The sequence below is a fragment of the Mesoplodon bidens genome, assembly GCF_964165515.1.
Source record: "Mesoplodon bidens genome assembly, chromosome: X".
NCBI classification, from domain to species: Eukaryota; Metazoa; Chordata; class Mammalia; order Artiodactyla; family Ziphiidae; genus Mesoplodon; species Mesoplodon bidens.
The window spans coordinates 39,875,547-39,947,635 of record NC_138163.1 but is presented as its reverse complement, the minus strand read 5'-3'; the positions used below and the strand labels follow the sequence as shown (position 1 = coordinate 39,947,635).

The window sequence follows — 72,089 nt, the reverse complement described above, 5'->3', positions numbered from 1 at the left end:
ATGCTGGTATCCTGATCTCAGACTTATAGCCTCCAGAATTGTGAGAAATAAATTTTTGTTGCTTATAAGCTACCTAGTCTGTGGTATTTTGTTATAACAACCCAGACTAAGCCAATTGTGGAGCCAGGATTAGATCAGAGACTTATGACTCCTGAAGTTCTCTGTTTTCTACCGTGATTTCTTCCTTCTTCCTTTCCTCCTTTATTCCTTCCTTCCTTATTTTATGTGCTTTTTGAATTTGTGTAAACCTGCAGCATGCCTAAATGGCTGTGCTGTGTATGTTAAAATTCCTTTTCTAAATATTGTCATTGTTTCAGATTGTCTAGTTCTGGGTAAAGTCATGTGATCCAACGTAAATGGAGGAGCAGGAATAATCAGTGTCCCTCAAAGAGCAGAAAATACATAGATCATTCTTATTAATGGGAAAAGCCACAATATTACAGAGGACAATAAAATACTGTTTTATTTTTCATTTTTTTTTTTTTTTTTTTTTTTTTTTTTTTTTTGCGGTACGTGGGCCTCTCACTGTTGTGGCCTCTCCCGTTGTGGAGCACAGGCTCCGGATGCTCAGGCTCACCGGCCATGGCTCACGGGCCTAGCTGCTCCACGGCATGTGGGATCTTCCCAGACCGGGGCATGAACCCGTGTCCCCTGCATTGGCAGGCGGACTCTCAACCACTGCGCCACCGGGGAAGCCCTATTTTTCATTTTTAAGAAACCATCTTTTTCTTAATCAGCATTATTAAGAGATTATTTATTTACAAATTATGTACCCATTTTAAGATTACAGTTTGAGGTATATATATATATATATATATATATATATATATATATATATATATATATATATATATATATTTCCACAATCAAGATATACAGTGTTTCCATAATCACAGATTGCCTGGTGCCCCTTCCCAGTCATTACCCTTCTCTGACTCCCAGCCCAGGTAATCACTGTTCTTTCTGTGACTATAGATTAAACTTGGACTTTCCCAGTGTTTTATATAATATAGAATCATAGAATATATATTTGTTTTTATCTGGTTCCTTTCCCTTAGCATAATGCTTTCAAGATCCATTCATATTATTTTGTGTGTCAGTCACTCCTTTTTTTTCTCAGTAGTATTCCATGTCATCTAGATCATTACTTGCCAATCCATTCACCAGTTGATGGCTGGTTCACAGATTTTGGCTAGGATGAGCAAAGATTCCATGAACATTCATGTTCAGGTCTTTGTGTGAATACATAGTTCATTGCTTTGGGGTAGATTCCTTAAGAGTAGAATTGCTGGGATGTACTTGTAAAGAGCTGTCGAACTGTTTTCAAAAGTGGTTGTATTATTTTATGCTCCCACCATCAGCATGGGAGTTCCATTTGCTCCATATTCTTCAGCACTTGTCATTGCCATTCCTTTTTTTATTTTAGCTGTTATCATGAGTTTATCTTCCTATTATTGAGGTGTAAGATTATATGTGTTAGATACAGGTCTTTTGTCAGATGTAAGTATTGTGTTTTAGGGTTTATCTTTTCAATATGTGTTTTTTGAAAACCGAAAGTTTTCCATTTTGATGAAGTCCAATTTATCAAGTTATCTTTCAAAGTTCCTACATTTTGAATCCTGTTTAAGAAAACTTTTCCTACCCTAATAAGATTTTCTCCTATGTTTTCATCCAGAAGTTTTATAATTTGAGCTTTTACATTAAGGTTTAGGATACATTTGAGATAACTTTAGCATATAGTGTTAGGTAATCATTAAAGTTATTTTATTTTCATATGGATAGCCAATTGTTTCAACACCAGTTATTAAAAAGACTTTCCTTCCCCTATTGATTTACCTTGGCACCTTTGTCAAAAATAAATTGACCATAAATGTCCTGAACTCTGTAGTCTATTACATTTATCCGTATTTCTATTTTTATGCCAGTATCATTACTGTAACTTTCAGTAAATGCTGAAATTAAGTAGTGTAAGTTTTCCAACATTGCTTTTGATTCATCTCTTCTTTATTCCCTTTTCTATTTTCAGCCTTCATTTGGAATAACCAACTTATTTAGGATTCTATTCATCTCCACATTTGGCTTATTAACTAACCATCTGTGTTTTACTCTTTTAGTCATTGCTCTAAGTTTTACAACATATATCTTTCCCTTACCATTGTCTAACTTCAAATAATACTATATTACTTCATGTCAAATATAAGAGCCTTTCAAAAGTAGGCTTCCATTCGCCCTCTTCCTTCCTCTGTACTAACGTGTTACTGCTGTCATACATCTCATTTCTTTATTTGTGATAAACCTCTCAATGTATTGTTAATTGTTAATATTTTTAAGTAATTATGTCTTAAAGAAGTCAAAAATGAAAAAAAACACGCCTCTCATATTTACTCACATACTTCTTTTTTATGCTTTGCATTTTCTTCTGTATATCTGTGCTTCCATCTGGTATCATTTTCCTTCTGTGTGAAAAAGTTCCTTTAAGCATATCTTATACTGCCAGTCCACTGAGACCAAATTTTTTCATTTTTGTTTTTATTTCACATTAGAAATATATTTTCTTTGTATATAGAATTTTAGATATCCTTTTTTTTCCTCATAGCATTTTTTTTTTTTTTTTTTGCGGTACGCGGGCCTCTCACTGCTGTGGCCTTTCCCATTGCGGAGCACAGGCTCTGGACACGCAGGCTCAGCGGCCATGGCTCACGGGCCCAACCGCTCCGCGGCACGTGGGATCTTCGCAGACCGGGGCACGAACCCGTGTCCCCTGCATCTCCCCTGCATCGGCAGGCGGACTCTCAACCACTGCGCCACCAGGGAAGCCCCCTCATAGCATTTTAAAGGTGTGATTCTATTGTCTTACAGAGTTTCTGAAAAAAAAAGTATGTTCAAAGTTTGATCATTGTTTTCTGTATGAAACATGCTTTTTACCTCTGGTTGATTACAAGATTTTCTCTTTAACATTGGTTTTCAGCAACTTGAATATGATGTACCTTTGACTGGTTTTCTTTATGTTTAATCTTCTTGGCAGCCGTTTATTAGTCTTAGTAGATTTGTGGGTTCCTATTTCTCAAAAATTTGGAAAATTTTCAGCCATTATTTCTTCAAATATATTTCTACCCCACTCCTCTGGCAATCCAATTATGTGTCTGTTAGAATATTTGATATTGTGTCATTTTTCACTGATGTTGCCTTGCTTTATAAGTCTTTTTTCTGACTGACAGGAGAAGATGGCAGAAGAGTAGGACGCGGAGATCACCTTCCTCCCGACAGATACATCAGAAATACATCTACACATGGAACAACTCCTACAGAACACCTACTGAATGCTGGCAGAAGACCTCAGACCTCCCAAAAGGCAAGAAACTCCCCACGTACCTGGGTAGGGCAAAAGAAAAAAGAATAAACAGAGACAAAAGGATAGGGACAGGACCTGCACCAGTGGGACAGAGCTGTGAAGGAGGAAAGGTTTCCACACACTAGGAAGCCCCTTGGTGGGCAGAGACTGCGGGTGGCTGACGGGGGGAGCTTCAGAGCCGCAGAGGAGAGCTCAGCAACAGGGGTGTGGAGGGCAAAGCGGAGAGATTCCCACACAGAGGATCGGTGCCGACCTGCACTCACCAGCCGGAGAGACTTGTCTGCTCACTCGCTGGGGCGGGCGGGGCTGGGAGCTGAGGCTCGGGCTTCAGTCAGATCCCAGGGAGAGGACTGGGGTTGGCAACGTGAACACAGCCTGAAGGGGGCTAGTGCACCACGGCTAGACGGGAGGGAGTCAGGGAAAAAGTCTGGAGCTGGTGAAGAGGCAAGAGACTTTTTCTTCCCTCTTTGTTTCCTGGTGCGCTAGGAGAGGGGATTAAGAGCACTGCTTAAAGGAGCTCCAGAGACCGGCGCGAGCCGCGGCTATCAGTGCGGACCCCAGAGACGGGCATGAAATGCTAAGGCTGCTGCTGCCGCCACCAAGAAGCCTGTGTGCGAGCACAGGTCACTATCCCCACCTCCCCTCCCGGGACCCTGTGCAGCCCGCCACTGCCAGGGTCCCGGGATCCAGGGACAACTTCCCCGGGAGAACGCACGGCACGCCTCAGGGTGGTGCAACGTCATGCCGGCCTCTGCCGCCACAGGTTCGCCCCGCCTCCGTACCCCTCCCTCCCCCCAGCCGGAGTGAGCCAGAGCCCCCGAATCAGCGGCTCCTTTAACCCCGTCCTGTCTGAGCAAAGAACAGATGCCCTCAGGCGACCTACACGCAGAGGCGGGGCCAAATCCAAAGCTGAGTCCCGGGAGCTGTGAGAACAAAGAAGAGAAAGGGAAATCTCTCCCAGCAGCCTCAGAAGCAGCGGATTAAAGCTCCACAAGCAAATTGATGTACCCTGCATCTGTGGAATACCTGAATAGACAACGAATCATCCCAAATTAAGGAGGTGGACTTTGGGAGCAAGATAGATGATTTTTTTCCCCTTTTCTTCTTTTTGTGAGTGTGTATGCTTCTGTGTGAGTATTTGACTGTATAGCTTTGCTTTCACCATTTGTCCTAGGGTTCTATCCATCCGTTTTTCTTTTTTTTTTCTTTTTTACTTTAAAATTTTTTTTCTTAATAATTATTTTTTTATTTTAATAACTTTATTTTATCTTACTTTATTTTATTTTATCCTCATTCTTTCTTTCTTTCTATTTTTTCTCCCTTTTATTCTGAGCTGTGCGGAGGACAGTCTCTTGGTGCTCCAGCCAGGCATCAGGGCTGTGCCCCTGAGGTGGGAGAGCCAAGTTCAGGATGCTGGTGCACAAGAGACCTCCCAGCCTCATGTAATATCAAATGGCAAAAATCTCCCAGAGATCTCCATCTCAACACCAAGACCCAGCTTCACTCAACAACCAGCAAGCTACAGTGCTGGACACCCTATGCCAAACAACTAGCAAGACAGGAACACAGCCCCATCCATTAGCAGAGAGGCTGCCTAAAATCATAATAAGGCCACAGACACCCCAAAACACACCACTAGATGTGGACCTGCCCACCAGAAAGACAAGATCCAGCCTCATCCACCAGAACACAGGCACTAGTCCCCTTCACCAGGAAGCCTACAGAACCCACTGAACCAACCTTAGCCACTGGGGACAGACACCAAAAACAACGGGAACTATGAACCTGCAGCCTGCGAAAAGGAGACCCCAAACACAGTAAGATAAGCAAAATGAAAAGACAGAAAAACACACAGCAGATGAAGGAGCAAGGTAAAAACCCACCAGACCTAACAAATGAAGAGGAAATAGGCAGTCCACCTGAAAAAGAATTCAGAATAATGATAGTAAAGATGATCCAAAATCTTGGAAATAGAATAGAGAAAATGCAAGAAACATTTAACAAGGACCTAGAAGAACTGAAGAGGAAACAAGCAATGATGAACAACACAATAAATGAAATTAAAAATACTCTAGATGGGATCAGTAGCAGAATAACTGAGGCAGAGGACCGGATAAGTGACCTGGAAGATAAAATAGTGGAAATAACTACTGCAGAGCAGAATAAAGAAAAAAGAATGAAAAGAATTGAGGACAGTCTCAGAGACCTCTGGGACAACATTAAATGCACCAACATTCGAATTATAGGGGTCCCAGAAGAAGAAGAGAAAAAGAAAGGGACTGAGAAAATATTTCAAGAGATTATAGTTGAAAACGTCCCTAATATGGAAAAGGAAAAAGTTAATCAAGTCCAGGAAGCACAGAGAGTCCCATACAGGATAAATCCAAGGAGAAACACACCAAGACACATATTAATCAAACTATCAAAAATTAAATACAAAGAAAACATATTAAAAGCAGCAAGGCAAAAACAACAAATAACACACAAGGGAATCCCCATAAGGTTAACAGCTGATCTTTCAGCAGAAACTCTGCAAGCCAGAAGGGACTGGCATGACATATTTAAAGTCATGAAGGGGAAAAAACTACAACCAAGATTACTCTACCCAGCAAGGATCTCATTCAGATTTGATGGAGAAATTAAAACCTTTACAGACAAGCAAAAGCTGAGAGAGTTCAGCACCACCACACCAGCTTTACAACAAATGCTAAAGGATCTTCTCTAGGCAAGAAACACAAGAGAAGGAAAAGACCTACAATAACAAGCTAAAAACAATTAAGAAAAAGGGAATAGGAACATACATATCGATAATTACCTTAAATGTAAATGGATTAAATGCTCCCACCAAAAGACACAGACTGGCTGAATGGATACAAAAACAAGACCCATATATATGCTGTCTACAAGAGACCCACTTCAGACCTAGGGACACAAACAGACTGAAAGTGAGGGGATGGAAAAAGATATTCCATGCAAATGGAAATCAAAAGAAAGCTGGAGTAGCAATTCTCATATCAGATAAAATAGACTTTAAAATAATGTTACAAGAGACAAGGAAGGACACTACATAATGATCAAGGGATCAATCCAAGAAGAAGATATAACAATTATAAATATATATGCACCCAACATAGGAGCACTTGCTCATGGGCACTCTCTCTTGGCACTCCACCTGCTTGGTTGATCCTGCTCCCTTGGAGCTCCTCTCATATGGCCACCTGTTTGGCATACCGTGCCTCTCTCCTTTAGGAGTTTTGTGTATAATAAATCTCTCTCAGTTTCATGCACCTCTCCGTGGTGTTATGCTGTGTCTGCCTCTGACTGATCGTCAACAATTCCTATTTTAAGTAACAAAAACAAAACTAAACCAGAAATGGACCAATTCTTAGAAAGACACAAGCTCGTGCAACTCACTCAAGAAGATATAGTATGCTGCTTCAATCTGCATCTACTAGAATATCTATTGATACATGCTATAACAAGGGTTTAAACAAAGTGCTTGGGGGGGTGGTATTTACAAAAGCGTAGTTAATTTCAGCTGAGAGAATCGGTGTGAGTTTAATAATGTGGAGTTGAGGGGAGCTGCAGTGAATAAAATGAATTTTGTTAGGTGGGAAATGTATTTCAGGTTCTGCGAGTAGCCATGAGTAAAGACATGGAGATGTGAGCATATATTGCATGCTTGTTAAACTTTGAGGGCAGTGTGGCTGGGGCTTGAGTGTGTAGAGGGCTGTAGTTGGAGATGAGATTTTTTTAAAAGTACATCAAGACTAGTGGATTAAGGGATGTAAATACTGTCTTCAGAATCTAATCTGAATGATACAGTTAACAAACCATATTTTTTTGTTCAGGGAATGAAGTGATATGATTTGTATTTGTAGACAGCTCCCTCTGTATGTAGTGTAGAGGATGGATTTAAGGGGTTAAGACTTATTAAGAGATAATTCAGTTAGCATCAGTGGGGAATGATGAGTACTTGACATAAGATAATGGCAGTAAGAATAAAAATTATCTTTTTCTTTATTTTTTATAGTTTTACCTCATAAAATGATGCTTGACAAATTGCTTTCTCTGAGGATAAAACCATCTCTATGTCATCTACAGTGATTATACCCAATGAATTTGGGCTTCTGTACTACAAGTATCTGGAGGAAGTTTTATCGCTGTCTATTCAGAATTTAGCTTATAAGAAACAATAAGATAGAATGGAGATCCATTCATATCCTGTTATTTTCAGCTTCAGGACCTCAACTATGATGCTTTTGAACATGACTAAAAGATTAAAAATAAAAGCCCTATGAATACCTTGCAGATAGAGCCTGTATTTTAAACCAACAGTTTAATACAAAGCTTGTCTAATAATAGGGGTATAGTAATTATGTTTTTCTTAATGAATGATTAAAAATTATAAACTTCTCTAATGTCTTTCAATAGTTTATAATTATAGTAACTATATGTCATGGATTTTCTGGAGCAGTTACAAGTGAGGCAGCCAAAGTTCAAAACAACTTTTGCAATTTTGCTCAGAACCTTCCTTCTGATTTTTATTCTTTGTCAATTACACTTCTGAGCACAGAATCAGAGCAGAAATATCCCCCCCCATTGTGAACAGAGGACCCACAGGTGCATCTAAAACTGATCAAAATGTATAAATTAATTAATGTTACAAGTATTTGATCTCTACTAGGTGAACAAACAAGTGCCCTAAATCACCAGAATTACCCACTTAAGCCCAACAGAACTCAATGATGATAAAGTGAATTTAGAGCCAATAAATCTCAAGAAATAAAAACATGCAACTACCTAGAGATTTATTGGGCAATCATGGTTGTTTTGTTGGTTGCTTTAGTTGTTTTTTATGACCTGAAAACCCTAAAAATGATTGTTACTAGAGAAAGAAATAGGACATCATAAGTACTATATGTTCATTTTCCTTCAGCCTTACATTTGACAATTCTTTTGATTGAAATCAACTGAAGATAAGAAAATAAATGCCTCTACTTTGGTCCTGAATAATCTTATTGTTCTTTAAAGCATAAAAATTATGTCCTTTGTAATACCATCTCCAGGCAGCTCAAAATAAAAAAAGGAAAACAGACTTTGATTGGTATGTATGCTGAAGGTTTGTGTTTGGAGCTGTGTGGAAGAAAGAATTATATAAAGAGGAGGGGAAAATGAGATCAAGAGGTATCCACTGATGACATTTAAATAATAGCAAAGTTATTTCTGAAACAACAGGATAAGGGGGTGTGTTACAGATCTGCAGAATAGAATGAAAACCGTTGTGAAAATTCTGACTCCTGCATTTCCAGAAAGAAATGCAAGAATTAATTAACTCAATGAAGAGTTCACTCTTCTGAATACTAACTGAGACTTCTCATTTTCTGCTGCTCTAGTTGACAGATTTCACATTTTTACTCAACTGGTATATTAATAAACAACATGCTGTGTGGTCTTACTTTCATGGGCTTTTTACTGACATGTTGACATGAATTTTCATTATTCTTTTTAATATGCAATGCACCTTTGATTCTTTTCCTGGAGTTCAAGCCGACAAGAAAGACTTCAACTGTCTGAATGTAGATTCCCAGAAAAACCTTTACCAATAGAGGTTATGAAGGTAAATTTAATGTTAATGTATAATTGGAAGGGAGAGGGGGTGAAGCTGCCTTATAGAAGAAAAATGAGAGGAACTCAGAAAGAAAGAGAGACAGAGACATAGAGGAAGGGAGAGGGAGGGGGGAAAGACAGAAAGAAGAAAGGAAGGAAGGGAGGGAGGGAGGGAAGGGAGATAGAGAAAGGGAGAAAGAAAAAGAAAAAAGAGAAAGAAAAGAGCTGTTAGAACTGTCAGGGGAAAAAGGAGAAGGCACTGACTATAGAACTTCAGGGTTTTGTCTGCCTTTGGCAGGAGAATCTAGTAGTCAGGAGGATTTCTCCACAGGAGGCAAATTGCTTGTGGATTCTGAAAATTACACAGTACTTATAAAACAGTGAACATATCCCTGGTTACAACTATTTAAGTATTCAATTTGGTACTTCTTAGGGAAAGTTTTGCATTACGTAAATTTGTGTTTCAGAGCCTTCTCCCATTCTGGGTACAGGCTGAAGAGCCTAGTGGGAGGTGACACAGCTTTTATATTAATCATTATGCAAATCTGCCTTTGGGTCTGCCTCGGGTTTAAAATATTCTCAAGTCTGGAAAAATGATCAAAGTTGGGGAAGTGATGTTTTGCCTAAATAAATGCTCTTCCTCTCAAATCAACCTACATTCTTCATTAATGACATGCATTTTTGAAAGTCAAAAGAGACAAAATGGGTGAGCAGTGATTTAAATGACAGCTTTTATGGATATTTCCTTTAATATCAGAGCTAGAAGAAACCTGAGTCCTACTAAGGTACAGAGCTTGAAACCACTTCTCTAGGAGCTCGCATAAAATTAGTGACAGAGATGAAACTAGATCCCAGGTCTTACTGCTCCCAGACCATTGCTTTATACAAGAGCTGCCTCCGTAAAACTGCAAAGGAAAGGAGACCTTTAACTGCCCTCATTCAAAAAGCAGGCGTTCTCTCCCTCCTATTTACCTGTCTCCCTTCACAAATACAGCACCCTCACCACCTGCCCCTAGATCTGCCATGTCCTAAGCAAAAACGTACCTCTATTGTGAAACTCGACTAACTCCATTCTCCAGCCCACACTGATCACAGATTTCACCTCTAGCTCTAAGCACAACATTCAAGTTTTAATTTTTCTGTGTTTATGTCCTTAATCATGTAGTACTTTGGAATTATTCTTGATTATTTCATGGGGGTTCTTTTGTCCCTTCAATTTAATTGTGAGCTCTTTAAGGACAGGGGCCATGTTTTCTACTTGCTTAATAACAACTCCCAATCCTTTGCCAACCACCCACGCACACCCTTCCACAGTAGAGACAATTGATATATGTTGTTGTTATAACTAGAGTTTTTAGTGAATCACAGGCATTTTCAAACACATTTTTTAAATGTGTTTTTCTCTTTGTACATTTCTCTATTTTAAAAATTCTGTACAATGACTGCATTACCTTTTAAACAGAAAATTGTATACCATTAAAAAAATTGAGAGGCCCACATTTTGTTTTTTCTAATGATTCCTTTCCTCACAGCTTCAGCTCCCACCTTTTTTCTGATGCCTCCCCAAAGCTATAAACTCTCCCCGTACTTTTCACCCAAGCTGTATACATGTATATCTTACTGCTTATGACCTATAGGTCTCTCTTCAAACTCTGTCTTAAATCTATCCCATTGTAGTGTTTATTCAGTCAGCCAACAAACATTTGTTAGGCACTGATAAGTGCCAGGGACAGCTTTAGGTCTTGCATATACATTGAAGTAAAGCATATAAGGTTACCCAGTGAAGCTTAGTTGTTAAAAATGCACAGCAAACAGATAAACAAGTCAATAAATCTGTAATTTCTAATTGAGAAAAGTAAATTACAGATTCAGATTTAGAGTCTGAGAGCTAGAAGGGATGTGAATGAATTTCAAACCGTTCTATTTTCTATTTCTAGTTTTAAGGTCCAACGAAGATAAGTTAGTTTCCCAACATTACACAGCTGAACCTATACTTGTGTGGAGGCCTTGGCTCTCAGATTAGTGCTATTTTGTTTATACATCATTCTGTTACCCTTCCATTTAGATGGCAGCTCATCATTCAAATATGACATCTCTTAACATGTAGTATTCAAGAAAAAAGATGTTCCAAGATCTTTATTAGGTTCTAGGGATACAGTGGTAAAAACATGATCAACAACACCAAAAACAATACATGCAATCACTCTCATCATGGAACTTATCCTAGAGAGTTTGAATCTTGACAGAGGTGTGTTGGTTTTATTAAACCTTTCAGAGAACCATATTTTGATTTTGCTTATTCTCTCATTTTGTTACCATTTTTGGATTAAATTCTTTTCTTCTATCTATTTTGTATTTATTATTTCCTTTTTCCAGTTCTTTGAGTTGACTCTTTTGTACTTTTTCCACCTTCTTAATTTGGCTACAATGTAATGATTATCCTTAAAATTCCAAATTGGAAAAGAAGATTTTAAGAATATACATTTTCTTTCATGTGCCATTTTAGCTTCATCTCCAATCTGAAATATAGTGTTTTCATTATTGTTCAGTTACAAATGTTTTCTTATTTCTATTGTGACTTTTTTTTTTACTTATTAGAGTATAATTGCTTTACAATGTTGTGTTAATTTCTGTACAATGAAGTGAATCAGCTAAATATATACATATATCCCCTCCCTCTTGGACCTCCCTCCCACCCCTTCATCCCACCCATCTAGGTCATCACAGAGCACTGAGCTGAGCTCCCATTGACATGTATACACTATCATGTATAAGAGATAGCTAGTGACTTCTCCTTTGAACCACAAATTATGTAGAATATTTTTGTTTTTCATTTTCTTAATGCATGGAGGCTACTCTTGTTTTATTGATTTCTAACTTTATCACATATTCTTCAGCAGAAGTGGGCTTTATATCCTATTTTTAGACTTGCTTTGTGGCCTATACATGGTCAATATCTGTGTTATGTGAATGTGTAATATCTAAATAATGGGAGAAGATATATCTTCTCCAGATAAAGCTTGTTAATTGTGTTTTTCACACATTTTGCATCCTTATTTGTGTTTTGTCTGTGTAATCTTATCAACTCCTGGGGGGAATATCTGTGCTAAAGTCTCCTGGTATAATTAGGGATGTGTTTATTTTCCTTTGTAATTCTATTTTCTTCTATATTTTAAGCCTAAACGACTACAGCAGCCTGTTGCCTCTTCCTGTATCTTGCCTTTCCTCATGCAACCTCTAATTCCCTAAAATGCAAACTTGAGCACATTGTTCTCCTGCACAGTACTCATTAATGGCGCATTTGTCAATCCATCAATCTTGAGTACTTCTGCATGATTTCCATGTTTGGGATCTACCCTATGTCCTCACTCCTATTTCCACTAATTCCTCATCATGAAATTTCTGCATGAATTCTTCTTCTCTTACATAAATCTCATTTCTACTTCCATGTTGGTCACAAATCTAGGAATATCCTCCCTCCTATCCTTTACTCTTCTAATTCCTACCTATTCCTTAAGGACATTTCCTACACAAAGCCTTCATATTCACCAGAACTTGTACTCATCACTCTTTTCTCAGACTTTCAGAGAACGCTGGGTCTAAAGGGCATTTGATAATTTGGGGGTTTTAACTAGACTGGAAAATCTTTGAGTGAGAGGCTGAATCTTATAACATTACAAGGTATAGCATATGGTAGGAATTTAATCCACTTATGCTGCTTAAGGTTTTTATTGATGTTGATTTTCTAAGTTAAATGGAACTCAAGACTGAAGACAAAACATGTTGAAAGACCTGGCATTGTGACTTAGTTTGGTCTAATGATGAAAAGAAACCCTGTTAGTCTTATTTTCAGGGAATAAAATTCTTTCTTTTTATTGGTGTGTTAATTCCTATTTTTAAGACCAAAAAAATGAAAGGTTTTACCCTTCTAATAAAAGAAACTGGAAAGAGAATAGAAAGACAATCCTAGTTACTAAACCATAGATGAAACACATTTATGTGTGCTAGATATCACAATCTTATTACAATTCCTGCTTATATTTGACCTACATCCAAACCAAGAATAACATGCTAAGAAATAACTGTCTTTCACCTTCTTTTTTATGAAAAAAATCAAATAAATTTAGGAGGAATTTCCAAAAGGTTAGTTACTGGTTCAATTTATTTCCTGACAGTTTATTACATGCTTCAATACACAGGATATTTTCTGCAGAGTAATGGCTAATCAATGTCTTTTTAAGAAATGGTATTTCTTGTAAATCACAGAAAGAGCATCTGTCTCAATAGCCTAATTTCTTTTCTCATAGTTTCATTTTGGGGAGTTCAATTATATGGCACATAGTTTCATCCATAAAAAAGACCACATGAGGGCTGTGACATTATCTGAGAGTAGATCTTCCACAGAAAAACTTACTTTCAATTACTTAAAAGATTCTAGTTGGTATAAATATGGTTTAAAGATTTTTTTTCATAATCTCCTCTTCTTATTGAACTTGGAACCCTTAGGAAATGAGGTCTCAAATTCAACATGAACACTAGGCAATTCTTACCTGTCTATTCTTTCCAAGAACTGAATGATTTTTTTTTTGGAAGTGAGTGGTTACTTATTCTTTACTCCACTTGTTCTATATGAAGCCCTTTCCCTAAAGTGATGCTCCTGGCCTTTCTCCTCAGCAGAGGAAGAGTGGTTTAACTGATTGGAGAGCCTGGGAGAATAAACCATGAGAGCATGATTAAACCCTTTTTTTCTCTTTTTCTCTCAGCACTGGATTAACTGTCCAGCTGAGAACATGTGTTTTCACATTATCTCCATATCATGAGGTAAAGGGTATCCCCCTGCATAGTGAGGCCTGAGGTTCACCAGATATGCTGGTGACTTCAGAGCTTCTTAACCATTTATTTGTACTGTTCATCGACTCTGACATTATCTTAGGTTAAGTAGATTGCCCAAAGTCACAAAGAAGTTTAGGGTTGAAATTGGAATTCTAACATAAGTCTTTCTGACTCTAAAGATGTTTTTTTAAAAAGCACTATACTATATTAGTCCAGATTAATGTTAAATTCAAATAATGGAGAGGTCTACTTCTGACCAATATAGAATGACAAGGACCAGATTTATCCTCTGTCCTGAAACAAAAATAAACAAAATAGACAAAATATATGAAACAATAGATTTCAAAACACTGGCTATCAAACAATGAAGGAAAGTGATCCAAGACAGAAGGGAAAAGGAATCAACTGAGAACTGTGAGTGCCCCAGATTATCTGCCTGAGTTTCCAAACTTCTGTGCAGAGCAGGATAATCCAGGTGAAGCACCCTTGGTATCCCTGATGTAAGGAAATGGAGCTGAAAGTCCAGGGAGAACAAGGTGACTAGAGTTCACAGGACAGAGTACTGCAGAGGAGAGAGTTGCACGGAGTGAGAACCATAGAGATATTTAGAGAATACCCCTATAGTATTTGGCTGAAAATTGATAAGCACATATGTATGAAAAAAATCACCTGAGGCCAGGGGGAAAATATAGTCCATAAGGATTTGAAAAGAGTGGCCCATGCTCATATAGGGCCAGTAATAATGCCTATTCTCACCAGCTAGATGGGAAAAACACATAATTCATGTGGCAGTGGGTGGTGTATTCCTGTCAGTAGACAGGAATAATTGGCACCAAACTGAACACTGCTCTGATCCTTCCTAATAATTTATAAAAGAAAGACTCAAAATGATCAAACTGATTCCAATTATTTTAACTACATCTCAAGGTAAAGCTCAAGAATATTTACAGGAATACAAACATATCCAGCACCCAAAAAAGTAAAAATACCAATGTCTGACATCTAATCAAAGATTATCAGATATACAAAGAAATAGGAAAACATACCATAATAAGGAGAATAATCAATCAATCAAAACTGACTCAGAATTGACACAGATGTTAGAATTAGCAGATAAAACATTAAATGTTATTGTAACTATGTTGCATATGCTCAAAAAGTTGACTCACATGAAACATCTGGAGATGAAAACTAAAATATATAAGATGAAAAATATACTGAATGGGATTCACAATAAATTAGACATTACAGAAGGTAAGATTATGTTATGAAGACGTAACAATAAAAACTATTGAAAATTAAACACACGGAGGAAAAATAATCCAATAAAATTAAAAGAGCAGCTATGATCTGTGGGATTACTTCAAGTAACCTAATATACATGTAATTAGACCCCTTATTGGAGATGGTGGTGACACAAAATATATTTGAATAAATAATGGTCAATAACTTTCCCAGGTTTATGAAAATGATCAATCTGGAGAAGATCAACAAATCTCATGTGCAAGAACATGCAGAATTCTATATCAAGTCACATCGTAATCAAGTTACTCTAAACCAGTGATAAAAAGAAAAACTTAAAGCATTCAGAAAACTTGTGGCATACTGCTAAAGCAGTATTAATGAGAATTTTATAGCACTAAATGACTATGTTAGAGAAGAAAAAGTTGTTTCACATTAAAAACCTAAAAGGAAGAGCAAATTATGTCCCAAATAAGAAGAAAATGGAAATAATAAAGCCTAAAGGAGGATTCAATAAAATAAAAAACAAAAGCAATAAAACCCAAAAACTTGTTCTTTGAGAGTATTAATAAAATTTATAAACCTCTGACCAGACTGATCAGGAAAAAAAAAACCCACAAAATTTACCTATATTAGGATGAGAGATGTTACATCAATACATATTCTTAAAAAATAAAATGATAGTAAATGAATATGACCAAATTTATGCCTACAAATTCAACAACTTAGATGAAATGGACAAATTCCTTGAAAGCTATGAGCTACCAAGATCACATCAAAAAGAAATATACAATCTATCTATTAAAGGTAATATATTTTTACTTGGAAATCTTTCCACAAAAAAATCTCCAGGCCCATATGACTTCACTGGTGAATTTTGCCAAACACATACTCTTCCAAAACACTGCAGAACAGGGATACTTCCCACTCATTTGATGAAGCCAGCATTAGCCTAATAGCACAAGTAGACAAAAACATTCCAAGATAAGATAACTACAGACCAATATATCTCATGAAAATTGATGCAAAAACAAAAGATGTAAATAAATTTTAGCAAATTGGATCCAACAATATAGAAAATGATAATAGACCATGACCAAGTGAAGTTTATCCCAGGGATGCAGAGATGGTATAACAAAATCAATCAATGTAATTCACCGTGTTAACAAACTAAAAAAGAAAAAACAAACAAACATATGATCATCTCAAGAGACACAGAAAAAGAATTTGACAAAATCCAACACCCATCCATAATGAAAAAAACACTCTCAGCATAACACAAAGCAGACAAAGATAAATACTGTATGATACCACTTATATGTGGAATCTAAACAAGTTAAACTCATAGAAACAGAGATTGAAAAGGGAATTACCAGGGGTTGGCAGCACCAGTAAATGTTTGATGAGTTTATTTATTTATTTATTTATTATTCATTCATTCATTCATTCATGAGCTGCATGACAGTAGACCTGAGTTCCAGTTCTAATACTGTCTCTAAATTACTTTGTGACTTTGGGTAAATCACATTACTTTTAAGCTAGTCACTACAATTTCTTTTAACTCTAATAGTCTGAGACTAGATCTAAAAGTCCAGTCTCCGAGGTTTAGCAAACCAGACTTGGAGCTAAACATCTGAGATAGAGACAGTTCAGTTCCCATAAAAGACAGACATCAAAACAAACAGATCAGTACTATCATAGGATAAAAGACTCCTGTCAAGAATAAGTCCCATCAAAATTATATTTTCTCAAACATAATGGCCATAATAGTCATCCCACAGTTCCTTGTTTTGGAAACTTAATAAACAGAAGACTCCTATACTTCTTTCCTAAGTAATAAATTTATGAAATATTGACAGAACTCTGATAAGTTCCTTTCAGACATGTCCACTAGCTGGAAAAAATGAATCATACTTATTCAGTTATAAACAAACCCATAAATAATTGCTATAAGCACAAATAAAATTCTCTTATTTGGTTTATGAGACATACTCTTAACAATCATATCAGCAATCTGGCCCAGAGTAACAAAATCCATTATGGAGTGAGCTCTGACAGGCAAAGAGCTTGCCAGTCATCACTCCCATCTTTACAACAAGAGAAAAGATGGACAAACTGAAAATCAAAGAGACCCAGAAAAAAACTTAGTTTGGAGGACAACCACTCCATGAATAATGAATAAACAGACAATCCAGAGAACCATCGCTGACATCTGCTTCTCTGTAGTAGAAACTGCCAGAGACATAAATTGGTAAGAACACTTGAATGAGTTGTTGGAAGCTGAAGGTTGATGGGCATGAAAGTGAGAAACAACCAGGGTCCATGGTCTTAGCAGGACCCTCACACTTCCATGAGGTTTACAGGCAAAAATCCTACTACTTTCTCATATTAAAGAGCTAAGAAAAATCCCTTCATGTCTGTGGCAGAAGTACGGGGAAAGTAACCATTTTGAAGTATGCCCAGAGCATTCTGCATAAGAAAGTCCCATTCTCCAGGGGGAAAGACTTTACCGGAGACTTATGCCGCCTAAGAGAATGACATTTCTCTCACTCCAGCCCCCTCTAACCTTCAGAAACAATTGTGAAGGTCATAGGCCAAAGACATAAGTCCACTAGAAGACTGATATTTAATCAGGAGATTGTAGAAAGTGTTGCCAAAACTGCCTCTGTTCACTGGTGCTGAATAGAAATGCGGAGACAGAGTTTTGGGTGAAGTAGAAAAGAGTACCTTTTATTGCTTTGCCAGGCAAAGGGGGCACAGCGGGCTAATGCCCTCAAGACTGTGTGACCCACACTGGAGAGGGTTGTGGGGAGTTTTATAGTGTTCAAGGAGCAGGGTGTAATCAGCTTGTGGACAGTTCTCGGATTGGTTGGCAGCAAGGTGAAGTTTCAAGCATCATCATCCTTCTGGTTTCAACCAGTCTAGGGTGTATGTGCTTGTGGTCAGTGGTTTTCATCTGGTGGGGGTCTGCTTCCTGTACAAACAACTTAGGAATGTGTGTCAGGCCTTTATCTATAGTTTTCAGGGAACTGGGAGTTCAGTGATTCTGTGATGTGGCAGAATTATAGTCTAAATTGTTAGCGGTTCCCCAGCCCAACAGCTATTCTTTGTTTCTGCATCTTCACATTTCTCAATCATTAACTCTTGAGTCAGCATTATACTTCAAAAGGCAAGGACACAGGGGCTTGTACACGGTTTCAAGAGCTCTGCTTCCTCTATATATTACAATGACACTAACAGGCCTGTAGTATGCTAACAGTGGATTACAGCTGAAAGAGCTACAAGACAGAGAATCTCTCTGAGAAGGAGTAGTTATGGAACCCAAACTCAAGGAGACAAAAAGAAAGACACTATAGGGAATTTCTTGGCGGCCCAGTGATTGGGACTCTGCACTCTCACAGCCAAGGGCCTGGGGTTCGATACCTAGTTGGGGAATTAAGATCCCACAAGTTGCATGGCATGGCCAAAAAAGGAAAAAAAAAAGAAGATGCTACAAGAATTTGATGCCTTCAGTGTCTATATCTATAGTTACAAAAAAACATTAAACACAGGGCAATTCTTAGAAAAATTAATATATGTCCTCACCCTATAGGCCTATTTATCTCAGTTCCTGTTACCCCATGCATCCTGTCTGGTTTTTAACAAGAACAATATATATATATATATATATATATATATATATATATGACAGATATGCTAAAAAGAAAGAAGAAAAAACATACTCTGAAGAGACAAAGCAAGCATCAGAATCAGACTCAGGTATGACACAGATTTTGAATGATCAGATATGAAATTTCAAATAACTATGATTAACATGCTAAGGGCTCTAATGAAAAAATGAAACATTCAAGAAATGGGTAATGTAATCACAGAGGAAAATTTCTAAGAAAAAATCAAAAGGAAATTGTAGATGTAAAAAACTCTGTAACAGTTATGAAGAAAGCTTCTGTAGGGTTTATCAATAGACCAGACATAGCCAAGGAAAAAATTAGTGAGCTTGACAATAGATCAATAGAAATGTCCCAAGTTGAAATGAAAAGAAAAAAATGGGAAAAAACCCCCACCAGAACATCCAAGAACTTTGGAACAACTTCAAAGGAAATAATTGGAATACCAGAAGGAGAAGAAAGAAAAATTAGAGAAGAAATGTTTGAAGTAATGATGTCTGAGAAATTTCCAAAATTAATGACAGACATCAAACCATAGATCCAGGAAGCTCAGAGAATACCAAATGGGATAAACATCACAAAACTATACCTAGGAATATACTATTTAAACTGCAGAAAAACAAAGACAAATAAATATCTTGAAAAAAGCCAAGAGTGGGGACACCTTGTCTGTAGAAGGAAAAGAATAACAATTACAGTGGACTTCTCATCAAGAATCATAAAAAGCAAGAAGAGTGACATGAGATATGTAAAGTGTTAAAAGAAAAAAAAACACAATCCAGTAAAATTATCCTTCAAATATGAAGGAGAAAAAAAGCCTTTTTCAGACCCTCCCATTCCCCCCCCAACAAGGAATTCATTGCCAAGAGACCTGCCCTCCAAGAAATGTTTAAAGAAAATCTTCAGGAAGAAGAAAACTGTTTTAGGTCATAAACTCAGATCTACATAAGAAAGGAAGAGCATCAGAGAAGGAGAAAATAGAGGTGAAATAAAATCTACTTTTTTCATATTCTTAACTTATCTAAAAGATAACTGTTTAAAGTAATAATATTCACAGTGCACTGAGTGATTATAGCATACGAATAAATGAGTGAATGGCAGCAATAACATAAAAGCCAGGAGAGAGGAATTGGGAATACTTTGTTATAAGATATCTGCACTACACAAGACATTTTATTTAAAGTGGACTTAGATTAGTATAAATTGCAATTACTAAAATATTTTCAAAAGAAGAATAATTGATACACTAAGGGAGGATATAAAATGGAATAATATAAAATGCTTAGTTAAAACCAAAGAAGATTGAAAAAAAGCCTCTGGCAATAGTTAGAAAACAGTTACAAGCATGGATGATATTAATCCAAATATATCAAAAACTACTTTAAATATTAATGGCCTTAACACACCATCCCAGATGATTTCACCATTTAATTCTACCAAACTTTTAAGGAAGAAATAATACCAATTCTCCACAATCTCTTACAAAAAATAGAAGCAGAATGAATATTTCCTAACTCATTCTATTAGGCCAGCATTACTCTAATACCAAAATCAGGCAAAGAGACTACAAGAAGAAAAATGACAGATCAGTATCTCGCACGAACATAGATGTAAAAATCCTTAAGAAAACGTTAGCAAAATGAATCCAACAATGTCTAAAAAATACACCGTGACAGTTCTGTGAGGCTGGTCCAACATTAAAATCAGTTAACCACTGAATGTAATCTACCACATCAACAGACTAAAGAAGGAAAATCATATGATCACATTAATTAATGCAGAAAAAGCATTTGAAAAAATTCACCACCGATTTATAGTAATAACTCTCAGCAAACTAGGAATAGAGGGGAAATTTCTCAATTTTATAATGATATTTACAGAAAGCTTAAAGGTATTACCATCATTAATCATGAGAAACTGTACACTTTTCCCCTAAGGTCAAGAACACGGCAAATTGTCTTTTCTCACCACCTCTATTCAACATCATAATGAAAGTCCTAGCTAGTGCAATAAGACAAATAAGGACATGAAATGTATACAGATTGGAAAGGAAGAAATAAAACTACCTCTATTCATAGACAACATAATTGACTATGTAGAAACCCCCCCCCAGAAAAGGACAAAAAATTTCTGGAACTACTGAGTAAAACAAGGTTGCAGGATGCAAGGTTAATATACTAAAGTCAATTGCTTTCTTATATGCCAGCAATGAAAAACTGGAAATTTAAGTTTAACAAAACAGTATGATTTATAATAGCATCCCCCTCTAAATGAAATAATTAGGTATTTATCTAGCAAAATGTGTACAGGAACTATATGCAGAAAACTACAAAGCATTGATTTAAAAAATCAAAGAAGCTCTAATTAATGGAGAAATATTCTATGTTCATGGATTGGAAAACTCAATATTCTTAAAATGTAAATTCTCCTCAATTTGATCTTTAGAGTCAACACAATCTCATTTAAAATTCCAGCAAAATATTTTTAAATTATTGACAAACTGATTCTATAGCTTAAATGGTAAGACAAAGGACCTAGAATAGCCAACACAATATTAAAGAAGAACAGAGTTAGAGGACTCACACTATGTGATTACAAGACTTACTATAAAGTTACAGTAATTAAGACAGCATGATATTGGATGAAAGAATAGGTACATAGATCAATTGAACAGAATAAAGAGCCCAGAAATAGATTCATACAAATATAGTTAACCGATCTTTGACAAAATGGAAAAGCAATTCCATAGAGAAAGGATAGTCTTTTCAATAAATGGTGGTAAAACAATTAGACACTCATATGCAAAAACAAACAAAAAACAAACACGGGCTTCCCTGGTGGTGCAGTGGTTGAGAGTCCGCCTGCCGATGCAGGGGACACGGGTTCGTGCCCCGGTCCGGGAAGATCCCACATGCCGTGGAGCGGCTGGGCCCGTGAGCCATGGCCGCTGAGCCTGCGTGTCCGGAGCCTGTGCTCCGCAACGGGAGAGACCACAACAGTGAGAGGCCCACGTACCGCATAAACAAACAAACAAACAAAAAAAAACCCCACAAAACCTAGATGTAGATCTCTTACCTTACATAAAAATGAACTTAAAATGGATCTTAGGCCTATATGAAAAAGGAAACACCTATGACATTTCTAGAAGAAAACACAGAAAAAAATCTATGTGACTTTGGGTTTAGTGGTGAGTTTTTAGATAGAATACTCACAACATGAGCCATTAAGAAATAACTGACCAATTAGACTTTATCAAAATTCAAAATGTGCTCTGCAAAGGACACTGCTAGGAGAATGAAAACTCTATCCACAGCCTGGGAGAAAATATTTGCAAAACACATATCTGATAAAGGGCTTGTATCTAAAATAAAGAACACTCAAAACTCAATAATAAGAAAACAAACAACTCTACTGAATAATGGGCAAAAATATGTATCGGTGACAGGACAAATCCCCCATGCAGAATAATTCCAATAGTTTATGTAGATACTCTGCCCTCAAGGAGATGGAGCCAAACACCCTACTCCTTAAATGTGAGCTACACATTGTGACTTCCTTCCAAAGAGAACATTATGGAAAGCGGGGAGGGTAACTTTACAGTGGAGAAACCTAACAAACACTACCTCAGCCAGGTAGTCAAGGTTAACATCAAGAGTTATCTGCCATGTTGATAGTCCGTATTCTTGATACAATGTGATGAGAATGGCACTTTAACCATGGGATCTTCCTCCCTAAAACTCATAATCATAGGGAAAACATCAGACAAATTCCAATAGAGGAGCCTCCTACAATATTCCTGACCAGTACTCCGCCAGACTCTCAAGATCATCAAAAACAAGGAAAGTCTGATTAACTGTCACAGCTAAGAGGAGCCTAAGGAGATACGACATTTAAATGTCATGTGGTATCCTTAATCGGATTGTGAAATAGAAAAGTAACAGCAATAAAATAGTGAAGAAATCTGAATAAAGTATGGACTTAATAATATATCAACATTGGTTCATTAATATTAACAAATGTACCATACTAACATAAGAAGTTAATAAAAGGGAAAACTGTAGTATATGGAAACTCTCTGTACTATCTGTTTGATTTCTCTGTAAATCTAAAACTGTTTAAAAAATAGTCTATTAATTTTAGAAAATTAACACAAGTAAGAATTTGTCCTGAACTGAGAACCTCTCCCAACACCACAAAACAAATTCCACAAAGTCCACCTCTTTAAAGTAATACCACCAAAAGGAAAAAAAAAAATCCTTTGATGGTAGAAATTCCTCAAGAGAATATTCACTCAAGCATTTGGTAGTTCATAAGGCTGAGTTTTTGCTCTATCTGCAAGGCATATTTTGAGTGTATACAATTCTCCTCTAATATTTAAGCATTTTAGGTGAATGGAACTTTATTCTAAATCCTTCTTTTTGTTTATTTATTTCATTTTTTGAACACATTTCCAAGGTTTATTTTTTTTAAAAAGACCTAGTTTCAAACCTAAGTTCTTCCACTTTTACTGGTTCTGCGGACATTGAAATTGACTTAACCTCTCCAATCTCCTGTTTCCTCTTCTACAAAATGGAAATAATAATAATCCTTAACTTGCAGAATTATCATTGAGACTAAATAAGTTTTATATGTGTGATAAGGAAAAAATAATCATCCCTTATCTTCGTCTAATTTCTAAGGAGAATGAATTCCCTTTAACTAGCCAGTTATAATTTAGTTATAATTTATAAAAATGAGGAAAGGAAGAGTAAAGCCGGAGAGGTTCACCAAATATGCAGTGGAGCTGGGGAGGAGAAAAGACAGCTGCTATTTGTATGGCCATATTATGAATAAAATCTCCCACTGACAGTTTATTAAAAGGCTGCAGTAAAAATTTTAATTGCTTTTTATTTGTATTTAGATTCCTGATTGATATTTCTTTGAATGCAAATATGAGGCAGCTTGGCTTCTTGTAGGTTCTAATGCCTAAAATATAATAAGAACTCAGAAAGGTATTTCTTTAAGAAAAATAAAAAACAGGGTGAAGTTGAATAAGAAAATTGGCAACACAGTGGGAGAAGAGTTATTGTTATCATGGAGAAAACCAAAATGGAGTGATTAATTGAAAGGCACCCGCTAGGAATTGAAATTGATCCAGTATAGGCAGCACAGCCACTCTAGTTTCCAAGTCAGAAAAAACTCTACTGTTTAGTCTTTTCTCTTTAATGCCTTTAAGTTTTTAGAAATCATGTACCCTCAATGAATACAGGAGTTTTGTGAGGCTTGTTAGCATTGATATAATATCTATTGTTTTATTTGTGTCACATATGTTTTTTTCTGTTCGTTCACGTGGAGAGGACCTCCTTTTACTTGACTTCAGGTTTCCATGTGGACGGACATTAATTACTGTAATACTTCCGCCCCTCTATCGAAAGAGTAGTGATTTACCTGGTTAGTGAGTTTAGGAGAAAGAAGTGGATGTTTTTTGACTCTAATATTTCTCTTTGGGAGATCTGATTGACTACAGGGAAGGAACACCCTGCTCTGCTCTCAACCCATGTAGGAAAGTTAGTGGTCCAATCTCTACACCTGTGGGGAGTGGTCTGGAGGTATTTAAGCTGTGTTTGTGATCCTTCTAGGGCTCATTAATAGGAAGTCAGTTGTTGCTAGGCAATCTAACACATGCTCTCTAGTATCGCTTTATCAAATTATAGCTGATATTTTGATAGTCTGGCTATCTTGTCCTATGTCTCAATTGATTTAGAATTTAGGAAATTAAAGGATGTGTCATTTATTGCTCTTATTCCCTGCACCTCCCCCCCAAATTACATCTTTATGAAAGTACCCTTGTATTGAGAGTGCTAGCCAGGAATCAGGGCATGACTCTGCATTTCTATTTAGCAACTATTTCCAGGATCACTGGCGACGGGTATTATGCTGTGGAAGGAGACACTTCTATCAGTGGCTAAAGACTGTCATGGGAAAGGTGTGCCAGATACAAATGATGCATAATATACAACTATAAGTGATTATCTGTCAAACTACAGGTACCACAAATAACAATCCTTACAATCTAAATTCAGCACAATGTATAAAATATACTATTATGAGCAATGCAATGACAGTGACAATGAAATACTGTACTGACAAAAGTCCTGGAAGTTGCCAATAAGAGACATTTCTGACCTATTGAGAATTTAGTATTACATATCACTCCTCATAATCTGTAGCACAGTGCCAGGCAAAAGATTCTCCCTTCAAAAAACACATCAAATTGGATCGCTTTCCCTCTAATGATGCACAATGTTTTTACTTATACTATTTCTGAAGTAGTGTGACCCAATTCTTAGACTAGAGGTAAATAATTTTTCTGCAAAAAGCCAAAGACATGCAATATCCTGCTGCATACATTTGAACAATGATGTTCTCTTACTGTTTTTTTTTTTATTCTCTTCTTCATGGTAAACACCTTATCTCTCAAATCCATGCTCAGATACCACTTTCCCTATGCAGCCTTTCTTTTTTCACGATCCCCCTCAGTGAGTTATTTTCTCTACTATATTATGTTAACATGATGTCAATATCTTATGCATATATTTATTATCACATAATCACTTGTGTGTTGTAATGAATTGTTGGCATGTGTGCCTTCCACACTGGATTGTGAATTCTTCGATGGCAAGAATCATTTCTTTGCTTGTTGTGTGTCCCCAGTGCTACTCATGTGGTCAGTTGTTCAATTACAAACTTCTAGGCTTCAGAGATACAACCGTTTTCCAGCCATGTAAAAGCAGACAACACATTTTTCCTTGATTCAGAAATTATGTGATTGGTTGGTTGCTATATCTGATTGCTAGGTGTGGTAAATACCAACAGAACTCATCAAATTTGTATGAAGAGAACTCAGGCTTTTGTGAATTAAAAAATTCACCATCAGCTGATACTGAATGTATGTATTCTTGTAAGATTGACTTCAATGATCAAACCACACTATCCTGACTAGTCTCTCTGGTGAGGGAGTTGTTTGCAGTGAGACTTGTGACACAGAAATAAGATGGGGCAACGGTAAAATGTGCCACAGATGATTAAATCTTTGACTAGGTCCTGATTAGCTCAAAGCTTTTGTTCAAGGATCACCAACCAAATGATTAGTTCCTATCAGAGCTATCAAATGCTTACTACTTACTTTCTTTTCCTTATTTCATTATCTACAATATAGGGATAATAACCCATTTCATAGAATTATTGAGAAGATAAAATGACATTATAGATGTACTTACAATAGTACTTATATGTGGTTTAAATTTGTTTAAAAAATTATTTTCAATACTGAGCAATTCTTGAAGTTGTTGACAATGGCTCTGCCTCCTTTTATAAGCTGTTTGAGGATTTTCAGCAAGGAGGGTAAACTCCAGAAAGAACTCATATACATCCCCCTCTCCTCATGGAATTTGCAGTCTTATGTCCAATCCACACTTTTAGGGTTTAGCTCAATATCCACTCATAAGTTCAAATAACCTCAAAGATTTAGGTTAGGGTCCAGAAATCTAACCAAACACTCTTCCCAAGCATAAAGTTAAGCCAATTATTATATGCTTGACCTGAAGAAATTTAGTGCTTGACAACTTATTTAGGAAAGAAGGCAGGGACATTGAATTTAATTAACTGAATTAATTAAGAATAGAAGAAGATACGGACATTGAACTAATTTAATATTGATGGAATCAACCATAAAGTTGCTTATTTGCATATCAAAATAGAATTTGAGCATCTCAGAAGCATGTCAGTTGCTGCCTGGTAAATGAGTATGCAATATGACTCGATTAAAATGTTTGAACCAAGGCATTAATTAGACATAGTCCAAGACAGCACAAAACTCTCCCTGTTTCAGGGAGGATATTGGCATTACCCATATAAATATGATAATATTTCTTTAAGCTTAGCTCCTCACAGAGTACATTTTACATAGTTATCAAGTATACCCCAATAAAATGGGATAAGTACCCTGATTCCTGTGCTACTTTGAACAAAATAAATGCAGTATGACTTAAACATGTGGGTCTAAAATAAATTAATGCCAATAATTTTTTATATATTGCCTTCAATATACCCATCCTGGCTGATGTTAAATTTCTCCTGAAGCTTTGAAAATTATCCAGAGGTGTGATATTAATGGTGACAATTTGTTTACTACAGAAGCCTATTAAGACATTTGTTGGTCATTTGAAATAAAATAGAAGAGAGTGGGGAAGAACAGTCAGAGATACACTAATTAGTATCTTTATTAGAAAGGCTCTAGACACTGAACTTCATAAATTTCTAGAAAGAACATTTATCTTAACTCTGCCAGTGCAGTTGGGAATTTGAAAAATAGGAATAGCTGGTTTGCTAAACGGATAATGTATAAAACATTGGACAAAGAATATTCTGGTCCTGTATAGTGTTGGATCATACAAAGGAATAAGGCAAACAGATTATTCTCACACTGTTAAAATTTCAGTGATAATTGGGTTTTTGTTTCACCTTATGATTACTAAGTCCTTATAAAAAGGGTTTGCTTAAATAGGTGTTTTGCAATGGAGTGCTAACTAGTTTTAAATCATTATAGAAGCAGTTTAATTTAATATTGTTTTACAAATATGCTGGGGTTATTTGCATGCATATTTTGCTCAAGCACAAGATAAAACCCCAAATTCCTAGCAACAACATAATGATGTTGTGATGACAGTAGCAAACAGATAACTACATGTGCTGTTTATTGCTTAACCACTCAATCACTAGAAACAAAAATTTTAAACATCTCAGAAAAGCAGAAACTAAAGAGGTGACATGTGCTGTTACACATATACGTATTTTTTTCGTCCAGGTTTTCTATGGTCGCAAATGATCATAGTCACTCGTTTCATTTATTCAACAAACATTTGTTGAGGATTTAATATACGCCAAGACATATTTTTTGTTGAGGATTATATGAGGTTAAATACAAAGTGCCTGCTTTTTAAGATCTCACAGCCTAGTTTCTATAATATAAAAAAATTATTAGTTAAGTCTGGTTAAAACGAGTTAGTAACTTTATTACCTAGTGCACCAATTGTGCTTTAAATATTTAGCAATAGATAGAAACCAGAAATATAACAAGAATAAAAGGCCGTGAGTGGAGCTGAAATCTGCTGGTCTCTGGAGCATGTAGTAGCTGCCAGGAGTTTGGCTACTGAAGTGTGTTGAAGACTAAGCATGTTCCACATGAGATGGGATCAATGGCAGTCTCTCATTATAAAGCCAGCATTTGGGAATGTGGCACACTATTCACTAAAGGTAGGAGAGATCTTCAGGTACCCTCATCAAACATGTTTAAATGCATGCAAGTACTTTGTTAAAATGAGTTAGCAGATCAGTAAGGAAAGAGAATATTTTTTAAATGGAGCTGAAAACATTTGTTATCTATTTTCCCAAACACTAATATCATATGGCTATGCCTCACCATATAGGAAAATAAACTTCTACTGGATAGTGAATATCTTTCTAACCTTGAGGATAAGGGAGGCTTTCTAAAACAAGCCATGATTAACACCAGAATTAAATAGTTTGATAAATTTGACTATATTAAAAGGTTGAAAGACATTAAAAGACAATCTAGAAACAGAGAAGGTATTACAGAACAAATAGCTGGCAAAGGATTATTTGAGAATACAACAAGAATTCTTAGAAATTCGAAAGAAAATAAAAAGATAGGAAACATACCAAATCACGAACAAATATTTTGTAAAAGAAAGACATTTGTGAGGAATAAATATATGTTTAACTTCACAAGTAAGGGTCTATAAATCAAGACTACAATGTGATTAACAGTATGTACCCATTTTGATCAGCAAAAAGTCAGAAGTATTGAAGAGGATCCAGCGTTGAATCAACAGGATCACTTATATATCACTGTTGAGAGTATAAATTGGTACAACTATGAAAACAATTAGGCATTTTTCTAAAGATGAATATTCACATACTCTACAAAAGAGCAATAACATGAAAACTGGCACACATTTATAAGAATGTTAATAGCAACACTGTTACATGTAAAAAAAGTAAAATGAAATATTCAAATACTTAGTGACTGAAGAATGGATAAATTATAGTATATTCATGTAATAATATTCTAGAGGTACATGCAACAAAGTGGATGATCTTTAGTAATATAATATTGAGTGATAATGCAACATTTTATATACTATTATACCTTTTAAAATGTATAAAAACCCAAATGTATAAAATGATACAAGTTTAAGCACACATACACATACAATGAAACAAAAAAAATGATAACATTCAGGATAGTAACTACCTTTGGTAGGATGGGGATGGGATAGAGAAGTAGTACATAGTGTACATTATAACTGACAAGTGGACAGGTAATAATAAAACAACGTATTGCTTCTATACCATCAAACAAAGGGAAAGGAGTTCACATAGAACATTTTCAATCTAAGCAAAGGCAAGAATGGAGAATAAAAAAGAATAAGCAGATGAAAATCAAAGAAAAATGTTAGAATTCAAAATATAACCATATTGAAAATAAATGTTTATTGGAAACAAAGATTGATTCAACTTTTTTAAAAGCCAGAAATCTGTTACTATAAAGAGAAATACCAAAATAAACTGTCACAGGAAGATTAAAATTAAGGATGGCAAAAAAATGCTATGTTATGCAAATACTAACCAAAAAGATGGCACAAAAATATTAACACTAACATATATAAAATTTGAGTTAAAAAGTATTAATAGTGACAAAGTTTTACCGCATGATAATAAAAATAAAATCCAACAAAAGGAAATAATAGTATGAACCCATATGCATCTAATACCATTTTGTGTGTGTAATGACAGAATTAGAAGTACAAGTTGACAAATCCATAATAAAAGTGGAAGATATTTAACTCATTTCTATAAAAAGCAATCAAACAAACAAGATTTAAAGTTATAGAGATTTTGAGCAACAGTATAAATAAACTTGATCTAAGGTATAACAGAAAACATACTATCTTTCCCAGTAAGCATTAAACATTGTTTAAAAAAAAAAAAAAGGAAAAGCGATGTACTGCATTTAAGTGAATTTTGGGGAAATATCAAAGAATCAGTTTCATACAAATGGTAGTCTGAACATGTAACATTAAATGAGAAATAAATTATCTAAATATAGGAAAACATGTTTAGTGGGTTTAAAAGTCACTTCTAAACAATTCATGGGTTAAAGAAAAAATATTTAAAATATATGACAATGAAAGTTCTACATATCAAAACTGAAGTGGTACTTACAGGTAAATATATAACATTAAGTATGCATAGCTAAAAACTATAAATATTGAAAGTAATTGAGTAGAGTATTGAAATAAATAAGCTAGGAAAAGAACCAGAGGCATGGGCGAGGGAGTGAAGGAAGTAATAAAGATAAGAGAAATTTGAACTACTAGAAACACCACCAAAAACTTTTTAAGAATATCGATAAAACCAAGACTGACATTTGAAAAAGATTCACAAAGTAAACAAAGTTTTCAAACAGGATTTGAAAAAACTTCTTGTAAGCTGAAAACATAAGAGAAGTATCTGTGTCTGATTAGAAAAGACACTCAGGTAACCCCTCAAACCTTGAGAATAACTTTTACCCCCAGAACTAATGAGACTTGAGAATGAACCTGTAGTTTTTTTAAGATGTTCAATATTCTAATAAAGCCATCATAGTGCCACTTCAATGTATCTAGCACCTTTAACATTTCACATAGATGATCTCATTTCTGGAAATTAAGAAGAACAGGATGTGCACCTGTCATAGGTGTGACAATGCTCACAGGGGGCCTTCCCTGGAGGCACAGTGGTTGAGAGTCCACCTGCTGATGCAGGGGACACGGGTTTGTGCCCCAGTCTGGGAAGATCCTACATGCCGCGGAGCGGCTGGGCCCGTGAGCCATGGCCGCTGAGCCTGCGCTTCCGGAGCCTGTGCTCTGCAACGGGAGAGGCCACAACAGTGAGAGGCCCGTGTACCGCAAAAAAAAAAAAAAAAAAAAATGCTCACAGGGTGCTTAAAAGAGAATTACAGTCAGACGCCATGTTCTTGCAGCCTTCCTAAAGAAAAGGGCAGCAAACCAGTATTCATAAATTGCTTCCCCTTGAAGAAAATACAGTTACATGATTCGATAGATAGATATACTCTTGCTATTAAGATGTCCAAAAAGAGAATAAATTATATTCAGAAGTTCATTTTTACAATCTTAAAATTCATCATAAAAACAATTAGCAGGAGGATTTCTGTTTACCTGCTGCATTAAAACTTAAGCAAATTTTACGTGCTCATTTGGAAACATTTAAAGATAAAATTCAAGGTAATAATGTGTTATAGAAATGAGTCACACATAGCAAACTAGATATTTGGGATAGACTGATTATAAGGCATGGCTTTTATGTTTAACAAAATATTTTACTTTGTTATATTCATTTTCTTTTCTTATAAGTGACTTTGCAATCATGAAGAATCATGATACTATATGTGAATGAAATTATTGCTTATATTTTAATCTTCTATATGAAATATATTTTCACAAAAATAAAGAAAATATTTTAACATAAACTAAAGAAAAGGGGTTCTGTCAAGGAAATAATAAAAGATTGTTTCTAGTCAATGAGTGTTTACAAGTTTAATTTTTTTTTGATCAAAGAAAGAGAATGCTCTTCCTCTCATATGCCCTTGGCACACACACAAAAAAGGGTGGCTTTAAAAAATGATATATGACCAGCAGCTGCTCTCACAGCCTCTCCTAATGTGCTCTAAAGTACCCAAATACATTTTTTTTTTTTTTTTTTTTTGCGTTACACGGGCCTCTCACTGTTGTGGCCTCTCCCGTTGCGGAGCACAGGCTCCAGATGCGCAGGCTCAGCGGCCATGGCTCACGGGCCCAGCCGCTCGGCGGCATGTGGGATCCTCCCAGACCGGGGCACGAACCCGCGTCCCCCGCATCGGCAGGCGAACTCCCAACCACTGCGCCACCAGGGAGGCCCAATACATTTTTTTTAAAAAGTAAAATACACAACTCTTCAGAAAACTAAAGTTTACAGAGAAACTTTGCCAAAATTAGGAATTTCCACTAACTCTAATGTAATGGAGTTTGATTAAATAAACACACACACACACACACACACACACACACACTGTGGTGTCCCTCATGAAACACAGTAGTTTCATTTTAAAAATCGAAAAAGATTGGGCTTCCCTGGTGGCTCAGTGGTTAAGAACCCTCCTGCCAATGCAGGGAACAGGGGTTCAAGCCATGGTCCAGGAAGATCTCACATGCCGCAGAGCAAGTAAGCCCGTGCACCATAACTACTGAGCCTGTGCTCTAGAACCCTCGAGCCACAACTACTGAGCCCACGTGCCACAATTACTGAAGCCTGTGTGCCTAGAGCCCTGCTCTGCAACAAAAGAAGCCACCACAATGAGAAGTCCGCTCACCACAACTAGAGAAAGCCTGTGCACAGCAACGAAGACCCAACACAGTCAAAAATAAATAAATCAATTAAAAATAAATAAATTTAAAAAATTCACTTTAAAAATGGAACAAGATTAATCAAAGGCCCTGAAAAGCCTCAAAATATCATTTCATAGTGTGTGAATAATTGGAGCAGTCCCTGACTAGTAGAAGCCGAACAGAACCTCCTGATTTGGAAGATGTGGGCTGAAAGTTGGGTAAAAATGGAGACAAATGTGGAACAGGCACTTTGACCAAATTCATTACTGTAGATCCACACCACTTGGAATCAGCTGCAAGTGGACCACAAGGTCAAGTCTAACAGAAAACCTAACGGTGCTGTGACTTTCCTCCTCCTGGCTTCCACCTTAGCAGTAACTGACAGTAACTAAGAAAAAACCCTGACTCAGCCACATTATGTAACTGGAGTAGAATTTAGGCAGAGCAGAGAAAAATACATAATTTTTTTTTTTGGCTGCGCTGCACAACATGTGGGATCTTAGTTCCCCAACCAAGGATTGAACATGCATCCCCTGCACTAGAAGAATGAGTCTTAACTGCTGGACCACCAGGGAAATCCCTAGACACAAAATTTTAAATCAAGGAATAGCAATTCATCACATGGTGAAGAGGAAGTGTGCAGAGACAAATTTTCCCTGAAAAGACAGGCCCCAAACTCCAAATTCTTCCCCACTCAGGCTTCAGTATCACTAATTTGGTGACATAAATATACATCAACCCAGGTGTCCTGCAAAACTTCTGAGTCATTAAGTCCAATAGTATTCAGACACAGTGAGGGAATCCAAGGGAACTCCTTATACACTGATTTGGGTCAATGACCAGTTGAGTATAGACCTACCCCAATTAAAAGATAAACACTTACTTTGTGAAACCAGCATGTGACTTATGAAAACATTCTGCCAAAGAAAAAGATGAACATGAGATTTAAATAGAAGTAGAGAACAAAGGAAACAATCAACAGAGTGAAAAGGCAAAAACAAATAGCCCATTTTTGAATAGACATTCCCCTCCCTGCAAAAAAATAACTGCTACAAATGGCCAACAGGTGTATGAAAAGATGCTCAACATAACTAATCATCAGAGAAATGCAAGTCAGAATCAAAATGAGATATCACTTCATATCTGTTAAGATGGCCATTATAAAAAAATAGCAAGGTTTGTGAGGATGTGGAATAATTGGAGTGTTTATGTACTGTTGATGGGAAGTAATGCAACTATTATTAAAAAAGGTATGGAGGCTCCTCAAAAAATTAAAAATAGAACTACCATATGATCCACTTCTGGATATTTATTCAAAGGAAATAAAATCAGTATCTTGAAGATATCTGCACTCCTATGTTCATTGCAGTATTATTCACAATAACCAGGAGATGGAAACAACCCAAATGTCCATCAAAGGATGAATGGGTAAAGAAAAAGCTGTATATGATACAATGAAATATTATTCAGCCATAAAAAAGAAGGAAATCTTGTCATATGCAGCAAAATGGATGAACCTTGATGGCTTTAGCCTGAGTGATAAAAGCTAGTCATAGAAGGACAAATACTGCATGATTCCATTTATACAAATGAGCTACCTAAATACTCAAACTCATTGAAGCAGAAAGTAGAATCGTGGTTTCTAGGGACTGGGAAGAAGAGAAAAAGGAGAGTTGCTGCTCAGTGGGTACAAAATTTCAGTCACACAAGATGAAAGAGTTGTATAGATCTATTGTACATTGTGTTTACTGTTAACAATACTGTATTGTACACTTAATAATTGTTAAGAGGGTAAATCTCATGTTATAGGTTAGAAGCTTTTTGCTTAGTACAGTTGTAACTGCCTTTTTTTAAAAAAAAAGTCTGCTACTGAAATCTATATTTTGCAAGAGTATATTCTTCAAAATACTGTCAAACCCCAGACACCGGTATTCATATTTGCCAATGGCAAACATGTAAAATATGTAAAAATGTAAAAGGCAGCTTTTAGGGGTATTTTTATTATTTGAAAATGATCTGATGCCATTAATAAATTCTTATCTTATTTTTTAATCTGAAAAAATAAAGAAAAAAGAGAACACTTTAAAAACTATTTACTAGAGTAAGCACAATTAATTTTTAGAAAACATCTGTTTCCTGCGTCCAATAAAATTTAAATAAATCGGGCTTCTCTGGTGGCGCAGTGGTCGAGAATCTGCCTGCCAATGCAGGGGACACGGGTTCGAGCCCTGGTCTGGGAAGATCCCGCATGCCGCGGAGCGGCTGGCCCCGTGAGCCACAATTACTGAGCCTGCGTGTCTGGAGCCGGTGCTCCGCAACGAGAGGCCGCGATAGTGAGAGGCCCCCGCACCGCGATGAGGAGGGGCCCCCACTTGCCGCAGCTAGAGAAAGCCCTCACACAGAAACGAAGAGCCAACACAGCCATAAAAAAAAATTTAAATAAATCATGAATCCATAAAAGAAATTTTGAATGTTGAATCTGTTGAATGCAACAGGTTCATATGAAAATGGAGGTAGGAATGTTCCAGAATGAACATAATTAAGTCAGTAATAACATGACACAAAGTACAATGTTACTAGAAACATTGAATTACAGAATCAACTTTATAAAAATTTCAATCAGTAAGAAAATATAAAATATTCTTAAACAAAATGAAACATAATGTAAAAAAATACAACCCAAATAATAGGCACTAAAATAGAAGAGATCGTGGAAAAAGAATTAAAATTCACTAAATTTTTCATGAGCCCTACCCTGTTGTTTAAAATCGTAAACCATTCCCCATTTGACATCCCTACCCTCATTGTTCTGCTCTATTTTTCCTCATAACATTAACAGTCATCGAATGTACCATAAAAATAATCTAACATAACATAAAAGTTACTTGTATTGGACTTCCCTGGTGGCGCAGTGGATAAGAATCCGTCTGCCAATGCAGGGGACACGGGTTCAAGCCCTGCTCCAGGAAGATCCCACATGCCATGGAGCAACTAAGCCCGTGCGCCACAACTACTGAGCCTGTGCTCTGGAGCCCGCGCACCACAACTACTGAGCCCTCCTGCTGCAACTACAGAAGCCCACACGCCTACATCCCGTGATCTGCAACAAGAGAAGCCACCGCAATGAGAAGCCTGCGCACAGCAACAAAGAGTAGCCCCCCCTTGCCACAACTAGAGAAAGCCCTCATGCAGCAACGAAGACCCAATGCAGCCAAAAATAAATAAATAAATAAATAAATAAATAAATTTATATTAAAAATATATTACTTGTGTTTGTTGTTGCCTGGTCTCTCAACTAGAATGTAAGCTTAATGAGAGCAAAGACTGATTTTTTTGTTCATCGATTTATCACAAGTACCTCGAAAAGGACTGGTACATAGTAAGAGACTCAATATTTTATATATAAAGGAATGAAAGACTGAGGAATGAATTAATCTAACCCTAAGTAGTACAAGCATATAATTTAAGGATGAAAATGAAGCAATACATATGCATATAAAAATGTTTTTTTCTTTGTTTGAACCTCAAGTAAAGAAGTTTCAGTTACTGTAGTCTTATTTCTTTTTTTTTTTTTTTTTTTTTTGTGGTACGCGGGCCTCTCACTGTTGTGGTCTCTCCCGTTGCAGAGCACAGGCTCCGGAAGCGCAGGCTCAGCGGCCATGGCTCACGGGCCCAGCCGCTCCACGGCATGTGGCATCTTCCCAGACCGGGGCACGAACCCGTGTCCCCTGCATCGGCAGGCGGACTCTCAACCACTGCGCCACCAGGGAAGCCCTGTAGTCTTATTTCTTAATTCATAACATATTATCATTATTGGTCAGAGAAGTCCTTCTTATTTATTTTCCCTTTTTTAAACTTCATACTCCACTTCCTTTCCCTTCTACCTCATAGGCAAGTATTTTAGTATGTTAAATGTATATCTGCATAAGTGAATGAGTGCTTTGCAAAACGTGTATTACTTTGTGCATGTTTTTCCAATTTGTGTAAATGGTACTGTCTTATATCATTGTTTTTAATTTATTTGAACCAAGTATTGTGTTTTTAAGATCCATCCATGTAGCTATATGTACATCTGAAGCATGCGTTTAACTGTTGCATAATAAATACTCCAGTGTATACTGACCACATTTAACCAGTGGTCAGGATTAGGTTGTCTCTTATTCTCCTCCATAACAATATTTTTCAATAAATATCTTTGAAAATATCCCTTTATGGAGCTATATTATAATTATTTGGGAATATATATCTAGGAAAGGAATTGGTGGGCCATAGGATACACATATATGTAATGTACCTATATGAATATTGCCAGATTTCTCTATAGAGGGCTGCACAATTACATTCCTACCAGCAGAACACGATGGTGAATGTCTTAGCTAAATTTCCCCAAAGGAATGAGACAAGGATTTATGTACAGATGGTTTATTGGGGAGGTGATCTCAGAAAGCAGAATAAGCCACTAGGGAGACAGAGACAGAGAAGGAAGGAAAGTCAATAACGTGTGCATTAATGAGTTAGTCCCTGATGGGGACAAAGAGGACTCAATTTTGTCCTAGATTTTAGGAACACCTGAAAGTATACAGAATAATTCCTGGATATGTTTGACCAAAAGATGTAAGGTAGAAGCATTTGTCAGTTTATGACACTCACTGGTCAATGTTTGTTCCTGGTGGTGTTAACCCCACCTCTCCTTCTCTGGTTCCTGCACTTCTGAGCTATGCAAGCCCCTATGCTCCCTGCACTTCTAATCTGTGCATACCCTTGGGAATAGTGAGCTTCTATAGCTGTCCAAACATTGGAAGAGCTCAGCATGGAAAGTGGACACCCATGATATGTGCATGAGATGAGATGCAAGTCTTCATAGAACTGTACCAGGAGGACTAAAATCAGAGATGAGACAGAAAGGTGTGAGTCAAGGCACCAGAGCATCTGGTATAGTTCCCACAGTCCTATTTCCTTACCAACATGGGCTTATCCAGTCTCCTAATTTTTGCTAGTCTGTTAGATTTAAAGTGATAGCTCTTCATTTTAATTTGTACTTCTCTCATTTCTAATGAGTGTGAGCATCTCTTCATATACTTGCTAGCTTTTGAGGTTTCCACTTCTGTTAATAGCTTGTTTGTATTCATTGACCATTTTTCTATTGCGGTTCCTGTCTTTATCTTATTGATTTACCGAGACTAATCGTTTGTGCAGTTTTAAACATTGAATATATTTATTTCTACTGTCACTGTCACTTACCTTTGTCTATTGTGTCTTTTGTTGAACATAAATCATGAATTTTAATTTAATTGGGTCATTTTTCTGCTTTATGAATTATAAAGGTAAAATTTCATTTTAACAGTCCTTTCTTTGCCTGCCCATAGTGCACACAAATATCTCCTTCATTCCCATCTACTAACATTATAGTTTTCTCTTTCACGTTTATGTCAATAATTCATCTAGAGTCCAAATTTTTATGTTTTGTTACCAAATTTCATCATTCTCCATAAAGTGAACCAGTTTTCCCAAGATTATCAATTAAACAGTCTTTCATTGCCTCATTGATTTGTGGTAACTTTTTAAACACATATGAACTTTTGGGCTCTCTTCTGCTCCACTGGCCTACATACTCATCAACACCACATTGGTGTTATTACTGTGATTTTATTATGTCAGTGACTGGTAAGGCAATCCTCTGATTTTTCTTTTTAAAGATTGATTCAACTCCTTAGAGTCCATTATTCCTTCACATGAATTTTGGAGTTATTCAGAAAGTTCCTCAAAAAATCACATTGAAATTTTTATTTTGAATGCACTGAATTTAATGGTCTTTTAAAGAAAGAATTACTGGGAGATCAGCTCGGTACTTTGTGACCACCTAGAGGGGTGGGATAGGGAGGGTAGGAGGGAGGGAGACGCAAGAGGGAAGAGATATGGGAACATATGTATATGTATAACTGATTCACTTTGTTATAAAGCAGAAACTAACACACCATTGTAAAGCAATTATACTCCAATAAAGATGTTTAAAAAAAAAGATCAAAGAGACATATCAACAAAGAAAAAAAAAAGACTAGCTTTTGAGGTAGCTTCCTTAATATTCCAGCACTATATTCTATTCACCTCGCTATAAATACATTTTTGATGTTACACTGAAGCCTTTACAAGTAGTTTTCAGCAGCTAGCACATACCAAAATGATATCTCATCTTCAAACAGAAAGGCTATTGGATGTTTAATAACAATGAAAGCACTTAAAAAAAAACCTCTCCTAGTGTCCTATTCCATTAGGAGCATCCAAGAAAAACTAGTGACCTGCTCTTCAACTTTTCTGAATGAAGCATTGTAAAAGATATGCAAAAGCAAGAAGACAAAGACCGCATAGGAAGTAGAAAAAAAGCCAGAGCCACTAAGTTAATGCACAAGACTGTGTGCCAAGAGCATTCAAAAGGTGAAAACAGGAAAATAATGACACCTTTACAACTCTCTCATATCCTTCTTAACCCCTACCATATCTGCAGCCCAAGCTAAAGAGAAATATAAATTAACATTTGATTTCTAAATTTGACAGTGTCAAATAGTCAGAAAAGCAATGTATGCCCTTTTGCCTTTCATATGAGGACAGCTATATGCAGGAATAGACCAATAAGCGCAATAAGGAAAACATTGTAATACCAACCTTGAAACAATGGTAGAATCCTCCAAACTGAAACTGGACCTAAGCTAGCAAATTGTCCCAGTGAGCACTCTAGGAAGAACAAAGGTAAACCAGCCAGTGCTAGCATAATCGCTTAAGGTATCGAGAAGGCACCTAGAAAACACAAAAAAAGAACAAAAGCACTCTTATATGCCCAAATCTTGATGGCACTTTGACAACTAGCACAACATTTTGAAATCATTGTGATATAGTGGAGTCAGAGAGTACTGGGTTTAGGCTCCAAATTTACTACTGTCTGTGAGAAAATAGTTGATTCTCTAAATCTTGGATTCCTCATCCACGAAATGGGGATGCTAGTATTACCTAATGAGGTTGCTGTGATTATTAGAAACAATAGCCCGGGGCTTCCCTGGTGGCGCAGGGGTTGAGAGTCCGCCTGCCGATGCAGGGGACACGGGTTCGTGCCCCGGTCTGGGAGGATCCCATGTGCCGCGGAGTGGCTGGGCCCATGAGCCGTGGCCGCTGAGCCTGCGCGTCCGGAGCCTGTGCTCCGCAACGGGAGAGGCCACAACAGTGAGAGGCCCACGTACCGCAAATAAATAAATAAATAAATAAAGGGAGGGGATGCCAAGTCAGATAAAAAATTCAGACATCTGTCAGTTTGCTCACTCACATTTAAAGATTTGATTATGTTGCTAATATATATTTCACTGGGAAAGGAATGAAAGCACAATAGAAAAAGAAACAGTTCGAGTTGTTTTCTTTTTAATAAGCTACACTAAAAAGAATATTGAGATACAGTGATTTTAATTTCACTCAAGTGTGAAAAACAGTTTTTTCTAATGGTTTACAATACAATACTGTAAATGTCTCCAAGTTTGCATTAAAGTAAATGGGATTTGGTGGAACTCTTTCTTACCACTGTTGAATCTGTGTAATAATAATACTAAGAGCTATCATTGAGCACCCTAAAATGTGCCAGGCACTCTGTTAAGATCTGTACTTTACACAATTGTAAAGATAGTCACAGAAACTCTTAACTACTCTTTGTAGTCAGCTCTTGAAGTGGATTTCTTTCCAGTACCAGCACTACCACCAATTAGATATTATCAGTATTTCATTAGAAGTGTGCCTGAACTGTAGAAATCTTCCCTGAACTGTAAGAGTCATCGTAGAAAATTACATGCATTTTTTTATTTGGTGAAAAATCCACACCTCAAATAACACCAAAATATAAGGGTAGAATGCATGTAATATAATATGGATTAAAGTTAACGTCTAAGCTGTAGTTATCTATTTCAAATAGTATTTTATAAAATCCAATATAATTGAGGAATTAACAATCTGTTGATATTCACTAACAGCATTTGATCTACGCTCAAAGAAAACCCTCAAAATATCTAACACGAGTTCATCTTACATATGTACATAATTCACTGAGTTTTTTCAGTTACAGGCCTACCTATTTACCTACCTTCATGCCCCCTCCCCCCAAAATAAGTTACCAGTGTAAATTAAACAAACACCTTAATGTTTACACTTAATGTATACACTAATATGTATAAAATGGTATGTATAAAATGGATAACTAATAAGAACCTGCTGTATAAAAAATAAATAAAATTAAATTTAAAAAAAGGGGATGGAGCACTTAGAACTCCCATGAGTTGTCAAAAAAAATCTACGAGTGATATAATATGTTTTCATTATCTTTTGGAAGCAAACTGGGATATAGGACTTTCTAATTTGGCTGCCCTCATTCTTGACAAGTTTCACAGGTTTATCTCCTGTAAGTATGTAAATAAGTTACCACCCATAAGTAGTAACTTATTCAGAGAAGACAAAATCATTCTACTTGATCTATTAACTAGAAGTAATCAAAGCTTCTGGATTCCATTTTCTAGATTTATCACTTACTGGCCATAGGATCCTTAGTTTTCTGTCTTACTTCACTATTTGTAAATAAAGAATGTAACCACTAAGTTCACCTAGAAAAAGTGAGCCATGAATACATGAAGTTTTTAGACATATGAACCAAAAGTATTAAGCTACAGTCATCATATTATATACACAGTCCATGTTTTTCATATATATGGCATTTCTAAATAAGTGAGGCTTTCAATTTTAACACTGTCTTTTAAATATATTGATTTATTTTCCCCAGCTTTATGGAAAGGAAGGATTATGTACTAAGAAAACGTAGGCAAGTGATATTTAAAAACTTGTATAATAGAAAATATAACTATTTTCTAAATAACCAGTTCAAAATAAAGCCTTCAATATATTAGAAAAATATTATTTTTAATATTTTATTGTGAAATAGAGGCAGCTATGTGTGTGTTAAGATAATCTTAAAAGAAATATAATAATCACATTGCTAAACACTAGTAGATTCACATTTTTATATTACATTCCTGCTTAAATAGGAAAAAAAGCTCATCATACTATTACGAACCTAGTATATACGTTTTTCTACTCAACATTCAAATAAATAAAAATTTCCTCTATTCTAAAATAATCACGTTACACAACCACATATTTTTAAAAACTAGATCTCATTCTGGTTTTCTACTGCCACTAACAGTAGGTATTTCATGGTCAGTCTCTTTTTTAGGATCTACCATATTTTTATATCTTTCCCCACGATGTCTTTCCAGGTATGGCCCCCAGTTAGGAGCTGGTCTGCAGCAGCTTACAATGCGCTGAAAAGCAAAGAAAAAAAAATGAAGTTTTAGAGTGTTAAGTCTCCTTGCTAACCAAAATGAAATAAGAACCATAGAAAAGTAAAAAATGATCATCTAAATTCTTAATATACTGTCTACCAAAAAAAAGACACTCAAATGTAACCAATTGTTAATAGAATTGTATTAACTACAAAGCCAAGATAATTGAGTATGTAAATGATTTCAAAAGAAAGTGTTTTGTGAGCCCATTCAAGCAACAATATCACTTCGTATACTTTCACTGAATTCTCAGACATTTCTATCCTGGCCTTAGGGTGAGGGTTAAGTGAGGATCTAAACCAGTGTATGCCTGGGAAGTTTCAAGAACCAAAGAGAGGGTCAAACCATTGATCTAGATCCACAAAGCACTCACCTAGATCTTGAACCCAATCTGCCTGCTGAGCCTGCCCTGTCATTGTCCTATTGAGATGTCATAATCAACTCCCCTAGACCTCCATGGAAGAGGGATAACTCAGGGTCTAGACTGGGTTCAAGAAATTTACCAGAGTTTTTCCAGCTTTAACATGCTATTACAGTATGTATTATAACCAGATGAAGTTTTAAGGGTGAAAATTATAGATATAAAGGAAAAAGGTCATTTGCTTTGTGTCATCTCAGTAGAACTCAGTACGGGTATAGATACCATAACTTTTAAAGTATAAATAATATTAACATGCTTACTTGAAGGATGGTTCCTTCAGCTTGAATTATTTTTATAATAGCCATAATTGGAATCCAAATAATGCAGAAAATAATCATACACCAGCCTAGAGCAACTCCCCAGTCAGGGTATGGAATTTGGGCATAACTAGGTCTATGAAATTGTACCAATGACCAGATCAAGATTGCCTGTGAAAGTAAAATATGAAAAGAAAATGGTAAAGATTAAACTTTATTGCACTAATGATTTCATTTGCACTAAGTATTAGCAATTTGATTCCATTCCTTATCAAAAGCAATTAAAATGAAAATACATTCAAGCCAACTAAGATAATCAGGTAACTAGCCAGAAGATAAAATACTAAATGAACCAATCTAAATAACTTGTATTTGGCTCTGAATAGATTCTTCCAAAATTAGCACTTCCATATACTTATAAAAGATACAAATACTTGTACAACATGTATTTCAATAAAATACTGAAATACAACACGTATTTCACTTATAATAGCATGGTTTTAATCTGTTCTATAAGCTAGCCAGCATATCAATCAATTCAATGAGAATGTAAAGTACATTTGAGTGAACATGCTCTGCACCTTGCTTAGCAGTTGTTTCTATTATTTTCTACTACACAGAGTACCCCTTACTCCACACCCAAAACACACACGCATTCACACATTGGTACATAATTACCAAAGAACCCTTCACTTTCTTATTGAGAAAAAAAGAAGCTCAATATATGTTTGGGCAAAACAGTGACTCTTCAAGATGAAAACTAAGGCCAAGTTTTTTAAAAAGTGTTAAAAAAAAACCTACTAGAATGTTGCAGCATTAAAACTAATTATTTAGAAATCTATAAAGCAAACAAAACAAAATGAGCAAAAGCTAAAATATCATCTAGTAATTCCTCTAAATTTACCTGTCTTGACTTTTATAGATATTCAAGTTTAATTTTAGAAATAAATAGATTAATTTCTTTCATTTCATTACAGTAATTTAAGTTTATTTCACAATTACCATAATTTTACATAACTACAAGAGAATGGCTGAGGGATAGTGGAATCTAATATATATGACTTTATACAAAATAGATGATAATGTATATCATTTAATATCTAATACTTTTGCATTTTAAAGTAAATCCAGTTGTCAAACCTAGTAATCAGTGAAAATTAACTGGCTAAAAAGTCTAGCTAGATCTTCTAAGTTGGTAAAGCACTTATGTTATTATGGAGACTTGTGGAGACTTGTGAAGTAAGGAAAACAATATTTAGTAGCACTGTGAAAATCATTTAGCAAGAATATGGAGCATACAAATATTTTATTTCAGCACACCCAGTTCCCAACCGCTCACTACTTGAACCTGACCTTATAATGTTAAAAACACCCTCTAAAACAAATTCTAGATCAAGTTATGTAATGGCCTTTTCTAGGAAAACCTTTGAAGCATGGGGGCAGTGAGAACCAAAGCATCCTCTCTAAGGCTTTGCCACTGCCCCACCCCCACCATTATCTCTAGTCCATAGAAATTCTCTGTCCCATTAAGTGTTTATTTTGGCATTCAGCCTTTTACTGTCCTGAGCTTTTATTTAAAGATATCATGTCTATATGTCATGTTTCTCCAAGAAGACATCTTTTGCTTTCCCCCAGCTCCTTAAATAGCACCAATTTTTAACATAAACTATTGCCTCTATTGACACACGTGAGTTTCTTTTAGTAATTTCAGATACTAAACACTTCCCATAAAAAAATATGCATTAACAACTGAGTGTTGTTTCTTAGCAATTAGTATGTTTAGATTGAATTCCTTGGAGGCAGAGACTGGGTCTTAAGCAGAGAGGTTAAGAACATTGTAGATGGCTCAGCATATTTTTTAGGGAGTGAACAAATGACTGGCTTTTAAAAATGTATCCTATTGATAATTTTTAAGTATCTAGGACCTTTAAGTCTATAGGAGCCTGGTTATTTTCTCAAATGGTAACTGTTTAAGCCTATGGCCTCAAAAATAATACTACAAAGAAAGGCATTGTAATTTAGGCAACTTGGAGGCGCCAGTCATGAAGTAAAAGTTGAAAATCATTACTTTATGACATTAATTTGCCTTACTGTATTCAGTGTGAATAATTCAAGTTTACCTTAGAAGTGTTTAAATATATATATATATATTATTGATACCAAATTCATGGCATGTTAATACTTACCGTCAAAAGGACAGGCGTAATGAAAAACCAGCAAACTCTCCACCATAGCCAGAATATCCACCTTTTTGCTCCAATCATCATTTCTATATCTTCAATGAATCTGTTGCCTCCTAAAAACAACAAAGAGTGCATTCAGCCCTTATTTATACTTTCATTCATTAATCATTGTGGCCCCAAGTTAGCTTTCTATGTCTAAACCTTTTCCAATACTACAGCAATGAAGAATATATATACCTTTAACTACCTTTTATTCATAATAAATTTTTGTCCAGTATATTACACTTAGCTATTACAGTAAACATAATGAGAAGGAATCAAACTAAGTCATTTTAGTAAAATGTGTAGATAATTCTATAGTCACTATTTACCATAAATCCAGATGATCCCTATTAGTTCCAGTATAGCTGCAATCAAAATGCCCCATCCAGCACAGAAGTGGTCAATCAGATGAACCCAGTAAATTCCAGCCTACCAAAAAAAATCAGTTACTTTTAAGTGTCTTTTTAATTATTTCTATGATTGATGAGGTACTCAAATTGAATCTACTAATTTGATTTTAACATATGCTCCTTGGTTTCACCTCTGCCAAAATGCGAAAAGGAATGTTTTCAAATGTAAACACAAACGTGGCTTTAAATATCTCAAACAGGATGTACCTTTTATTCTATACTGAGTCACTGTTAAAAAATAAGCATTTAGAATAGTTGATTATCAAAATGATATGCAGTGTGTGCTCTGTAGTAGCTGCCAAGAAATACAGCCTATGTTTAAAGTATATAACTTTATTGTAATTGGGGAAATTGTCCATTATTGGGCTTTTTCCCCCTCTGCAAAATATACTTACTATTGAAATTGTGTTATAATGGGGAAAAAACCTGGGCTAAAACTCAGAAAATCTTGATGCAAGTCAGACTTGGACTTGTCACTAAACATCCTCTTAAACCTTGGCTTCCTCATTTAGATTATAAAGTACATTCCAACTAATATTTTGTCTATGAAAAAATACTGTAGTATACCTGAGTCACACAGACGAGGCCAAGGAGAAACAAAATGAAGCAGCAACCCAAAGTGATGGGAACCCTCATTTTCTTCATCACTTTGGGAAATAAATCTTGAATCGTTGTTGTAATCGTTTCTTCAGAAGGGAAAAAATGACATGTCAACTCATATGCCAATAATTTTAATCACAGAAATCAACTTCTATTAATCAAACTTACAAATATGTGTTGAGAATATACGCTGGGCCCTACTTCTTACTTTTAAAAATCCACAGGGTCCTTTCTCTTGGCAGTGACCGCTCATCAGTTCTGATAAAAATCAAATGGAGCTCTATTTGTTGTTTTTAGTCTGTTTTATAAGGTTTTTCATTGGTAGCAATTGTAAGGTAACAGGTTCCCAAGGGCTGAGGTAGTTTGAAAGAGGGTTATAGGGAAGGAAGAATTCTAGTAAAACTTTTAAATAAGGTGAATATTTGAATAAATAACATGGAGACAGAAAGGCCTTCTAGGTTTAAGAAATAAATGTGTTCGTGAAACAGGGTACTGGCTAAAAGTAGAAGGATATATGAGTAAAAGGATTAAGAAACATATTCGAGATTTTTGGAGGGCTTTGAAAGTCAACTAGAGGAAGCTGGACCTTATCCTGTAAACTATTAAAATGGTTTATGGGGCTTCCCTGGTGGCGCAGTGGTTGAGAGTCCGCCTGCCGATGCAGGGGACACGGGTTCGTGCCCCGGTCCGGGAGGATCCCACATACCGCGGAGCGGCTGGGCCCGTGAGCCATGGCCGCTGAGCCTGCGCATCTGGAGCCTGTGCTCTGCAACGGGAGAGGCCACAACAGTGAGAGGCCTGCGTACCACAAAAAAAAAAAAAAAAAAAAAAAAAAAATGGTTTATGTAAGAGCACAATATGATGAAATTCAGAATCTTTAGGTGTGTACCCTAGGGGAAATCCCTATGTGTACACAGAACCATGTGCAAGAATAGTCACTGCAGCAGTGTGTGTAATTTTTAAAAATTGGAAATAATCCAAATGCCCATCATTATGGCAACAGATTGTGAATTAATTAGCACTATATGTCTGTGTCAACATGGATTCATAATACATATAAAAAACAACTGTCAGAATGATATGTATGCTATGAAACTTCACATTTATGTGAAATTTTAAAAATTTATATGTTATTTATGGATACATATAAAATGTATACAAACATGGTCTGAATAACATACATAATCCATGGTGACAGTTGCTTCTAAGAAGGAAGAAATGTGAATTGTATTAGACAGAGAGACACAGGGGACTTCAAATTTATCTATAACAGTTTAGTTTTCTAAAAAATATCTGAAGCAAATATAAAATATTAATCTCTGCTCCTTTTGGGTGTCTGATACATGAGTACTTTGGATTTTTCCATATTTAAAACTTAGGTTAAAAAGAACTTTCAGAAAGATGATTCTGAGAGTAAAAGCTAGAGGGAGGCAACAAGGGTAAGAAAAGGATGTTTTTAAGTAGAGGAAACATGAGTAAAATATAAGAGGGATATGTTAACATTGGGAGTATTACTTACCAACGGAAGCAAACTGCGAGTCGAGACCCAAAGTCAAAAGCATGAAGAAAAATAATATGGACCAAAATGGCCCACCTGGGAGTTGAGCTAGAGCTTCAGGATAAGCAATGAATGCCAAATCAAAACCTAAGAAAAAGGAATGACATTTTAATTTAAAATTAGTTGCCAAGAAAACTCACATATTTGAAATTTTCAAAATAAGATACTAGAAAAATCTCATTTTAATTTGGCAGCCCAATCCATAATATACATTCTTTAGCAACTGTTTCACTTTCACTTTTAAAAGCGTTTGACTGGGTTGTTCTACGATGTGATAATGTGAACATGTGATGTGAATTAAGCTAGTGAGATAAATTTTGTAAATGGTACATTTCTCACATAAGAAATCTTAACTATATCAATGATTTTGTTCAGCTGATTTTATTGATTTTTTAATTAATGAAGAACAATTGTCTTAAACTCCAGAAACCTAAATTAGGTCACCTTAGCCTAGAAATTCTAAAAAAATTACATTATCAAGAAAGATATGTTCATGGAATTAACTTTTTAGTCTTTAACTCTCTTTCCAAATGTTTACCCAAAATCACTATATGTAGTGCCATTTAATTATTTTTTTCACTGTACATTTCACAGCCGTGTAGTGCCATTTTATTTTTTTTATTGAAGTATAGTTGATTTACAATCTTATGTTAGTTTCAGATATACAGCATAGTGATTCAGTATTTTTTGCAGATTATACTCCATTATAGGTTATTACAAGGTAATGGGTTTAATTTTAGTGCCGTTTTAATTAATTTATGGATACCTGCAAAATTGTATGTAATGAAACTATAAATTGAATCTTATTTTCTATTTGTTTTTTTGTCTGTTTTTATTTTTGACTTATTTTAAACATTTTATCAAGAAGGCACATTTTTTTTATACAGCAGGTTCTTATTAGTCATCAATTTTATATACATCAGTGTATACATGTCAATCCCAATCGCCCAATTCATTCTATTTGATGTATGTTACCTTTAGAGACGCTTTATTAAAAAATTTCAGTCATGTTATATGATACTCAGTTTTAAGTATTTGAAGTTTCTCCAACCTCCCAGAGGACTGACCTAGAAGTCAGGAGAATTAGCTTCTAGCCTAGGCTCTGTCACTTCCTAATGATTCGATCTTCTGCAAGACATAACATTTCTGTGCATCAATCCACTCCTCTGTAAATGAGGAGCTGGATACTAGATGATCTCCAAAGCCCTTTCTAGTCCTAACATTCTATTCTCATTCATCAATCTCTCCATCAAATGATACTAACCATAAATAGAAATTTAATAAGAAAGTCCTACTTAAAAGAACCCTAGAATTCTGTTCCTGAGAATCTTTAGCCAGGTAATTAAGCATCCCTAGTTAATGTCTTTAAAGTTAGGAAGTTCACTAATCAGATTCCTTCCAAGTTGGACACAGCTGTATACTCAGTCAGTTGTGTTTCTATCTGTATGACATTTGTGCGTTTTAAAAATTCAGACCTAATAGTGTAATTTTACGTGGATTAATTTTTATATATAGTCTCTCATATATTCATATATACATATTAACACACATGTATATATATGTATGTGTATATAGATATACATACACGCAAATGAAGATAATGCATGTAAAGTGCATAGCATGATGCCTGATACTTGCAATTGTGCAGTAAGTAGTTCCTATTAAGGACTAAACAAAATTTGGAAAAGATATTCTTAAACAAGTGTTCTGGAATGTACCGTTGTTTCTCAGATCATCTAAGAATTATTAAATCATTAAAACAATCAAGTTATATAAGATGAAATGAGAAAGAAAACACAATACCCTAAATCTTGAGTGCTTTAATTGCTGTAAAATATATCAGTGTTTCTTAAATGACCTATATTGAGTTAATCAAAGTTAATAATATATAGCATTACATACCTGATTTTACAACTTGAGAGACTTCCTTTCCAGATATATGAGCCATGTGTCCCAATATAGAAAAAATAGCAAATCCAGCGAACACACTAGTGAGGCAATTTGTCAAACAAATTACAATGGCATCTGAGAAGCAGTTGTTATTGAACTTATTGTAAGATGACAGAGCAACTAAACCACCCCAAGCCACTGACAAGGAATAAAATATCTGTGTGGCGGCATCTTTCCAAACCTACAAGAGAAAATAATATTTAAAAACACACTCTTAATTTTTCATTTGTATAAAATATTTCGTATATACAAATGAATAAATATTCATACAAGAACAAAATAAATACCCAAGTACCCACTACTCAGCTTAAGAAATAAAATGTTACTAGTCTATTAAAGCCTCCCTGTGCCCCTTCCTGATCATATCACTCTTCCAACCTCAGTGGTAACTGCTATCCTGACTTCTGTGTTTATCATTTCTTCAATTTTCTTTATATTTTTACTAACCTAAACAATATGGCATTTAGTTTTACATGTTTCTGAGTTTATAGAAAAGTTTTCTTAAAGCATATAAACTTAGACAACCTGCTTTTTCCATTCAGTAGTGTATGAGATTTATCCATTATCAACTTGAACCTTATGAAATTTCAATTCTGTAAGTCAAAAATGAAAGAATATAGGCAAATTCATATGGTTCAATTAAATGTATGTAGTTCTGAACATTTTTTCCCACTGCTGTATTGCCCCACTAAATATTGCCAAATTATGCTCCAAAGTAGTTGCATCACTTTGCACTCCCACCAGCTGGTATGAGAGTTCCCATTCCCCTACATCCTTGCCAACACTGGTCAGAATTTTTAATACTGTCCAAACTAGTGGCTGTGAAATGAGTTTTGATAACCCTAAGTACTTTATAAGGTTTAGCATGTTTTTATGTGTATATATTTATTCCATAGTCTTTTCCTGTGAAATTCCTGTTCATACTTTTTGCCAATTTTTTGTTTGGGTTATTCGCCTTATTTGAGCTCTAGGAATTCTTTATGTAGTTCGGATTCTAATCCTTTAGCTGTTATATATGTTAGCTTTTTTCTCCCAATTTGTGGCTTATATTTTTCACCTCTTGACATTGTGTCCTTTGACGAACCAAAGATTTTGTTTTAATGTAGCTGAAGGTATTCATCTTTGCTTTCATGTATTGTTCTTGATTTCTCTGACTTAAAAAAAGAATCCTTAGCCCAAGGTCATAAAGCTACTATCCTATATTTTCTTCTAAAAGACTTAAAGTTTTGCTTATATCCTTAAGTTTTCAGTTCACCTGAAATTGATATTATGCATATTAAATTAGAAATCCCAACACACTGTTTTCTAAATGGACTATCAATGATCTGAAGATAATTGATATTATCAATTATGTCCAAAGATAATTGATATTTTCAATTATATCATTTGGATATCAATTTTATATCAATTGGATAGTCCATCCCTTTCCCACTGACCTGCATCCCCACCTCTGCCACATATCAAGTTCCATATGTCCATGAATCTGTTTCCGAGATTACTATTCTGTGCCACAGGTCTGTGTGTCTATACCTAGGGTAACACCACATTGTTTTTATACCTATAGCATTATAATATTGTTTCATATCTGGTAGGACAAGTCTTCCTCACTTCCTCAGAAACACCTCACTTTTTTGCCTTTTCTCCTTTGCATAAATTTTAGAATAAATTTTCAAGTTCCATGGAAACTGTGCTGGGAATTTGGTTGGAATTCTATTTACTCCACATATCAACTTGGGGACAATAAAAACATTAATTCTTAACAAGGGTGGTACTAGGCAGTTTTTGAAGAATGATGATACATTTAGGCATCCCCTCAGTCATCCAGTACCCTCATTCCATGTTTTGATTAGAGCCCCACGTGGCTGGCCTCATCTCTCCATCTAATTCGACCCCTTTATCATTCCCCCTTTCACAATTTACCCCTCCTATGTCTCTGCTAAAGGACAATAACAAATCTTAGAAACTAACCTAGGTAAATCCATTTTAATAGTAAAATTCTGTAGATATAACATTACCCCAAAGAACAATCTAACTGTGAAGACTTCACATAATAGGGCTGGCATATATGTAGGCAAAAGTGTGTTTTTAGTCCATCTGAAAACAGGACTGGTCAGTGGAAGGCAGGCCGTATAGCATGGTGACTAACAGTTCTTGCTCTGGAGTCAAAAAGAATGAAGCCTAAATCCAGTACATCTCACTTTCATTGAATTTGATTTATTTAACATCTTCAAGCCTGTTTCATCATCTATAAAGTGGAGATGATGATGATGATAATAACAGTAGTAATAATTATGTGTCCTAGGAAGGATGTGAGAATTCAATGAGATAACATATGTAAAGCAATTAGTAGGATACTCAGTGATAGCTATTATTGTTTTTATGGAAAAGAAACATAAACTGATACTCGGTTTCTTTTGTGGAAGTTAAAAACAATAATTTTCTCCTTGAAAGATATGTAATCTATTTCCAATTTCAATTGAAATAAAGTCGTTAGGAGTGAAATAAATACTTACTAGGTCTTCAGAATACAGCTTGATGTTAGATTATTATTACATTTTATTTCTCACATGATTTTGTTATATAGAAGTGAAATATATATATAATATATACACTGGCAGGAAGCCAGTAGGAAGTAAAATGGGTGGATAAATAGATGGATAGATAGACAGCTAGATCACAGTTATTTCACTTACGTATAACAAAATCATGTGAGAAAAAAGTGCTCTCTTATTTCTTAGGCAGTTGTACATATTAAGAAATGAACAACAGGCTTGTGTTGGTCTCTCAGCTGCTTTGACTTGATACATTATGTATGCATATGTGAGTGGGGGGAAGGAGGCTGGAGGTCGTGTGGCAGGTCTGGGTTGTGTAAGAATGCTACTGCATACCATGATGTACCTAGGCTGCAAATAAAAATGAAATATAGTTCCAAACATAGTTATAATCTCTGTATCTACCCATCTCATAGCTATATACAAGATTATTAGTTGAGTGATTAGGAAACCTTAATTCAAGATGCAAAAGCAGGCTAAGTAGATTTAATTAAATGTGACTCTTCTTGGGTCTCAACTTCATCACTGTAAAATGACGGAGTTAGTAAAACAGTCACTGGAGGCCCCTCTAGTTATAAATTTCTATGGTTCTCTACTCTCCTAGAGATATCAGTAGAGTTCAAATACTTAAAGAAAAGGAAAAAATATATACTTATGATTGCATGTTTAGAATATGGATTGGAGGGGAATAAAAAACATCTAAGAAAAAATTCTCATTGCCAGCAAACCCAAAGAAGGCATGAGGGTAGTGTTTGTGTTGGGGAGAGGAGGTAGGATGATTAAACTGTATGTTTCATAAGGAGCTTTAGGCTTAGCTCTGATGTTTTAAAGCCAATAGAGACACCGAAACACAGACCAGTATAAAATAGTCATATAAAATTTTCTGGATAGTTTCATGGAGCTATAAAGCCCAGGTGATCTGAGGCTTGTAAAAGCCACTTAAAGGAATATCAAAGGGGCTTTTCAACTGTGCTCCAAGTTATGAGGTTTAAAGAAAATGGAGGGTCCACTTCTTAGGGAAAATGTTGCATCTACAATAATATAGTATTATATAACAGCAATAATTAAAATGCTTGTGTGCTCATATTTATATAACGGTTTACCATTTCAAAGAACATTAACATATTTTATCTTGTTTAATAACCTAACAGAGGGAAGATGGTGAGTCCCAACTTCCATTTTATTTGCTTCTCATCCATTACCAAAAATGGTCTAGTTGGAAAGAGACTAACAGACAAGATTAAAAGATATGAGGCCCAAGATAAATGAAGAAATCAACAGTGGCCTACGGACACATCAAACTATGTTAATCTCTAGCACATAAACAATAAAAGTTCATGGTTCTAAGATAATTTAGGGTTTTTTGGTTAATTATTGAGTGAAAATTATTTGGACACACAGAAGGTAACTGAAGGCCAGAGACTGACCTCTCAATTTTCAAAAAGGTAAAGGATGGATTTCCATGACTAAAAACTGATAAATTTAACTTGCTTACCAGAAATGTTCTACAACAAATAATTAAATATCCGGATTGTGAGTATTTAGAAAGTCACAATTGCTGGAAATTAGCATGAGTTCCACAAAGAATACCATAGCAAACTAAAACTAATATCCATTTTGGCTAACACTACTAATATGGTAGATATTATAGTGTTTCTTGATTTTAATGTAATATCGTGGGGTTTTACCTGACCAGAAGCTTAATGTGTTCCAAGAATGTGACATGACTACTAAAAAAGTGAAAGTGTTATTAGCCTGTATCAATAGAAGCATAGTATATAGAGTACACTTACTGACAGTGCTGTCTGCAGTCAAAATTGTAAAAGATTTTATGTACCTATGATACACACAGCCATTGTCTGGAGATGGACTAATATTATAAGGGGTTACCAATTCATATTCATGGCACATATTTATGTGTCTGGTACAAGTAACAGTTCTGTTTATGGAATGCTTCATCCATTTCAAATTTATGTTCTAACTTCATAATATTAACTTTTGATACTAACTTTTGAAGACAATTAAAATTTATATTAGACCATTAAACCATCAGCTATAATCTTTAAATCTACTACGAGTTTATCTGATAAGTCACATAGCCCTAGTCATCAATTTGTGGGTACTCATGCATGAAATATTCTTTTTCAGATTAATAAGCCCCAAATCCTTTTGGTCAAATAGAATCAGTTTGAATAAAATGACTTTGAAACTCCTATTGCTAAAAATGATTGTCTCACTTCCAATAAGAGAGCATTAGTGCCATGTTAAATAGTTAAATCAGACATCCTAGGGGACGGAAACACTAATAAACTTAAGTACATATTCTTTTGCAAGCTACTATATTATGACACTCAATGGCAATCAAAGATTTTCAATATCGGCTTTTAAGTTTTACCTCCTCAGATAATTTGAAATCCAAATTGTCTTACCTCAGCTTCCCTAAGTTTTGTAAAATTTGACTGTGCTCCAATATAGTATGAAATGCCTTTTGATGCACCATCCAGAGTTGCCCCTCGGATCAGCAGGATGAGCAAGACAACATAGGGGAAAATAGCTGTAAAATATACCACCTACCAAGAAGAACAACCAAAAGTTAATGTTATTTTTTTAAACCATGGTGTATAATTATATACAAATAAAGTTATTAGCCAGTTGAAATTAGTAAAATAAAGTATCAAAGATTTCATTAGGTTATTAATGTCTGATAATACTAATACCAATGTTGGCATAACTTTCTCTTTCTGTTCTCACCACTCTCAAATGATCCACTTTCAAAACACTCTGATGTATGAAGCAATATTTACCAGGTTTGTGTTGTAAATACACAATACATTAGCAACGGTGACTTGGAATCTAGATCGAGTGCTTTCCTAAATGTATCCTAATAAATGTCTGAGGGGACTGAATAGCACCTCTTGGTAAATTACTGCATTGATGTGGGAAGGGAAATGATTTTAAACCCTGCAATGATACTCAATCCCCAAGGAGAAGGAAAATCTCCTAGTAGGTGTCCAAATCCCATGAAAGTTGATTAAGTGAATACTTAATCGACACTTGCTATTATTATCCTTAAAGCTACCATTAAGAGAGTTTGATAGCACACATATATACGTGTGAACTGCTTGTGTCCTAGATAATACATGGTTCCAGATGAGCAGACTGCCTTTGAGGCTGGCTTTTCATTAATGTGGATGATTTCTTTGGTCCATAGATGTCCTATGTTTGATAATATGCCCAAGGAGATGATTTAAACAAGTCATCCAGAGACCAATAAAAATTAATTGCGTGGCTAAATGGCTTTTAATGGATTCTTTCAATATTAACATCAAAAAGGAGCCAAAGGTTTCAAAAATGTGCAACTGCAACATTATTTTGGAAAGTTTCCACTGACTTTGTGATGTTCGCTGTGTTTTTCTGATCTAACAGCATGTCTCGTTACAATGTAACATTAATTGACTGTGCTAGATATTGTACCAGAACACAAAGATAGTATCCACAGTTATTCCTGTCGTCTGTCTTTAAGGAAATTTCAGTCTAGTAGTTACAAACACATACACATTTACTTTTCTGAGTACTGTCCAACTGCTCACAGAGAAAATTTCATACTGTTCTCTGAAATTGCCACCATGTTCTCTGAAAGTTTAAAAAATAAAACAATGAAGTGGGAAATGTTTTTCAGAAGAGGACTCTGCTGAGACAAGGTTCTGAGTCAATTTTGGCAAGCTTTAAGAGAACAATGGTATAGTTTTTTTCCTTCTCTCTCTAACAAGGGGAATCCTGACACTGTCACCCTATATAACATATATAACAAGGATCTAAACTTTCCAAACCAAACATTGCAATATATGATTCCATTCAAGATGCTTCTTTATTATAGTAGGACAGAAATACTCCCAAGCCTCAGAATGCTGTATCAGCTAGAAGGGCCCAAGTTTAGAGAAACTGCACACATCTAGTACTAATTTTTGCTTGCTTTGTTTTATTTTTAATAATAGCAGGGTTCTTATGTATTTTCTTAGAGCGAGGCTGCCTACTTAGAAAGCTTTTCACACATTTGAATGTTCCCATCATAGAAAAAACATGCATTTGGTACTACCTGGCATTGAACTACAATGAAATTGGAAAACAGCTACATCACTGTCTAATGTGTTTTCTAAATTACCTTCCCAGAAGACTTGATTCCTCTAAAGAGTGCTGCTCCAACTATGAGCCAGGCCAGAAGAAGACAAAGTGCTAAATACCACACAATGACTCCAGTCTCATCCAATCCACTTGACCGTTGGAGCGCCACTTTACTGAAAACACATAAGCCCTTTGATGAACACACAATCACTTGTCTTGATACATTGAATTTTTAAATATCTTTCATCCAGGGAGAAGCTTCATGAGTACTTTATTAATACATCAACGTTGTGTGAGTCTTTTATTGATACAATTGTATGGAGGGGCAAACATAGTTCAGTGAAAAATTAGGCTCTGAACTTTCTGGTCAACTGCAGCCAATCCAAAGTTCCAAACCCCAGAATAAAAGACCCACTCATTCCTTTAGCTATGATTTTCCCCTAATATTTCAAAGCTCCTGTATGGAAAGAAATTAACCTTACATCAGATTATTTCATCTTACTCGTTACGGTAGTTTTTTCTCAAGTTCAAATGATGGAGAAAACATTTAAATTGTATTAAATATTTTCTTATTCATCATACTTGTAGTTATCAAACCTAAATGGTCCCATTATGTATACCTTTTTCAAAGGTATAATTCCATGATTTCCACTAGGGACATATATGGATCTAGGATTTTAATTCTTAGCTTGATATTTGGAACATTTCAAGGTCTAAATTTTAAAAGGGTCACAAAGAGCAACAACATGGAGCTGAGGAAGAGCTCATTACAGCAATAGTCAAAGAAGTTATGTAAGAGTAAAGGGTAGGTATACAGTAAGGAGATAACAGAGAGCTCATTTAAAATTAATAAAAGCAAATATAACCCCAAACATCTATTTTTACCATATGATGACAATTATAAGCAAAATGGATAATGAAGAATCTCAGCCTTAAGTAGCAATTTTGCCCCCAATATTACTCATCACCCAACTGTTTATCATTAGAACTTGCTCATTAGAGTCTAAAAGTTGCATATTTTTCCTTCACAGCAATGCCCTAGCTTATAGCTAATAAACACTGTATAAATCATCACTGAGAACATTGTGCCCAATTCATAACTCATTTATAAATGACAATCTATTAACTATGAGCTAATTTTGCAGGCTACTACTACTCACACAGGCTAGGTAAACATTTGAGTCAAACGAGGTATAATTTGCTCTGACTTGACTCCCCTCTGCCTTTTTTTTCTACTTATATGAGTTAAGAAAAGAGCGGATCAATATTTTATGGTTATAAACATTTTTAATAACATCCGTTTAAGATGTAGATAATTTACTGTACTCACTTCCAATATTGTTCACTGGGAAGCTGCCCTGGCTGATAAACTTCACTTCCATTGATGCAGGTAAAATTGTTGGCGTCTACCCAGCTTTTATTCACTTGGAAGATTTCACCTAGCTTTATACTCACATTACAATGTGTCACTAAAAATTAGAAAAAAGAATACATACACAGACACATACTTAGTTTTAGAAGAGTACTTACCTGGAAAAAAAAAGTTTTAATGATGAAATATTTAAAGTACTGTCTAAATTGTTACTTGGTGAAGGTGGAGTAGAAATCTTACAAATGGAATAAGCCATGCACATTCAGCATCTGAAATCCTCTCTACTACTAAGCTGGGGGTGAGTATGAAAATATCTGCCTTTTTAAGTTGTGGTTCTATTTAGAGTAATAATAGCTATAGAGTAACAATCATTTCAGTTGGGACTTAGTGCTCTAAGGAACTTTTCATATGTGGACTTATTTAACCTATATAGATAAATGACACCTTTAAATTCCTAAGAAGTGTTAAATCTTTATCACTTTATCCTCCAATATACACAGGCAATCCCAGTGGTAATAGTCTACAATATGGATGCTACATTGTCCCAAAGATTAGCAACACTCAACCATCAACTGAAACACTACTACTTTCATAAATAGTGCTTTTCTCTCTTACCACTTTCCCATTTCTTCCTTTTCTTGATGCCCACAACTTAGGCCTGCAAGAAGTACTCCAAGTAGTGGTTTAGCCTTACTGGGTGCCCTCAGAAATTAACATATTGCATTAATCAATTTTCAGGTTATACATGCTTTATTCTGCTTTTATCAATAACCTATGGCTCACTTAAAATTGAACCTAAATTGGTTAGAAAATGATTTAACCCTTTAATCTTCTTAGAAAATATAAAAGAATGATGCAGAGTTAATAATATTTTTTAAATAAATAAATGAATTTTACCTATAGGCGATCTGCTACAGGTTTTATCTGCCCAATAAGAACAAGTTTTCCATGGTAGTTCACGTTGAAAAGAAGCAAACATGTAGTAAAGACTATGGGCAATTATGACATTATAATAGATTGTCACAAAAATGGATATCAGGACCATTGTAATCCCCACACCTGGAAAAGAGAACAATTAAAATAAAAAACAAGTGAAATTTGTTTTCCTAATTCATAAAGCTGCATCTCAATTTCCACAAAATCTATTTTAAAATGAGAAAACTGTTTCAAACAATGTTTTCTCTCTCTCTTTTTTTTTATGTGGGGAGGCAGTACTACTGTCTGAGTAGCTTTCTTCTCAAAATTATTTTGATGATTGACTTTCTGAGACAGTTTTTTAGTTGATCAGAAAAAGGTTCTAAGATCAAAGACCTGAATTAAGCCATCAAATTCACATAAGGGAAAACCATGTTTATTATTCTTTCTTATTAAGTCTGTAAATTCTGGTCAGAGTGGATACTACTAAAAAAAAAACTATTCAAAGCTCATATCCTATGGACTCGCTGACCAATACTTCCCTCTTCATCTATAAACCAGCATTTTTTTAAACATCTTTATTATAATTGCTTTACAATAGTGTAGTAGTTTCTGCTTTATAACAAAGTGAATCAGCTATACATATACATATATCTGCATGTTTCCTCCCTCTTGCGTCTCCCTCCCTCCCACCCTCCCTATCCCACCCCTCTATGTGGTCATAAAGCACGGAGCTGATCTCCCTGTGCTATGTGGCTGCTTCCCACTAGCTAGCTATTTTACGTAAACTGGGACCAAGTGAGAGAGTGGCATGGACATACATAAACCAACATTTTGACAAGTAGAAGATAAATCCTCTGAATGAATGTCCTAAAAGGAGAGTGTACAGCATTTCTACAAGTGCATGTAAAGAAAATTCAATAACTCAGTAACAATCCAAATTTAAACTTCTGAAATTTCTTTAACTCAGTAGTTTCAAAATACAGCAAGCATATTGAATGTAACTCCTATGTTAAGACTAGCTTTTGTGACAAAGCGAGAGAGTGGCATGGACATATATACACACATATATACACAACGTAAAATAGATAGCTAGTGGGAAGCAGCCGCATAGCACAGGGAGATCAGCTGGGTGCTTTGTGACCACCTAGTGGGGTGGGATAGGGAGGGTGGGAGGGAGGGAGACGCAAGAGGGAAGAGATATGGGAACATATGTATATGTATAACTGATTCACTTTGTTATAAAGCAGAAACTAACACACCATTGTAAAGCAATTATACTCCAATAAAGATGTTAAAAAAAGAATTAACATCTTTATAAATATTAAGCCATTTCATCAAAGAACATAGACTGTCCCCCCATTTGTTTAAATGATCATATATTTTTTTCCAGCTTCATTAAGGCATAATTGACAAATAAACAGTTTTATATATTTAAGGTGTGCAACATTTTGATACATGTATGTATACATTGTGAAATGATTACCACTATCAGGCTATTTAGCACTTCCATTATCTTACATACTAACCATTTTTTTGCGTATGTGGTGAAAACATTTAAGATCTACTCTCTTAGAAAATTTCAAGTGTACAAAACAGTATTATTAAATATAGTCACCAGGTTGTACATTAGATCTCCAAAACTTATGTATCCTGCATAACTGAGACTTTCTACCCTTTGACCAACATCTCTCTATTTACCCCCACCCCCTCACTACCACTATTCTATCCTCTGTTTCTATGAGTCAGTATAGCTAATCTACCATAGATATGAAATTTACAGACATGCCTTTATGCAACTTCACTAAAGGCCAGATTTTAAACTTCAGGGGTTTTCAAAGCAAGAAACATTCCAGAAAATGTTTTCTGCTCTTTACCATCTGTCTTTTCACACAATATCATCCATTAACAGGGTGGGAGAGTTTCCAGTTTTTCTCTTGACATCTGGTCACATAATTTAGGTCTACGAATGGAAATCAAAATGCAGAATAGAGCCTATTATCTAAATTATTCTGCCTTCAGTCTCTCTGCACCCCCAGACTTAAATAAAATCCAGAAAAAGGTGTGTGAAATATTCATAAATACAAAGCAGAAATATTTGATAAGCTTTCAACAAAATAGTTAAAATAATTGCCTTCAATTCCTACTAAAAGCCTTTTTCCTCAATGTGTAGTACTGTTCCAGGTGGTTTGCATATATAAAAAATAGCTCATGAGGAAGGACAAAATATATCAGGAGAAATACTACATGTATAGTGCTGAAGGAATGTTGATTAAAAGATCCCCTGGGGATGCTAAGAATTGGGCACAGAATAAAGTCAGTGAAGTAGAATTTCATAATGGCTGATGATTATAATTTTGCTCTTAACCAAATTTATGTAAATTGATTGAGAAAAATAGAGAACCTTCCTAACAGTGGCAGTAGCATTAATAAAGGCATGGTGGCAGGAGGGATCAAGGTGTATTAATGATAGTGATTTGACTGAAGAAATGGGCAATATTATGAGGAATGAAAAATACATTTATGGAGATAATATGAATGTAGAATAAATTTATGGAGAACTTTACATGTTAGGCTAAGGATTTAAGGATGTATAACTTCCATTACCAGAGGTAAAGTGAAGTAGGAAGTCTTGCCAACCCCCTCTCTCTGGAAACAATCAACCCAGAAATATGGTTTTAAAAGAAAACAAAACAGCCTCTGGTTTGGGACAAGATGGCATAGACACATCTCTCCCAGCTCCTCTTTACTAAGTCCAAATAAAAATCCTGGAAATAATAAAGTAGACAATCATGGATAACCCTAAAGAGTTAAAAAGAGAAAACAGACTGCCTAGGGAATCCCAGAACTTGAGGGGAAACACAGCAACCCAGTTTTTGACCACCCTCCCAGGGGAAGAAGCAAAACCAGGCCCAAAGTTTCTTGACTCTCCAAGAGACAAAAAACATGCCAGCCTCAGTGCCTTGATAGAGTGGTAGCCCTGCTGGCACTACACAGCCAAAAGAGACCTGGAAAGCACTCTCTGTTACACAGGCCCAGCTACTCCCAACAGGACCTAGTGGTACCCAGTAGGCCAGTGAAGTACATCTTACCCCTTCAGGCAGCACCAGGAAGAATCAAGAGGGAACTCCACCAGCACCAGGTGACTTGGCAAAGAGTGGTTCTCATGTCCCATCAGGCCCAGTGTCTCTTGTCTCCACTTAGGGGCATCATGCCTGGGAGAGTACATTTAAAGAAGAATTAGTGCCACATTTTACACATTCTCTTTCAGAAAGCAAACAGAAGTGGATAGAACACTTTCCAACATATTTTATGAGATCAGTATTACCTTGATACCAAAACCAGACAAGGGCAGTACAAAAAATGAAAACTTCAGACCAATAGCTGTCATAAACTTAGACTCAAAACACTTCAATGAAATATTAGCAAGACATTGTGTAAAAGTGGTATTCATTCTTCTTGAACTGTTTGTTAGAATTCTCCAGGGAAACCATCTGAACCTGGAGATTTCTTTTTCAAGAACTTTTTAATTGCACATTCAATTTCTTTAATGGTTAGAGGGCTATTCAGATTGTCTGTTTATCTTTTTGAGTTTGGTAGTTTTTGATTTTTAAGAAATTTGTTAATTTCTTCTAAGTTGTTGAAATTATGATCCTACAGCTGTTTGCAGAATTGTCTTATTATCTTTTTAATGGATGCAAGATCTGTAGTGATATCTCCTATTTTATTTCTGATATTGGAGATTTGTGTCTTCTTTTTTCTTCAAATCTTGTTAAAGTTTCACCAATATTATTAATTTTTTTCATAAAACCAGATTTCTCGTATTTTCTCTATTGTTTGTCTGTTTTTATTTCATTGGTTTCTGTTCTTATGTTTGTTTCCTTCCTCCTCTTTGTTTTGGTTTTACTTTACTCTTTCTAGTTTCTTGAGTAGGAATTCATTAGTGATTTGAGGCCTTATGTCCTATAATTTTATAATTTATTTTAATCCACAAATCAGCAAAACAAAAAATAAAAATATTAGGGTATAATATCTCTAATGGGAGGTAAATGAACCAGTCCAGATGGACCATATGAAGTGGTTAGCAGATTATTTGTACAGATAACTCAGAAAAATAAAATCTCCTTTCACAAGAATTTGTTGCAAAAGTGAATATTCCTTTGAAATATCTTAATGATTTTCTCAAATGTTCAATTTATATTGACAGCAAATAACTTGAAATAATATAGAACTTAAAATAACATGAAAGGCAGATACTCTTTAAACACATTGTATGTTGAGAAAAAGGACAAATGGAGACAAGTGAATAGAGGACACAAAAGAGTATCTTGTGGTGTTTGCACCCAAAGCAGTAAAGAGGATTTCAGGGCAAAAAGAATCACCAGAAATGCAAAAATCAACAAGCCTAAGCAAGAATAAGATTGATAAGGAAAACTAGGAGCACCAAACGTAAGATAAGTCAGATGCAGTTTAGATAAGAGAAGACAATAAGAAAATAGGAATAAGAAAGATGAATTAAGAGTAATTATAAGGATGAGGAGCTTTACTTAAGAATGATGGTGGAGGTTCCCTGGTGGCACAGTGGTTGGGAGTCCGTCTGCCGATGCAGGGGACACGGGTTCGTGCCCTGGGCCGGGAGGATCCCATATGCCGTGGAGCGGCTGGGCCCGTGAGCCATGGCCGCTGAGCCTGCGCGTCCGGAGCCTGTGCTCCGCAACGGGAGAGGCCACAGCACTGAGAGGCCCACATACCGCAAAAAAAAAAAAAAAAGAATGATGGTGGAGGGGGAAGAGGGCGGAAGAGTAAGACACGGAGATCACCTTCCTCCCCACAGATACACCAGAAATACATCTACACGTGGAACAACTGCTACAGAACACCTACTGAACGCTGGCAGAAGACCTCAGACCTCCCAAAAGGCAAGAAACTCCCCACGTACCTGGGTAGGGCAAAAGAAAAAAGAATAAACAGAGACAAAAGGATAGGGACGGGACCTGCACCAGTGGGAGGGAGCCGTGGAGGAAAGGTTTCCAGACACTAGAAGCCCCTTCACGGGCGGAGACTGCAGGTGGCAGAGGGGGGAGCTTCAGAGCCCCGGAAGAGAGCTCAACAACAGGGGTGCGGAGGGCAAAGCGGAGAGATTCCCGCACAGAGGATCGGTACCGACCGGCACTCACCAGCCTGAGAGGCTTGTCTGCTCACCCGCCGGGGCAGGCGGGCCTGGGAGCTGAGGCTCGGGCTTCGGTCGGAGCGCAGGGAGAGGACTTGGGGCTGGCGGCGTGAACACAGCCTGCAGGGGGTTAGCGCACCACGGCTAGCCAGGAGGGAGTCCAGGGAAAAGTCTGCAGCTTCCGAAGAGACAAGAGACTTTTTCTTCCCTCTTTGTTTCCTGGTGCGCGAGGAGAGGGGATTAAGAGCGCTGCTTAAAGGAGCTCCAGAGACAGGCGCGAGCCGCGGCTAACAGCACGGACCCCAGAGACGGGCATGAGATGCTAAGGCTGCTGCAGCCACCACCAAGAAGCCTGTGTGCGAGCACAGGTCACTCTCCACACCTCCCTTCCAGGGAGCCTATGCAGCCCGCCACTGCCAGGGTCCCAGGATCCAGGGACAACTTCCCCGGGAGAACGCATGGCGCGCCTCAGGCTGGTGCAATGTCACGCAGGCCTCTGCCGCCGCAGGCTCGCCCCGCCTCCGTACCCCTCCCTCCCCACGGCAGGAGTGAGCCAGAGCCCCCGAATCAGCGGCTCCTTTAACCCCGTCCTGTCTGAGCGAAGAACAGACGCCCTCCAGCGACCTACACGCAGAGGCGGGGCCAAATCCAAACCTCAGTCCCAGGAGCTGTGCAAACAAAGAAGAGAAAGGGAAATCTCTCCCAGCAGCCTCAGGATCAGCGAATTGAAGCTCCACAATCAACTTGATGTACCCTGCATCTGTGGAATACCTGAATAGACACTGAATCATCCCAAATTAAGGAGGTGGACTTTGAGAGCAAGATTTATTGTTTTTTCCCCTTTTCCTCTTTTTGTGAGTGTGTATGTGTATGATCCTGTGTGAGATTTTGTCTGTATAGCTTTGCTTTCACCATTTGTCCTAGAGTTCTATCTATCCTTTTTTTTTTACTTTTTAAAAAAAATTTTTTCTTAATAATTATTTTTTATTTCAATAACTTTATTTTTTCTTACTTTATTTTATATTCTTTTACCCTCTTTCTTTCTTTCTTTCTTTCTACTTTTTCTCCCTTTTATTCTGAGCTGTGTGGATGAAAGGCTCTGGTGCTCCAGCCAGGAGTCAGTGCTGTGCCTCTGAGGTGGGAGAGCCAACTTCAGGACACTGGTCCACAAGAGACCTCCCAGCTCTACATAATATCAAATGGCAAAAATCTCCCAGAGATCTCCATCTCAACACCAACACCCAGCTTCACTCAACAACCAGCAAGCTGCAGTGCTGGACACCCTATGCCAAACAACTAGCAAGACAGGAACAAAACCCCATCCATTAGCAGAGAGGCTGCCTAAAATCATAATAAGTCCACAGACACCCCATAACACACCACCAGACGTGGACCTGCCCACCAGAAAGACAAGATCCAGCCTCATCCACCAGAACACAGGCACTAGTCCCCTCCACCAGGAAGCCTACACAACCCACTGAACCAACTTTAGCCACTGGGGACAGACACCAAAAGCAACGGGAACTACGAACCTGCAGCCTGTAAAAAGGAGACCCCAAACACAGTAAGATAAGCAAAATGAGAAGACAGAAAAACACACAGCAGATGAAGGAGCAAGATAAAAACCCACCAGACCTAACAAATGAAGAAGAAATTGGCAGTCTACCTGAAAAAGAATTCAGAATAATGATAGTAAAGATGATCCAAAATCTTGGAAATAGAATAGAGAAAATGCAAGAAACATTTAACAAGGACCTAGAAGAACTGAAGAGGAAACAAGCAATGATGAACAACACAATAAATGAAGTTAAAAATACTCTAGAAGGGATCAATTGCAGAATAACTGAGGCAGTGGAACGGATAAGTGACCTGGGAGATAAAATAGTGGAAATAACTACTGCAAAGCAGAATAAAGAAAAAAGAATGAAAAGAACTGAGGACAGTCTCAGAGACCTCTGGGACAACATTAAATGCACCAACATTCGAATTATAGGGGTTCCAGAAGAAGAAGAGAAAAAGAAAGGGACTGAGAAAATATTCGAAGAGATTATAGTTGAAAACGTCCCGAATATGGGAAAGGAAATAGTTAATCAAGTCCAGGAAGCACAGAGAGCCCCATACAGGATAAATCCAAGGAGAAACACGTCAAGACACTTATTAATCAAACTGTCAAAAATTAAATACAAAGAAAACATATTAAAAGCAGCAAGGGAAAAACAACAAATAACACACAAGGGAATCCGCATAAGGTTAACAGCTGATCTTTCAGCAGAAACTCTGCAAGCCAGAAGGGAGTGGCAGGACATATTTAAAGTGATGAAGGAGAAAAGCCTACAACCAAGATTACTCTACCCAGCAAGGATCTCATTCAGATTTGATGGAGAAATTAAAACCTTTACAGACAAGCAAAAGCTGAGAGAGTTCAGCACCACCACACCAGCTTTACAACAAATGCTAAAGGATCTTCTCTAGGCAAGAAACACAAGAGAAGGAAAAGACCTACAATAACAAACCCAAAACAATTAAGAAAAAGGGAATAGGAACATACATATCAATAATTACCTTAAATGTAAATGGAATAAATGCTCCCACCAAAAGACACAGACTGGCTGAATGGATACAAAAACAAGACCCATATATATGCTGTCTACAAGAGACCCACTTCAGACCTAGAGACACATACAGACTGAAAGTGAGGGGATGGAAAAAGATATTCCATGCAAATGGAAACCAAAAGAAAGCTGGAGTAGCAATTCTCATATCAGACAAAATAGACTTTAAAATAAAGACTATTAGAAGAGACAAAGAAGGACACTACACAATGATCAAGGGATCGATCCATGAAGAAGATATAACAATTGTAAATATTTATGCACCCAACATAGGAGCACCTCAATACATAAGGCAAATACTAACAGCCATAAAAGGGGAAATCGACAGTAACACATTCATAGTAGGGGACTTTAACACCCCACTTTCAGCAATGGACAGATCATCCAAAATGAAAATAAATAAGGAAACATAAGCTTTAAATGATACATTAAACAAGATGGACTTAATTGATATTTATAGGGCATTCCATCCAAAAACAACAGAACACACATTTTTCTCAAGTGCTTATGGAACATTTTCCAGGATAGATCATATCTTGGGTCACAAATCAAGCCTTGGTAAATTTAAGAAAATTGAAATTGTATCAAGTATCTTTTCTGACCACAACGCTATGAGACTAGATATCAATTACAGGAAAAGATCTGTAAAAACTACAAACACATGGAGGCTAAACAATACACTACTTAATAACGAAATGATCACTGAAGAAATCAAAGAGGAAATCAAAAAATACCTAGAAACAAATGACAATGGAGACACGACGACCCAAAACCTATGAGATGCAGCAAAAGCTAAGAGGGAAGTCTATAGCAATACAGTTCTACCTTAAGAAACAGGCAACATCTCGAATAAACAACCTAACCTTGCACCTAAAGCAATTAGAGAAAGAAGAACAAAAAACCCCAAAGTTAGCAGAAGGAAAGAAATCATAAAGATCAGATCAGAAATAAATGAAAAAGAAATGAAGGAAACGATAGCAAAGATCAATAAAACTAAAAGCTGGCTCTTAAACAAAACTGATCAACCATTAGCCAGACTCATCAAGAAAAAAAGGGAGAAGACTCAAATCAATAGAATTAGAAATGAAAAAGGAGAATTAATGATTTGTCTCCCTTTTTCTCTAAAGATGCATTCTCTTGGACTGATTTCTTTGGACTTTTGTCTTTTAAAAATCAAAAGCCAGGGACTTCCCGGGTAGCACAGTGGTTAAGAATCCACCTGATAATATAGGGGACATGGGTTTGAGCCCTGATCCAGGAAGATCCCACATGCTGCAGAGCAACTAAGCCCGTGCGCCACAACTACTGAGCCTGCGCTCTAGAGCCCGTGAGCCACAACTACTGAAGCCCACACGCCTAGAACCCATGCTCTGCAACAAGAGAAGCCACCACAATGAGAAGCCCACGGTGCACTACAATGTAGTGCATGAACAGTAGCCCCTACTCGCTGCAACTAGAGAGAGCCCATGTGCAGCAACGAAGACCCAATGCAGCCAAAAAGAAAAAAAAGAAAAAAAAATCAAAAGCCAGAAATTTTGAGATTCACAAACCTGTTCTTGTAAGTTGCTACCTCTCTGATGAACTTCAAAGCCTATTTCAAAATCTATTTTGAAACTCAAAAGCTGATAATTGGTTTTTTTCTGTTTGAATTTCTATCATAACTGTGCATTGAAGGAGGTGAGTATAGCATGATACGCTTGCCTTTGCATTGATGAGATAGAGTAGGGAGAGCAAAATGCATATTATGTCATATTTTACAAATTTACCAAATAAAATTAAAATATTTGTCTTAAGTCCTTCCAACCAATAAGATGTTCTAGATGTGAACTTGAATTAGAAGATCAGATTCTTCCCCTATCCAGAACTTCCGAGCTAGTATATAGCACATCGAAGTGCTCCAAACATGTTACGGATACACACTCTTCAACCTGGGGCGGGCTCTGGACATTGGCAGTTACATATAAATCTTGTCATTTAAAAAAAAGTTGGAAAACATCATCCCAGCCTATCTCCTTTCCTACTCCTTTACTTAAGCCTTTATAACAAATGGATTTATACAGCAGCAAGCCTAGTCAGACCAGAGATGGATGGGATATGAAAAGCAGAATAAGCCAATTAATTGGGCAGATAAACCAAGAAGGACTCAAGCAAGAGGAAGGTGGTAGAGGTAGGAGTGGAAATCAGCCACAGCATCTCTGTTTTAGAGACAGGCCACCAGTTTCTAAAATTCTTAGAAGGGGGAAAAAGCAAGAAGAATTAGGGTTCAAGGAAGAAAGTCAAGGGAATAGTTCATCAGACCCACTTATTAGCATGTGGGTCTGATTTGAGAGCAGGACCAGCAGTAAGGCTAACACTTATAAGGTTCTGAATTACTGACCTAGGACTCTTTAGATTCTCCTGCCTTGGGAAAGAAATGGACCTAGCAACCAGAGAAGGGATGAACTTCAGCAAGCTTTAGCATTAGGGGGCAGGACAAATCAGAGAACACATCTGAACAGAAATGTATAAATACCAAGAAAATAGTGGCTTGTCTTATCCTAGGGAGCCATGATTTTGCATGAGTTCCAGAATAGGAATTGAATTTAGGAAGAGCCAAGAACATACACTGTCTACCCCTTACTGATGTGATCTCTACTGATGTATTTTTAAACTTCTTTGTTTCCTTCTAGATCGACAAATAGAAAAAAATATTTGGGACTAAAACATGCAATATTTCTCTCACATGGTTATCACATGAGAAAAGCTTCGGGTACCAAAATTAACCAGACTAGGCAGACCCTCTCATCCCCATCTTCGTAAGTAATCACCCACAACACCAAGGCTCCTGAGTTCTCTGTCCTCTGTGATGCTCTGTATTTCCTTGCCCGTAACTGAAGCAACTGCTCTCCCCGCACACGCCTTTCCCAAATCCCTTTACTAGGCCCTCTGTAAACGGCCACTGCTCCATATTTAGCAAACAATCCTATTCTCAGAATACATGTGAGCATCACATTCATTTTCTTATCTTAACTGAGTCCTAGCTCTTCCCTGAGGCCACTTCTCCTAGGTACTCTAAAGTGGGGTTTACTTTCTCATGCACCATGCAATTGAATTGACAGGGTTGTGTCCTCTTTGATCTTCATTGCCACTTTCATTCATTGCTCTTGGCATCTTCTTCTTTTAAACAAAACAAGCACAAACGGCAACAGCAGATTCCTGTTTTGTTGCTAATTATGCCATTCCATTACAGCATCCTCTCCCTTCCCAGTCACTGTCCCCTACGATCTCCCTGACATTCCCCTTCCTTTATTAAACACTTTGCCATCAGGCTCATAGTTTTTGTTTTTGTTTTTTTATATTTCTATATTTCTTTAGTTCTTATTTAATTTTCTCAGCAATGCTGTGGAATTGGCAGCATACCGGTCTTTTGTTTTTTTTTAATTTTTATTGGAGTATAGTTGCTTTACAGTATTGTGTTAGTTTCTACTGTACAGCAAAGTGAATCAACTATACGTATACATATGTCCCCTCTTTTTTGGATTTCCTTCTCATTTAGGTGACCACAGAGCACTGAGTAGGGTTCCCTGTGCTATACAGTAGGTTCTTATAGGTTCATAGTTAAAAAAATTTTTTTTTTCTTTTAGGATCTCTTCCTTCATCCAGGTGACTCTCATACCTTCAGGGATCTTCTATTTAATAACAAGACCTCTCAGTGCTTCAACCAGCCCCGATAACTTTTTCCTCCACTCCATGTGAGTCAGTCACTTCCACGATTCTGACTTGAACCTCACCATCATCCACAACTGTTATAACAGAAAGAAATCATCTTTCCTTTTCTGACTTCAACCTCCTATCCTTCCAGTTTGCTTGTTCAACTGCCTCCCTGTGTCATGGAGACATCCAGCCTATTGATCCCTCTACTTTTTCCCATTCACTCAGATCCTTCCTTTCATCACTTGCCTCCTTACCCAATGTAGATTTCATGGCCCATCATTTCAGTAATGCCCAGCCAATATCCCCAGTGTAAGATTACACTCACTAACTTTATGTAAGACTTCAACGGTACTCAGTATCCTCACCATCTTTCTCTAAGTCACTATTTCAAAACTTCTCTACCATCCTTGAGGTTCTGACTCCCTCTCCCTTTCTGTGCTGATGCAGAAAGAGGGAGAAGGGGTCCAAAATTTGAGAATAGAAGATAGAAAGAAACTTCCAGAAGGAAAGTTTCTCATTTTCTCTATACAAAATGCACATATTTACTTTAAAACTTCAAACAGCTTATCATCCTTCTCCCCAATTAGGATAATGAGGCTGCCCTTTATTCTATCTAAGACTAATTTCTCCACATTATTTATACTCATTGTTTCCACTTCTTTACTTTCAACTCACCCTGTTCAATCTAACTTTTTGCCCCCTCCCTCCATAAAAACAGATCTGCTTGATGCCATCAGTGTCACTAAATAAAATACAGTTTACAGTTTATGTTTTATTTGACCTCTCATCAGCCACATTCACTGTTAAACTACCCAAACCTTCTTGAAACACTCTTTTTTGTTACTGTCTACAACACAATACTTAACTGTGTCTCTGCCCATTCCTTCTCTGCTCCTTTGCAGGCTCATCCTGATCTACCAGCAAATCTATATTACATGTTAGAATTCATCAAGGTTTGTTCATAAACCCCACTGGTTTCTCATTCTATAGTCTTCCCCCTGATTTCAACTAGCACGTATACCCAAGTGAGTAAAAAAAAAAAAAAAAAAAAGTACATGTAATGGCAGAGAGACAGAAAAATAGTAACCGTTAAGTATTGTGTATACATTATGTTAAGTATTGTGTGTGTGTATATATATCAGACATCTGACGTCTGTGATCCAAAGCAGTATATTCAGTGGATAACAGAATATTCAACTCATTGTATTTTTTCTTTCCTTAGTTGTTTTAAAGTTACCTCAGACCAACAATGAACACATCTCACATACACACATACACACACATTCACACACATCTACCCCACCAAATACAGTCCTCTTCCAGGATCCCCTTACCAAAATGGACCCTTGATGGCACCTCATGCCCACCCCATTGCTAATCCAGAACTGGCTCATAGATTTTACCTTCCAAATCTGCTTCATTTATCCAAGTTTTTCCATCTCCACTGTCAACACCCTAATGGAAGGCAGTGTCTCCTGAATGAACTATGACAGCTTCCCAATTTTGTCTTATTGTATTCATTATTACCCCTTTCCTATCTGCTTCCAACGGCTGCCAAAATTTGTAATGCAGATCTTATCGTGGTCCCTCTCTCAATTTAAACTCTTTCAGTGTTTTACCATTGCTCTTAGGATATGGTTAAAACTCCTTAACATTTTCAACAATGCTCTGTGTAGTCTGGCCTTTGCCTACCTTTCAGGGCTTTCTTGCCATGTTCCCTCACAGCACAAGTCCTTTGCATATGCTACCTCTTGTTTCCTAGAACATTTTTTCCCATGTCCCTCCAAGTCATCCTGCAGAACTCAAGTCATATCCCTTTGTGATACCCTTTCCTTTTTCCTAGTATCACTCTTAGTTTGTAGTTGTTTATTTGTATGGTTATTACTGCCTGCATTTTCTTTCCAGAGTCCAGACTCTAAACTCTATGAGGGTATATCTGTGTTTGTCCATCTTGTACTCCCAGCGCCTAGTGAATAATTGTTGAACGAATGAATGAATAGACTCTTTACCAGCACAATAGTGAAATTTACCAAGTAAGAGTTTACTTCTTTTGGCCACTCCTTTCCATGTCTTCTTTTCTCCACAGTGGTACAATCAGTATTCTCAAAACCATTCTAGGGCTTCCCTGGTGGCGCAGTGGTTGAGAGTCCACCTGCCGATGCAGGGGACACTGGTTCGTGCCCCAGTCCGGGAAGAGTTCACATGCCGCGGAGCGGCTGGGCCCGTGAGCCATGGCCGCTGAGCCTGCGCGTCCGGAGCCCGTGCTCCGCAACGGGAGAGGCCACAGCAGTGAGAGGCCTGCGTACCGCAAAAAAACAAGCAAAAAAATGTTCTCTTACATTCTTCCCTAGTTCTGAAGTATTAGTTTTCGAGAAGTGAGGAGATAAGCTCATTGAGACTTAGGAGTGACAGGCTGGTAAGGCTCAATAGTTTTCTCCTCCCAACTGAATTTACCTTTTGAAAATGGATTAAACCTTAAAATTAAAACAAAGAAGTTCTACTGTGAGATTTCTTCTGTCAGAAGAAGGCTCTGAACAGATACCACAAGTTCTACTGAAGAGATTGTCCTTTCCTTACTCAATTTTTGTGAAATCCATTTCTTGTTCATAGTGTAATTTAAGTTTATTTTGGCTTCTTCTAGAAAATCATTGATACTAATGTTACTGATGTTTAGCCAA

General features: G+C 36.4%; 1 protein-coding gene and 1 long non-coding RNA gene across 2 annotated transcripts; one reads left to right on the top strand and one right to left on the bottom strand.

The window, feature by feature from the left end:
- The first annotated feature begins 2,491 nt into the window (after positions 1 to 2,491).
- LOC308608526 lies at positions 2,492 to 4,999 on the top strand. Its single transcript, XR_014014189.1, has 3 exons — positions 2,492 to 2,837; positions 3,219 to 3,352; positions 3,839 to 4,999. It is a non-coding gene; the product is annotated as an uncharacterized lncRNA (long non-coding RNA).
- A 36,120-nt stretch (positions 5,000 to 41,119) lies between these two features.
- On the bottom strand, positions 41,120 to 68,665 carry LOC308609311 (sodium- and chloride-dependent neutral and basic amino acid transporter B(0+)-like; the record flags this gene model as incomplete). Its single annotated transcript, XM_081223001.1, has 12 exons — positions 41,120 to 41,533; positions 42,236 to 42,403; positions 44,419 to 44,528; positions 44,787 to 44,886; positions 45,435 to 45,553; positions 46,987 to 47,112; positions 48,928 to 49,156; positions 53,957 to 54,097; positions 55,690 to 55,822; positions 56,980 to 57,118; positions 57,919 to 58,080; positions 68,530 to 68,665. 12 exons carry the CDS (start codon positions 68,663 to 68,665, stop codon positions 41,387 to 41,389), a joined length of 1,710 nt encoding a protein of 569 aa, XP_081079127.1. The 3' UTR covers positions 41,120 to 41,386.
- Positions 68,666 to 72,089: the final 3,424 nt, after the last annotated feature.